We start from the raw sequence: 71791 nt of genomic DNA on the forward strand, positions 1-71791 counted from the left end.
GTATAAAAATGGCATGTTATATTTAAGTCATCTTTCAGAAAATACTGAAATATTTATGAATGAAATATATAGTGTTTGGAATTTACTTTAAAACAACCCATGGATGGGTGGGAGAAGTAGGTAGGGTATAGATGAAGATGAAACAGGATTGTCTGTGATTCAAAAATACAGAAGAAGGTGATGGGTTTTGAGGCTCATTGTACTAATTTTGCTATTTTTATGTATGTTTGAAATTTTCCAAAAAAAAAAGTGGCAGAAAAATTTGTAAAGTCTTCATGTTTTAGATGCTTAGTTTTTAAACATCTTGCTATTTGTAAGGGATGCTTACTATATCATTAGCAAGTATCTCAGTCTAGTTACACTTTATTTTTTTAATTAAAAAAATAGCTCTATTTTCTCTTCCTGTACACCAGCAGAATTTCCTGGAACCCGACATGCTGGATAAAATCCAACACTGAGACAAACTCTTCACATAGGAGGAGGAACCAGTCGTGCATATGTATGTCCCTCAAATGTCAATTATATCTCAGTGGCTTATGAACACTGTGACTAAATTCCACATCTAAGGCATATTTGAGGAACATATGTAATCCAAGCTGTATTGGCATGAGCCATCACCCGCTATATTGCAAGGAATTAGCCTCCTGCTCTGCCTCAGCACCCCCCAGGTACTTTTGCATAGATTCTTAGGCAGAGGTCTCATGTGTTCTGCCCCAGCCGTCTTGCCTGGCCACTGCCACCAGCAACCTCAGGAGAATTGCTCTGCTGGGCACAGCAGCCTTCTGCTGGTGGGAGCTCCTACTAGGGGCATTTGGGCTGGGGGTTGGGGGAGGCCAACTTCATTCTCAGCCCAGCAAAAACCAGATTCAAACTTTTAATGAAGCTTTATTCATTTATCTTCATTTATTCATGAGGATAGTTGATGTATCAGTTTCCTGTGGCTGCTATAACAAAGTGCCACAAACCCAGTAGCTTAAAACAACAGAAACTTATTCTCTCACAGCTATGGAAGCCAAAAGTCTAAAGTTAAGGTGTTGGTAGAGCCATGCCCCCTCTGAAGGCTCTATAAGAGAATCCTTCCTTGCCTTCTCCAGCCTCTGGTAGCCCTGGGAGTTCCTTGGCTTATGGCAGCTTCACCCCAGTCTCTGCGTTGGTCTTCATATTGGCCATCCTTCTTCTTTGTCTGCGTCTCTTCTTATAAGGACACCAGTCATACTCGATTAGGGCCCACCCTACTACAGTGTGATCTCACCTTAACTAACCACATCTGCAATGGCTCTATTTCTAAATAAGGTCACATTCTGAGAGGGGCAGGACTTCAATGTATCCTTTGAGGGGTGGGGAGAAACACAATTCAACCCACACGAGTTGAGAACAATTTAAACTACTGCATGGCCCTAGATCCGTTCTCAGAGTTCCTTGCTGAGCCGACTCATCTCACATGGCCCCCTTCATGGACTTAGGGCTGCTCACTCGCCTTCCTTCTTCTAAGAGTGCTCCAGACCTCAGGGTTCACACCAGACTGATCCCATTTCAGAGATGGTAGGGTTTTCTCTCCCCGCAGTGAAAAGTCAGGGGACTCACCTTCCCTAGGATGGCTCTCACTCTAAAATGCTGAGGGCAGGGCCATCAATTCCCTGCGGAGGAAACCCCTCTCCCACCCACAGGAGGAGGATCTGTGCCTTTGACTTCAACAAGATGAATACATACTGGACTAACCTTAGCATGTTTCCCCAAATCTGCATTGTTTGATTTTGAATAATACCTATGTGAGACGTCTAATTTGGCTTATGCTAAGATTAACATGAGTCTTGTTCTTCTCCAGTCTTCCTTCATCAAATATTTTAAAAACAAAACAATAACACACTCCTTAATGTCTATTTTCCCTGGGGTCACCCTTTCCCATGTAAAATAATTTCACAAATGTCCTTTTGATAAAAAGAAGCACCGCAGTGGTTTTTACTCAGTCAGATTCAGTGGTAGGAAAAAAAAAAGTTTTGTATATTATCTCTGGGAATTTAACAAGCAGAACCTGCTGAGGACAAGTTGACTGGTGGGAGCAGATGTTCTAGCTGCTGAAAAGTAAAAGGTTAGTAAAGGAGTTATCCCAGTCACAAGAGCTACGTTTGATACAAAAGCAAGTCCATTTCCTCCAACCACGTTCCTGTCTGGTTGCAGTCAGATATTTCTATGTGAATTCATACAATCAGTTCCTAATATTTTAGGTAATTTGAGTCATTTCTTAAACCAGAAAAATTCTCCCCACTCAGAAATAAAGGAATCTTTTCAACTCTTGGGTCTGACCTGCAAAGGCTTTAGGAAGCAACTGGAAGATTTCTTGAATGAGGTTATCCTTTACAACTGTGCTTCTCAATCTGGATTACTGACATTCTCAGGCTAAGGCAATGCTTTCAAACTTTTTGAGGCAACTCACAGTAAGAAACATATTTTACAATGGATCCCAGTACACAATACAAATATAGCATATCTGTAAATAAATATATATACACATACACATAATTACTCTTACTGTGTATAACATGCTATTTTCTATTCTGTTCTTATACTAAAAAGACAAATCAAAAAATCCACTAAATTGATTTTATAATCTACCAAGGAGTTTAGTACTATCCGCCCAGAAATACTGTGGTAGGGGGTGTCCAAATCCACGAGATAAACATGATACATTTTTATGAAGAGTGCATTTTAAGACCTTTAGTTTTAAAAATATTTAAACAAATTATAAAGTAGAATGCAAAATTTCCTTAAAATAAAACAGAACTTCAAAGATATTTATCACTTCCAGCTGGCTGCCTGGGGCTTCAATCTGTGGACCCCCGAGGATACAAACGCACATTCTCCCTCTCCTAGGAAAGTGGGAAAACTGGAGGGAGGCTGCCCTTGGCTCAGTGTTCCAATTCAGCAAGGCGTATCTACAGAACAGTCACCTCTAGACCTTCATACCTGGGAAGCCAAGGCCTGCACTCAGCTTCCCAGGGGTCTTTCCTCTCTGACGGTCACTGGGAAGGGCAAAGGGCACTGCCCAGCAAGTGGGGTCCCACTCAGGCCTCTGCAGATGCACACTGCCTAACAGCCCAAGGAGAACAAGGGCAGAGTCATAGGAATAACAGGGTATCTGCTTAGTTAGCAAGCACCAAGTTCAACAATGTCTACCACGATGGACGAGTCTTCCCTGGCTGGTTAGTCTGTCAATGGCATCTGCATTTCCTCGGGCCTGGCTTCCCTTCCTGCACTCCAACGTGAGCCCGCCCCTCTCTGGCTGGCACCCCTGGAGAATCATGCCCACACGAGGCGGGGCGGGGGGCGGGCAGCGGACGGCAGCCTCCCGCCTTTCACGCCTGCCGGGAGCGCCCACCCAGGCCGGCCGCCGTCTCATGCCGCCTCCTCCTGAATCAACCGCACACGTTAAAAGGACATGCGGGCTCACACCCCGGCCTCCGCACAGGCGCCTGTTTCCTGGGGGGTGCGCCGAGCCCGCACGTCACGGGGTTCACACCAGAACCCACGAGGCTCGCGCTGTTTTTAATGAAATTCCTAACATTTCGCATTAACGCAGATTCCATTCTTCCCACAGTCCTTCAGCCACGGATGACGCTTACTCACCACCTACATCCTCAAATCCAAACTGACTAACGCTAACATAGCAAGATGGAAATGAGAAAATCCCACAGCGCCGGGGCAGCCAGCCCGCCACGGCCACGCGCCCCGCGCCTTTCGGGGCTCAGCGGGCGCGAGGCAGCCAACCGCTTAGCGTCCCGCCAATCACTGCACCTCCCACCACTTGCCCCGCCCTGCGTCCCGCCCTGGCCAATCACTGGGGAGCCACCTTCTCTCGCTCCGCCTCTCCCGCCCGCCCCCCACCCGTTGGAAGTTTAAAGTCTTCAAACCTCGCCGGCGCCCAACCGCGAGGTAGCTGCTGTGGTGTATTTTTAGCTCCCGCGCCAGCAGCCCCGCCGCCCCACCCCGCTTTTTCGCCACCCCCAATGGGAGACGGAGTTTCCGTCGCGTCAGCGCATGGATGGGCGGAAGCTCTCCAATCAACGCTCGGAGAGAAGTGGCGTAATTAAAAAGCGGCGGAAGAAGGTGGGAGGGTCATGACGCAGCGAGTTTTAGTCGTGACTTTTCCGGGGGCTTCTCGGCGTCCTCTTTTTTTCCCTTTAAAGTAAAACGTCGCCCCAACGCATCCCCCAACGCACTTCGGGGGGCGGAGGCGGCCGGCCGCGGCAGGGGGAGGGGCGGCGTGACGTGGGCCGGGGGGCCGGTCGCGGCGGGGCGGTCACGTGGGCGTGTTGTGGGGGGAGGGGCGCCGTCGCGCGGTCGGTTCCGGGCGGTTGGGAGCGCGCGAGCCAGCGAGAGGCAGCCGCGCCCGCCGCCGCCCCTCTCTGTATGTCGCTGTGCCCCGGCGCGGCCGCCGCGGATCGCAGCAGCAGGAGCCGCCGCCGCCGCGGTTGATGTGGTTGGGCCGGGGCTGAGGAGGCCGCCAAGATGCCGCAGTCCAAGTCCCGGAAGATCGCGATCCTGGGCTACCGGTCTGTGGGTGAGTGGCCGGCGGCCGCGCGGCCTTCTCGCGCCCACGGGCCAGGGCCTAGGCTGGGCGCCGTGTGGCGGCCGGGCCTGCGAAGTTTGGAACCGGCGCGGCCATGTGGCGGGAGGCTGGGCGGGCGGGGGCCGCGCGTTTCGTAACCACCATTTTGAGCAGAGGTGGCGGCGGTCGGGGCGGCGTTGCCGCCCGGCGAGGAGGTGCGGAAGCCGGGCGCCCTCCCCCGGCCCGGACGGACAGGTGGCGGCTGGGGCCGGCGGGCGTGGGTGGGCGTGGGGGAGACTGCGGGCGCGGAAGACGCTGGACGCGGGGGATGTGAGGGCCCCCGAGTGCCGAGGAGTCCCAGGTGTGTCTGGGGCAAGTAAGGCGGTGGTGGGAATAATTTCCCACTCTGCCGCGACTGTGCTGTAAGGCACTTCCACAAGGAAGGAGTCACACCTGTCCCTCTCAACCTTTTCCCTGCAAGCTCTAGCAGTCTTCCCTCACCCCCGCCCCAAATTGAATAAAGTCCGTGGGATTTTAACAAAGGAAACAGTACCTTGGGTTCTTTCCATCTGTAGTGAAGTTCAACCTTGTAAAGAAAACTAGGGACTTAAAGGACGTTTGGCTACTAAGGGCAAGTTTCTTATCTAAGCAACATAGAAAAGCCCCCAAAAGAGACCTCTTTGGAGACCCTTTAGATACAGCCGGTGGCCAAAATAGGAAGAGAGAGAAAAAGAAATTTCTGATCTCTCAGTGTCCTATTTTCTTCGGGAAAAAATAAGGTCAGGTACTTGGAACCAGGCTGTTGAAGTAATTCAACTGTCTTTTTGTTTTCTTCCCGCACCCCCACCCCCACAAGGTTGACAATACATTTGAAACTGTTCCTGGCCTTATTGCCGAATAGAGGTGGCCTGGGGTGGGGTGGGAGGTGGACAGGGTGTCAGAAAACGAGTAGTGTTCTAGCCTTTGAAAAAACAGAAGGATGAACTTAACCGTACTTCATGGTGAGGCTTTATTGTCTTTGTCAACTGGAAGCCTGGAGAAATTAGTTCATCTTTTCTTGTTGTTTTTAAGTAACTGTTCAAAGAAAATGTGCATTCGACCACAGTGTAGGGGTGGGAGGTGAAAGCGAGGCTTTGAAGTCTCCTGTGATTGCGGAAGGAGGCAGCAATGACTGCCATAGGAAAGCTTGTAACTCCTGCCGCTCATTGGGTGAAGTCCCCAGCTGCGCTTGCTGTTCTGCTTCCTCACCCTCACTTTCCACCGCCGGTGCCAGGGTTTGTGCTCTTTGACCAAGATCAGCTACAGTGTGCTTACTCATCCTTTTACCATCTCTCTCCGTCAAGTGCTGGGGGACATCATGAAGGAAGTGATCAAGGGCTCAAAGAAGCTTCTGTAGAGATACGGGGTGTCAAGAGTCACAGGGGTAGCTCTTGTGTGATGCAGTGCCGAATCAGAGGGGGTAGATAGGTGACAGTCTTAACAGCTGTGGCCATAAAGTAACCATGCATCAAAAATTGAGCCTTTTAAAGTCACTCCACTTGCCAGATGTCAGTATGGAACCCGGGATCCAGCCTTTGTTGGCAGCTTGAATCACCATGCTCTTGCTTCTTCCCTCTGTTCTCTTTATTTCCTTCTCTGGACTTTGGAGGATGGAACCATGACATATCCTGGCTCTTGAGTGAGTTCTAGCTGATCAGGCACCTAGTGCCTACTAATTGAAGATCGTGAGAAGTACCTGGGCTACCTGATTTCATCCCAAGACTGACCCAAAGATCCTGACTTATTAATTTTGAAATGGTGGTTCTGGTCTTTAGTGAGCAGGTCTAGTGTTTTATCAGTGTTTTGCTAAAAAGAAATTCCTTATGTCCAGTTGAAATCCATTCTGTTTTGTCTTCTAACCAGCGTCCTCCTGAAGACTGAGATGTGACAGGCCACCCTTTAGCCTTCTGTTCACAGACATTTATTTTAAATTGCTGTTTGTTAAACACTGTGCTAACTTCGTTTTTGGTGGCATGCGGAATAACTATTTTAAAAGATTTTGGAGTGGTTAAGTTGCTCCCAGTCTTGCATTTAATTTTAAAGTTGTTTACTATTATTATGAGCTAGGATATTTTGTAGTTTGTGGGTTCTTTTTTAGGGGGTAGGGGTTAGTTTTTTGTCAGCATGATTCCATGTAGTAGCCACTCTTCTGCAAATTACTCAGTATTCAGACTGTAGAAGCTTACTGACATGCTGGCTTGCAAATGGGTGCTATACCAGAGAAATTTGAATACATGTGTTTCTAGGTTGTGCCGTTTTGTGATGGTAAGTTGTTTTGTTCTATTGACTGAGTAAAGAGCCATAGCAAAAGGCTTCACATCTTAGAATGTTTTCGTGATTAAATATCTTAGGCCAGTTTGACTAGTAGAATACTTGTCGTGACTTTGTCATATCACAAGTTTTATTTTAAAAGTTTGTCTTCAGATAAAACTACAAAATGCTATGATTGCTTTCAAATTTTGTATTTTTTTTTTTTTAAATACTGAGTGAACTAAAAGTATGGAAAAAATAATTCTCAGATGGTTTATACAACCCTTTTTCCCCCTGAAGTACTTTTCCTGTTATTTGCAGTGTTAAAGCTTTTAAGGACACGTCACCTATAACTCAGTCTGGCTTTCAGGGAGTGCTTTGTATTAATTGTTTTGGTGGTTGCCACATATACCAGCTCCCTTACGTTCTATTCTTTCTAATACAGCAGAGTAGCCCGACGGTAGAAGAAACTAAAGTGAAAGTTGTAGAGTGTCAGGTGAACTATCTTCAGTCTGGTACTTCTTTCACTGGAATCTTACACTGAGAGCTTTGGTGGTCTAGTTTACCTTTAGACCATAATCAAAAGGTGTTTGTCATATTTGAGTCTCTTGTGTATGGTTAACAAGAGGAATGGGATCACAGGCATGTGAAAGCTTGTAACAGAGAAAATAAAACAACTTTGTGGTTTTGTAAAAGGCAGTTCAGCAAAAGTACTCAAATTATCTCGTCAAGATGTTTTAAGTAGTATTTGGATACCTCATAGGGACAGATGTCATTGAATATTTTGTTGTTCCTAGTAGAACACACATTGTATTCTGACTTTAACAATCTATTTTTAAGTTATCCCATCCTTTTTGACAAATTTCATTAAAAATTGAAAGGTAAAAACGTTATTTGCCCCGTGTAAAATCTACCAGAATGTAAAATTGCATATTCAGGTGCTTAATAACATTCTGATGTTGTGTGATTGTGGGTGGGTGTAGTCCTGGAGTGGCTACTTTGTATTGAAGCTTGAAATTACTGTTATTCCGTCTTATTCGTTGTTCTGTATAAGAGTGTAATCAGAACGTGAATTTGTGATTTTAATTTTCTGGTGCCAAATGTTGATGTCCATGTGTGTTGTGTTATAGCTATCTATACTTAATCTTCATCAATCCAAAAAGAAACGCTGTGCTCCTTAGCAATCACTGCTCATCCTCGCTTCCCTGTAGCCCCTGGCAACCACTAATTGACTTTCTGTTTCTATGAATTAACTTATTCTGGACATTTCATATAAATGTGATGATTATATGTGGTCTTTTGTGACTGGCATCTTTCACTTAGTGTAAAGTTTTCAAGTTTCATCCATGTCATAGCATGTATCAGTACTTCATTCCTGTTAATTGCTTAATAGTATTCCATTATATGAGAATACCACTTTTTTCCTATGCATTTGTCAGTTGGGTATGCGGATTGTTTCAACTTTTAAGCTATTATGAATAATACTGTTTTGAACATTCCTGTACAAGCTTTTGTGTATATGTAGGTTTTCATTTCTCTTGGGTGTATTCCTAGGAGTGGAATTACTGGGTCGTGGGGTAACTATGTTTAACGTTTTGAGGAACTGTAAAACTGTTTTGCAAAGCAGCTGTACCATTTTATATTCTCCTCAACAATGAAAGAAGGTTTAAATTTCTCCGCATCCTGACCAGCACTTGTTATTGTCTGTTATTTTTGGTTTTAGCCATCCTAGTGGGTGCAAAGTGGTATCAGATATGATTTGTAAATAATTTCTCCCATCTGTGGTTTGTCTTTCCACTTGAAGCAAAAGTTTTTAATTTTGAAGTCCGATATATCTTTTTTGTCACTTGTGCTTTTAGTGTCGCATCTAAGTAAACCATTGCCTAATCCAAGGTCATATAGATTACTACTATGTTTTCTACTAGATGTCTTATACTTTAAGTTCATGCAGTAGGTCTGTGATCTATTTGTAGTTAATATTTGTATATGGTGTGAGGGAGGGGTACAACTTCATTCCTTTGCATGTGGATATCAAGTTGTCCCAGCCTTTTTTGTTAAAAGACACTCTTCATGGAATTCCCTTGTTGAAAATTAAGCGACCATATTTTAACAGTTTGTTTCAGGACTCTCTCATTCCATTACTCTATATGTCTGTCCTTACGCCAGTACCACACAATCTTGATTACTGTAATTTTGTAGTCAGTTTTGAAATAGTGAGTCCTCTAATTTTATTCTTTTTCAAGATTGTTTTGGTTATTTTGAGTCCCTTGCATTTCTACACGACTTTTAGAACTAGAGTGCCAGTTTCTGCCAAAAAAGCAACTGGGATTTTGGTAAGAGTGTTTTATGGTTTTGCAAGTGTCTTTTAAGGTCTGATTTAAAAAGCAGCTGGATTCTCATATCTGCTTTTGAGTTCATTCCGTTACAGTAAGTTATTTTAATGAAGTATATGATGAAAATCCAGCCTTGGCTTGGAAAAGGGAGGAATATTTTAATAGCATTTTCAGATAATTGTGGATATTCTTTGATACTTATCAAAACTCCGTAAGTGATAGTTTCTTAAAGGTTAGTTGCAGTATGCAGTCTGAAATCATATGGATCAACTAGCCCTACCCTGTTACATTAAACTCCATTGCTCTGTTTTACACTTTGAATGGATCTTCTACCCATGGCCGATTTTGTAACATTATACACTGGTCATTTGGATAATACCGCTTCACTGTTAATGCAGATCTTCCACATGTTGACACATCTTAATATTTAAATATTATTTAAATAAAAATAAAAATATTTTAAAAATCACATTTGTTAAGCTCACCATGAGTGGTGCAAGTTTTCCAAAATTCTCATTTCTCTTGAGTTTGATTTTTTTTTTTTTGACAACACACTGCCAGTTTTTACTTGAATTGACAATTTTTTTAATTTCCAAGAAAATGTCTGCCAGATACCCACATGTGAAATAATAATTTGTTATCATTCTTGCAAGGAAAAAAGGCATTCCAATAAAAGTGGCTAGTTGAGATTGCACAAGTGCTTTTCTTAGAGACAACCATTATACTTCAGTATGTGGCAGAGGTGCTTTTTGTGTACATCCCATTTATCATGCAGAACATTAAAAAAAAATGCGCCCAAGGGTCAAGATTTAACAAAGGAATTTTTATCGCTTTCTCAAGGACATTGTTAAGTAAAAACAGCCCCCACCCCATGGTTGCATAGTAGTGAAGAATACAATGACTTACCATCCAGTATATAACTCCTGTAGTGATTGATGCTAAGGGGTGCTAAGCTAGCAGTTTTACCTGCCATTACTTTTGTGCCTTAAATACGAATGGAAACTTGGTGGAAAAGGCAAATGATATCTTAATATTGTTATGAAAATAGCTTGGCCCTCATGAGCCCCCTGAAAAGGTTTCAGGGGACCCCCAGAGGTCCACAGAACAACCTTTGAGAAACATTGAACTATGGCATGCTAGGGTCTTGCTACTCACTGTTGTGCAAAATTGAATCCAGAGTGGCTGCATCCTAGATGCTGTTCACTGGGATATGGTTCCTGCAGTCTCAGAGGAGCCTCCTAGGAGAGGCTCTTGTAGCACTGTAAGACAAGGATGCTAAGGCAGGAAAGAACTTGGCATGGTAGAGAATGGAAGGACGCATGGGGATGGCAAGAATATGATGAGATGGGAGTTGGAAAGGTAATCAGAAGCTGCATTGTGCAGGGCCTTGCAGTAACTTTAGGAAATCATTCATTTTGAGTAGTAAACAGTGAGCTACAAAAAGATTGGGAGAATTATGATATCTATATGCCTATTGACTTGACCTCTTGACCTTGTGGTGCATTTTTGGGTGAGTTCTTGTGCGATAAGGTTCAGATGGTTGGCCTCACCAAATCTCGTGTTGAAATTTGATCCCCAGTGTTGAATGTGGAGCCTGGTGGGAGGTGTTTGGGTCATGGGGGCAGATACCCTCATGAATGGCTTGGTGCCTTCCTGGAGGTGAGTGAGTTCTCACTTTGTTGATTTGCACAAGACCTGCTTGTTTAAAGGAGCCAGGCATCACCACCTCCCTCTTTTGCTCCTGCTCTTACCATGTGACACAACTGCTCCCCCTTTGCCTTCTGCCTTGATTGAAAGTTCCCTGAAGCACGGCACCAGAAGCAGATGCTGGTGCTGTGATTGTATAGTCTGCAGAACCGTGAGCCAAATAAGCCTCTTTTCTTTATAAATTACCTGGCTTCCGGTATTTTCTTTATAGCAGTGCAAAATGGACTCAATACATTGTTTGGATCTGGTGATAATGAGGCTCCCAAAGAGTAATAAAAATCACAAAGGATGGCAGCTTATGAGGGCCCATGTACCACTAATAATGTAGTTTTTAAATACCAGTATCAGGATTAAAGCGAGCAGGGGCACATAAGTAAAAACATCAACTTTATCACAAAATGAGAAACAGCCACCCCTACCTGTGATTATGGAAGTAATAAATGTACAACACTTTTCTTAGGTTAAGGTCCAGAATAACAAGTTAATAACTTTTTGTTTGTTTGTTTTTGTTTTGTTTTGAGAGAGTCTCACTCTCTTGCCCAGGCTAGAGTGCCATGGCGTCAGCCTAGCTCACAGCAACCTCAAACTTGAGCTCAAGGGATCCTCCTGCCTCAGCCTCCCAGGTAGCTGAGACTACAGGCACGCGCCACCATGCCCAGCTAATTTTTTCTGTTTTTAGTTGTTTGGCCAATCTCTTTCTATTTTTAGTAGAGACAGGGTCTCCCTCTTGCTCAGGCTGGTCTCGAACTCCTGAGCTCAAACGATCTGCCCGCCTCGGCCTCCCAGAGTGCTGGGATTACAGGCGTGAGCCACTGCGCCTGGCCACAAGTTATTAACTTTAGTAGTATCCATGACTGGATTGTTCTTAGTTATTTGAATAAATCAGAACTGAACTTGGACATGATTGTGCAAGTGAAGGTGTTATGAAATCTTCAGTGATCACACTTGAAAGAACCTTTATTCTTAGTTCTAGTCTATTATGAAGTACCAAATTAAATCTTAACATTGATAGTTAAAGTGTTCACGGTCTATCTTAAAGTCAGATTGCTGTCAGAATGCAAACTGCTGAATACTTTTAACATGAATTGCTTGATTGGTTTAGAAATATGATTTAATGTCTCAAACACGAAGGTCCTGGACTATTTTAGTATTTTAATTTTCTAAAATGTATATTGGGCTTCTGAAAAAAAGTTCCCTGTAGGATTGGAATTTTAAATAGATTTGGTATTAGTTTAGAACAGGAAGTGCTAGAAGCCTTTGTATTGTGCTCTTATGGGAAAGTTTAGAGCAGGGCAATTTGAGGACACTGATAAAATTAACTCTGTCCTGCTTGCTTGGTTTCTGTCTTATCTATAATATAATTGAGTCATGTCCCACTCCCCACATTTCTCTTTTTGTTGTGCTTACTTTTTGCAGAAAGACGACTCAGGGACTTTTGAAACAGAAATTGATATTTTAGCAAGATACATGATGGTATAGTACATAATTTGTGAATGAGGGATGGAAATAATGGCTTTTACAGTTACAGTATTGTGAGATGAAAATGCTTTTCTGAGACTTGTGTGTCTTCAGTATAAATGCATTTAGCTGGTATTTTAAAACCTAAATCATGTTTGGAATGTGTTTTAAAGAGAACATTTTAAAATATGGGTTCTCTTTGTTGTTCATGATTTGTATGAATAGCTGAATAGAAGCATAAATGGCAAAAAGTCAACCGTGGTGGCCAACCTCCATAGTGTGAATGGAAATGGGAAAACACTGGAATTTCCAATTCCTCTGCTGGGAAATTCCTCGAGTGTGATACAGGGAATTTCTGACCTGGCTCCTACGGCCCTGTTTATACCAGGGGGCAGGAATGCTTGATACTGTGAGAGCTGTGCAAAGATTTTGGACCAGAGCATCACTAAGGTTCTTTCTGGAAGAAAGAGAGGAGGACAACAAAAATTCAAGCCTTAAATGTAAAATTTTGTGTTTATGTTTCAGGAAAAAAATCACCTGTGTGCGTACAGATTGAGAGACTGGGATTAAATTTCTCGGGATTTTAGCTGACTATTTTCATTGTGAATCAGCTCAGCTGAACTTTGAACCAAAAGGGTGGAGCATTCTCTTCAGTTCTGGGTGTCAAACGTTGAGAAACATTACCAACCTAGAGTAGAGTTTCTTAACTTGGAGTTCTTGAGCTCTTCCTAAAATTGTGTGCATATTTTCCGGGGGAGGAGTCTAGGGTGTTTGTCAGTTATCCATAAGGATTTCAGGCACTGAAACTACTGGTTGAAGAGGACAGTGTGTGAGTTTTAAAGTGTTACATGTTATTCAAATAGGAGTTCATTAAATGTTTGAATAAATTGTGTACTTTGTACCAGTCACAAAGGCTAGGGCAGTCATGGTCCTTGCCCTCAAGGAGCTTCACTTCAATCTAGTGAAGGAGCCACAGAACAGTTACTACTACTGATAATTGTTGGTGTTGTTGAAGCATTTACTGATATGGGGTGCCATCTTAAATAATGTACTTGTATTTACTCTCTTAATAACCCTTATGCTCTATGGGTAGGTACAGTGATTATCTGTATTTTGCAGATAAGGCAACTGAGGTACAGAAAGATTAAGTGACTTGCCTGTCACCAGTTATTAAGTGACAAAGCCAGGATTTCAACTTAGGCAGTGGCTCCAGAGCCGGCAGTACAGCTGCTACACAGATTGTTATTTAAATACAATTGGGGTAAGTGCTTGAGAGAAATAATCAAAGGAAAAGCTTAACTTGACCATGGGTGGAGGTGGGGGTTGGAGAATTGTCTCTTAAAAAAAAAAAAGGGCAGCGGGGCTCTACTAGTCAATGAGGAGAAGGTAAGATGTGAGTGGGGAGGATGTGGGGACTTATTTGTGTGCCAACTGTTTATCAAGAACAGTTTGTTAGCCCTTTTAGAAGTTTTAGACTTTTTTCAAGAAACAATGGGAAGTCACTGAAGAGGTTTAAGCAACAAATAAGATGCTGATCTATAGTATAGTAGGGACTGGCCAACTTTTTCAGTAAAAGGCCAGATAATAAATATCTCAAGCTTTGCAGGCCATGTGGCCTCTATTGCAGCTACTCGACTTTGCCTTTGTAACAAGAAAGCAGCCATGGACAATACATCAACCAATAAGTGTGGCTGTGTGCCAATAAAACTTTATTTGTGGAAATTACACTTGAATTTCATCTGATTTTCATGTGTCATGAAATACTATTGATTCCTCCCCACAACCACTTAAAGATGAAAAGAACCAGTTTGTGTTTGCTTGCTTGTTTGTTTTAGCTCATAGACTGTACAAAAACAAAACAGGCTGTGGGCCAAATTTGGCCCCTGTCTGTAGTTTGCTGGTCTTGTCTTACGTCCTCAAGAAGATCCCTTCTACTCTGTGAAGTGGATAGGGGTGGTAAGGGAGAGCTAACTTGACCATGGGTGGAGGGTAGGGGTTGGAGAATTGTCTCTAAAAAAAAAAAAAGGCAGCGTGGCTCTACTAGAGAATGAGGAGAAAGTAAGATGTGAGTGGGGAGGAAGGGGGGACTTAGAAATGAGAAGAACAGCCAAGGTATCATGGGCTAGTTAGTGTAGCATAGGCGAGATAAAGAGGACACACATTTGAGATTTAATTAGAGGGAGAATGGACAAGATGTTCATGTGGGAGCCGTTAAGGATAACCTTCAGATTTCTAGCTTGAGTGCCTGGGTAGGTAATGTCGCTATTGGCTAAAAAGAGAAATGGTAGAACGGGACCAGGTTTAGGGGATGGGCCAGGTTCATTTACGCACCTGCCAGATGCACAACTTGCCCTGCTTTCTGGCCACAGAGGGAGGCCCTAGCAACAACCTGCATGGTTTCCGTGGTCCTGGAGACAGGCTGCTGTGCTTGCTGCTAGGGTTCTGAGGGTTTGCTGCTCCTGGGTCCTTGTGCCACCCAAGGGTATGGCCCAAAAAACCCTCACATTTCAGGGTTGTTGCCCCAGAGACAAATGAGGTTCAGGTCCCAGGTGACCCCACACACCCCATACCACCCACTCAGCTAGGCATGGGTGCTGAGGACTCATGTCTAACTACAAGGATGTTTTTGTCATTCCCGCTTGGTGGGAGGGGGAGGTGGGCCCCATCTCTAGACCTTTTCATTCTGCATAACTGCTACAAAATTCTGTGAATATGTTTTATAATAATAAATTGCTTTCTTGATCTAACCATGTTTGTGGATGAGCAGTATCCGAAAAAACTTGGGCTGACCACAAAATGAGCCTGCCTTCAATTTTTCTAAGACTCTAGGAAAGTCTTTTGGAAGCTAAATTTATATAAATTTAGGGAGCCAAATTTATGCAAATAGGATGTTCCTATTCCCTTAAACTATAGTGAAGAACACCACTGTCCACGTGTAATTTTCGATTGTTGCAGTAGTCACATTAAACATGTAGAAAGAAACAGTTCAAATTAAAACATCATTTCAACGTGGTAATGGGTATTGTTGATATTTTTACTTTTTTTCAAATTAAGTCTTAGAAATCTTGTGTATATTTTACACTATGACACATCCCAGGTAGGACTAACCACATTTCAGGGGTTCACTATCCACGTATGGCTACTGGCTACAATACTGGGCAACCCAGGCCTGGCGAATAGTGAATTGGTGCTGGTAAGTGAGGTCAGTGCAGAGTTTCAAGAGCTTTTGAAGAAACAGTCTTTAAAAATAGGAATATTTTTACCCATTCATGCTGACTGATGAATATGCTTTATCTCATTTTCCTCATACTTTGTTATTACTAGTTTTGGTCAATCTTAAATTTCATGCTATTTAATATGTTAAAGTTCGCGTTATAATTGGAGAGTTTCTCTCTTTTCTCTAGCTCTTTCCCACCCTCACCTCTACCCACAGCCTTTTCCCCAGTTTTGACCACAAATCTAGGAAAACTGATTCTTCATTGTTGCCAAATATTTAATATCTTGCAGGTTGTCAGGTCAGCCCCCTTGTCTTCCAACTTTGCTTAATGTCTAAACTCTAAACCATCCCATGGAGGAGACTATCCTATTAAAAAGTCTTTAGGGAAACAGTTCCGTGGCCTTTCTGAGTAGCACTTTTTTTTTCCTTTTATTTTAATAACCTGAGTGGTAATAAATTCTTCATTTATGTAACTCAGTCCTTCATGTTATATAATTAAACTTACTATTTTTCTCAGTAGAATATATCTGGTAGCATAGTAATCGGCAGTAGTAGGTACTCAGTTAGTATTTGAATGAGTAATACCAGTTTTACTTATTCTGCTTTGTCTTTGTCATAATAATAATTGCACTTTAATTTTTCCCCGTTTTTTTCTCTCCCAGCATCTATTTTTAAAATTGGGGAAGGGGTGTGAGAAAGAACAAGATGATGTCAACTCTGTTTAACTCATAGGAACAAGTGAGAGAATTCATGTGAAAACGTTTTGTAAATTCTGACAGTGTCTCACTTGTAGGTTCTGTTGAATAATTAAGGTTTGTATGATGGGCATTACATGGTCTAATCTGATTACATGTTGGAGATGTGGGGATGGATATTCATATTAGGATCATGTGAGCACCTTCTCAAAACACAGGAACTCCTTATGCATCCGTTGTTAAAATGCTGAAGTGCATTTTTAAAACACTTGGTGACTCATATATATATATATACACACACACACACACACACACACACACAAACATATACACACACACAAACATATATTATCCATCTCCCTCAAAAAAGCAATAATGACCAATCCTACCACTGATGGAACTACACATTTTTTACTAAAGTAAGTGCATATAATTTGTTAAGTATATAATTAGTATTGTGTATCATGTGAGGAACACATTGTCAAAGAAGCCTTTATACAGTTTGTTGTTATTCCAGCCCTTTTAACAATGGTGATATTAATATATTCAGGTTTCAGTCCATTTATAACCTGTAGTCTTTTACTGCTATTTGCAAACCAATCTGATTTGTTTTTGGCGTCTGTTCCATTGTTGGCTCCCAACAAAGTCCTCTCGCAGTGTTCCTGCCTTTGCCCTGTGACTACCTTGGACATACAGAATGCAGCAGAGATGATGATGTGCCAGTTCCAGGCTTTAAGCCTTAAGAAGTAGGTAGCTTCTGCTTTTGTGTTCTTGGGAGCCTCAAGTAACATGCAGGAAACCTTAGGAGAGGACACATGAAAAGGGAGAAGTTCCAGCCAACCCACCAGATAAAGGTAGCCAGAGGAGTGACTGCAAGTGAGACCAGCAGAGGACCTGGCTGAGCCCAGCCTTGACTGCAAAAACATGAGCAAGTGAAATAGTTGGTTTCAGTCACTAAGCTTTGGGCTGGTTTGTAACGCAGCAATGGGGATAACTGAAATAGTAATTTCCTGCTTTAGGGATGTGTGTTTGTTGTCATATTTGTTGATATTTTTATCATGTTATTTTGAGGCTGTAGCTGAAGTAGTTACTGTATATCATCTTTAATATCAGATTAATGTATTAGGTATAATTATGAAAATGCTTTTTTCTCCTAAGCTAATTATTTCTGCCTAAGAGCAGTTACTAATAGTAGCACTAGTAATAATGAGATTTAGTGAACTCTTACTACATACCAGATGTACATGTATTTTCATTTACTCCTCACAACCACCCTATAGGGTAGCTGTTAGGTCATTAAATATGAAATGTCTGATTTCAAATCAAAAGTGTACTTTATATCTCAAACAAGCAGTACAATTAATCAAAGTATGTGCCTAAACTGTGGACAGAGTTTTGCTATCTTAGCAGTAGTTTGTTTATGCCAGCAGCAAAGAAGCCTGGAGAGCAAATGGCTGTGAAATCTTGAAAGGTGTTTTCCACAGCTAGTTGAGAATTGAATATTTTTCCTTGCAAGGAGTGGTTCAAAGCCTGAAAGAAGTGGCAGTCAGTTGGTGCAAGGTCTGGTGAATACGGTGGATGACAGAGAGTTTCCAAGTCCAGCTGCTGTAGTTTGAGCAGCATTGTTTGTGTGACATGTGGTGGAGCGTTGTCTTGCAAGAGGATTGATCTGTCTCTGTTGACCAGTGTCCATTGCTTAATCGCAAGCATCCTTGTCGTTTCTTCTTCTTTTTTTTTTTTTTTTTTTTTTGAGACAGAGTCTCACTCTGTTGCCTTGGCTAGAGTGAGTGCTGTGGCGTCAGCCTAGCTCACAGCAACCTCAAACTCCTGGGCTCAAGCGATCCTCCTGCCTCAGCCTCCCGAGTAGCTGGGACTACAGGCATGCGCCACCATGCCCGGCTAATTTTTTTTTTATATATATTTTTAGTTGTCTGATTAATTTCTTTCTATTTTTAGTAGAGACGGGGTCTCGCTCTTGCTCAGGCTATTCTCGAACTTCTGAGCTCAAACAATCCGCCCGCCTCGGCCTCCCAGAGAGCTAAGATTACAGGTGTGAGCCACCGCGCCCGGCCCTCATCGTCTCCTTGTTGGTTGCAGTAGACATCCTCTATAATTGATTCACCAGGTTTCATGAAGCTGTAGTGGATAATACCAGTGCTAGACCACCAAACAGACACTGTTAGCTTTTTTTGATGAATATTTGGTTTTGGACTGTGTTTCAGGTTATCCAACCATTGTGCCAAACATTTGGGGTTGTCAAAAAGAATCCAGTTTTCATCATGTTACAATACAGTGTAGAAATAAATGGTTCGCCTTTATGTTGTGACATCAAAGAAAGGCAAGCTTGGAGATAATTTCTCTGCTGACACTCGTTTACTTCATGCAATATCCATTGGTCCAGCTTCTTTACCTTGCCGATTTGTTTCAAATGGTCCAATATTGTTGGAATAGTAACATCAAACCTTGCTGCTAATTCACGAGTAGGTTGAAACGGATTTGCTTCCACTACAGCTTTTGGCTCATCATTATTCACCTTGGTCTCAGGTCACCCACGTCGCTCATTTTGAAGATAAAAATCACCAGAACTGAACTTCTCAGACCATCAACATGTACCATGCATTCATTAGCCACATCCTTCCCAAACACTTTGTTCATATTTCAAGCTGTCTGTGCTGCATTGGTTCCACAGTGGAACTCATATTTGAAAATAACATGAATTTTTGACTTATCCATGGTTTCACAAAAACTGTTCTAAAAAAAATTTGAAAGCTAATCACAACCCAAAACGTGCATTTGAAAAACTGAGGATGTACCTTCTTGATAAAAAGAAAACAAGTGTCAAAGTGAAATGTCAGAGATACTAGCTCTCAAAACTTAGTACTCAAGGAAATAATCAGACATTTCATACTTAATAACCTAAGTTATTAATACTAATACTATTATCTCCATTTTACAGATGAGGAAACAGACTCAGGAGAACTGCCTAAGGTCACATAGCTAATAATCACCATCCCATACTGCTTAGTAAAAAATAGTAAATGCTTTGTCTTCCATTTTTTTCATATTTTGTCTTTTTTTCTTAAATCAAGTTTTTTGAGGTATAATTTGAATATTCTCATCTGTGAAGTGTCTGTTCAAGTCTTTTGCCTATATTATTGGATTCTTTTTTATTGAGTTATATATTCTGAATAGATGTCTTTTTTCAGATATACATATAAAGTGAATCGTTTCTCCTAGTCTGTGGCTTCATTTTCAGTTTCCTGTGCTTCAAAGAGCAGAAGTTAGTAATTTTGATGAAGTCCAGTTTATTAATTTTTTTGTTTATGGTTTTTTCCTTTTTTTTTTTTGAGACGAAGTCTCACTCTGTTGCCCAGGCTAGAGTGCCGTGGTGTCAGCCTCGCTCACAACAACCTCAAACTCCTGGGCTTAAGCAATCCTCCTGCCTCAGCCTCCCGGATAGGTGGGACTACAGGCATGCACCACCGTGCCCGGCTAATTTTTCCTAGTTTTAGTTGTTTGGCTAATTTCTTTCTATTTATGGTAGAGACGGGGGTCTCACTCTTGCACAGGCTGGTCTCAAACTCCTGAGCTCAAGCAGTCCTCCTGCCTCAGCCTCCCGGAGTGCTAGGATTACAGGTGTGAGCCACCGCAGCATCCGGCCTGTGAAGTTCTTTAAAGCAGGGAATTGACTGAAGATGCCTATTATTGTGAAATATAAATTTATCAGATAGGAGAGGAACGATTTGAGTGACCCTCATAAGAAAATACTAGATTTTTCAGTTCTTTTGTGATAATACTGTTAATACTGTGATCGATTAGGATGTTTTTGACTGCAGATTAACTCATGCTGGCTTAAACGGTAAGGAAAGCTACTAACAGATGCAAGACTAGAGGCTGGTTGAGTGGTCAGTTCAAGAACACAGGTTCTTTCCATCTCTTTGTTCTGCCGTCCTTGATACTGACTTTAAGGCCATGATGTGCAAACTGTGGCACATTAGAATCACCTGGGAGGCTTTTAAAAGTCCCCATGCCTAGACTGTACCCCTTACCAATTAGATTAGAATCACTGATGCTTGGGTGGGATCCAGGCCATAGTTTTGGGAACTCCTTAGGTGATCCCTAGGTGCACCTGCGTTTGAGAACCAGTGTCCTAAACTTTATTTATGTATGTTTGTTTGTTTATTTATTTATTTAGAGACAAGGTCATAGTCTGTGACCGAGGCTGAAGTACAGTAGCACAATTGTAGCTCACTGTAACCTCGAACTCCTAGACTCAAGCCATCTTCCCACCTCAGCCTACGGAGTAGCTAGAACTACAGGCATGTGCCACCACGCCTGGCTAATTTTTGTTTTAGACAGGGTCTTGCTTGTTGCTCAGGCTGGTCTTAGACTCCTGGGCTCCCGTGATGTTCTCGCTTTGACCTCCGAAGGTGCTGGGATTACAGGCGTGAGCCACCGAGCCCGGCCTAAACTTTAGAACTTTGCGACTCCAAGTATGGTCTGGAGATCAGCATAGCTAGGGAGCCTGGTAAAAATGGAAAATCCCATGCCTCATCCCAGAGCTAATAGATTAAAAATCTACACTTACCAAGGTGCCTGGGTGAACCCTTTGTCCTTTACCATTAGGGAAGCACTACTTCGGAATACTGGTTTTCAAATTTGGCTACATGTTGGAATCACCAGATTTTTTTTTTTTTAAATATTAAAGTATAGGTCCCACCTCTAGAAATTCTGGTTTATGTGGGTCCCAAAGTGTTACCTAGAATCTGGGTTTTGCTACTGCATCTCAATAATATTTAACATGTTCATTTGATTTCTATATTTCCTATAAATTGGTAGTTAGATCTAACAGTTTGATCAGATTTGAGTGGGTCCCTCCCTTCCAGAGTGGGTGGTCTGTGTTTGCATCAGGAGACACTTAAAGTCTGATTACTTCTCTTTTTGTAGCATTACTGGCAGGTGATCATCATTGCTTACATATATTCATTAGTTTAAAAAGTCATGGTAGTTATTTAAATTACGTCCTCTTGGTTACAAGGAATAGATACCCAGATTTTCTCTGATTTATTGCATCTATTATACTTATTTTTAATATGTTTCTCCCTGTTACAATTCACATGCTAAGGAAGGGATTTCTGTGTGTTCACTGATGTATCACAGTGCTTAGAATTGTGCCTGGCACGTAATAGCTCCTGAAGAGATATTTGAGTAAATGAATAAATTAATCCTTAGAGTTCTGAAAACTTGGAATTCAGAATGGTATAAAATGTTACTAAGCTAGGAACTGTAAAAATACAGCTGTTAGGAGGTAGAACTGGGAGGAAGAAAGACAGATTGGGGAGCTAATCTTATTTTACAAAAGCTGTTCCGTCTGTAATTGATGAAACTAGAAGTAGAGTTTTATATGAATGTGTAACCCATTTAGCTCCAAGGGAGCTGGAGGGGACAGCAAACCAAATTGCTGGTCGGTGGGAATGTCCTAGTTCAGTTCCTGTGGTGGTAGACCTCCAGAAGTCACAGCTTGTTTCTGGCCAATCATTTTTCGATGGTATCCTTTCAATTCAGTGGTACTTGTTCAGCTCTGTCCTATAGGTTCCATTGATGTTTGATTTCTGTTGTAAAGTTGTAGGACTGTTGCTCTTCCTTAATTGTCTCCAGAGCATTAGCCTCTATTTACTTGACCTTTTCCTTGAAGGTTACTCAAGCCAGAATCTATACACCTTTTGTCAGGTACTATGATCAGATTTCTGTGGGTCACACAGTTAGACGTGCATCCCCATGGATGCATTTAATTTGGATTAGTGGACTAGAACTTTAAGTGGCTGAGATCATTCTGTAGGGTGCACTTGTCTTCATGGTGAAGCATGTAGCACCTAACAGCTGCAGCACCCAGTCTTTCTATATAGCACTGAGAGCAAAAGAGGAACATAAGTCAGTATACCCCCTTGGATTTTGAAATATATTTAAATATTTTAGAGACACCTTTATAACAAGCCACATGGAATGGAGTAAGCTAAACGAGAAACTAAAAAAGTGTTTACAGCTATTTCAGGAGGATCTAGAGAACAGGGAATAGAACAGCTTTTGTGGAAGGGAGGGTGTGGCAGCCTCTTCCTTGAACAGTGGTGATAAGGTGAGAGCATGAAAGACCGGCAGACACTGCACAGCCAGTGCAGGGGCTCCAGCCACTGTCTGACGCGCACGGAGGCCGTGACGCTGGGCGAGTGGAGAATAGTGGTGGGAGGGAAATTGAGAGTGCCTCTCTGGTGCCTCAGAGGCCACCACATGACTTACTCTTGGCTATGTCCCAATGCCTGGCCCCTGTTAGGTGTACTTTAAGTACTTATGGTCTGAGCTGCTGGGGAGGATTAGGAGGGGATAGGTGATAGTTGGATTTGTTGCCTGAGGGCAGTAGTTCTTAGACTGCAGTGTGCAGTTAGCACTTCCATTCTGGGATTGCCCTTCTGGTAGGTTTAGGTGGGGCTTAATTTGCGTTTGTAACAAGTTACCCTGTGGCACTAAGCCGCTGGGCCCACACTTTAAGAACTACTACTGTAGGAGGGAAGGGATCCTACTCTCTTTAGAGTATGGGGCCAGAAAATCCATAGCTTGTTAAGAGTCTCCCTCCTACACGGTTGTGGAATTTTTTTTTGCACCTGGGCTCAACAAGCTCACAAAAGCAGTTGATTAGACGAAGATCATAGAGGTTTATTGAAGGGCCCCAGAGAAGGGAAATCTGGAGACTTCTGACAAAGAAGTAGCAGAAAGTGATTTATCTTGGGGCTTAAGCTGGATAGGGAAGAAAGTGAAACCTGGTGGAGATTGGAGATTCAGGGCAGAGCAGTGTATTTCTAACCTTTTTGGCTGCTGCCCTTAGTGAGAAGTACTTCTTACGTTGTGACCCAGTTATGAGTGTGTGTAACTGAGACAGAAGGTTCGTAGCACATTGTTATTTGCAATCCATGCTGGTGTTCCTATTTCCTAAAAAACAGCGCAGGTCACGGCTCAGTATATCGACTTCATGACCCCTGAATCGAAAACACTGAGATGGTCTGGATTAGGCGACGAGAGTCAGAAAGCGAGGGCTCTGGGAGAATACCTGGCCCTGTGTATTGATTGGTAGGTGGGAGATGCGGGTGCCTGAGGAGGAGCAGTCTCTGTCTCTGTCTCTGTCTCTCTCTCTCTGTCTCTCTCTCTCTCTCTCTCTTAAAATGAACTTTTATATATTTATTTCTGCGTGAGAAATCTATCTTCACCCTAACAGTTGGTTCGTGAAAAATCTTGTTGATGTTCTTATTGTTACAATTAATAATGACAAATTCTAAAAACGTGGATTAAATAAATAGAAGGCAGTAAATTTTGTTTTTCACTAAATTTTTCATTAAATTAAAAAGGATCGTTTTGTTTTTGAAGTTTTAATTTTATTTTCGTAATAAAACACCATGGCCCTAAGGAAGAAATTTTTTTTCTAGTGTGGCAATGTGTTCATTCGAAATACTCTTTATACCAAGGAGTCACATTTTGGGTTGAAATTTCCTGAGCTCCTTCAAAAGGCTGCTGTGCCTTTTTATCACTGAAAAAAAAAAACCATAACAGTGCTATTTTTCCCTGGGAAACATTCAGGAGAATTGTTTTTAAAATAATTTTTATGGTTTTTAACACATTGAGTGCCACACTAGAAAAAAAATTTTTTCCCCTTGAGACCATAGTGTTTTATTACGAAATACAATAAAAACTTTGCAAACAAAAAATCCTTTCTGATTTAATAAAAAATTTGTTACTTTTTATTGTTTCTGTGTGAGTTATATGCAATGGGGCTCCCAAGGTAAAGAGACCTGTGACATGTTTCGCAAGGCCCCAGGCTCAAAAACTAACATGAGTTAAATACAACTCACATGGCAGTTAATGTGTTAAAGTTAAGGTGGTTTTTGGTTTGGAGAAGAGTATTTGGAAATTAATTGTAGGAATTGGGATATATCCTTTTCAAACTTTTTGTAGTAACTATAAAAGAAAATAAAAATCTCAGGACCAGCCTGGAACTCCTTATGCAAAAGGGAAAGTGTAAAGGCCTCAGGCACCTGGGAAGGGCTGGTGGGACAGATCATTCATTAAGGAAATTTCCCTGCTGGCCTCCCATAAGCAAGGACATGCAAATTGTAACTTCAGGTCTGCGGGCTAGTAAAGCTCCTAAAACTAAAGTCTGTTTGATTCCACACTAATAATGATTACAAGTTTATCCTCCCAGGTGCAGAACAGAGATGAGACAGCATCAGACATTCTTCCACCTACTCAGGGATGTCTGCGTAATTAATTGATGCCTTTCACTCCCTTTTTCTCTTCTAATATTTGCCATATGTAAAATGTAGACTTTCCTAGGTCTCACAAGAATGTAACCATTTTGTCTAACTACCTATCCCCCCCTTGCTCCCCCACCTTTCTGTATGTATATGCCCTATCCCCTTAAGTACTGAAACCTCTAAATTCCCCTTCCAAAAAACAGCTCTGTGGCTTTGTTTTTCCTGAGCATGTCCTGAACTGTGGCTTAAAAAAACCTTCATTGATTGAGACTTTTTCCTCAGTCACTTATTTTGGGTTGCCATAAGGTATGTCATAAAATGAGTAATTTATATTTGTATGTGGATCAACACACATCTGGGCATGTGCTGCCTTTCTGTTTATTTCAGATCACTCCTGTGTTGTTTTTATATAACATTTCTCCAAAGAGTTGATCTGGAGTTTGAGATTCTCCTCAGGTTGTGTATATTTATAAGCTGCTTGAGAGCATGGTCATTGCTGAAACATCTTCAGCAAGTAAGTAGTGTTTCAGAACCTGAATTTGCTAAGGAGAAAAGCCAAAGTAAGTATGAAGTTATTGAGAGAAAAAATAAAATGCGATCATAGTAAATAACATAATTTGCTGTAGATCAGCAGTGCCTTTTTGTAGCAGCAAGAAAACTGCACGCAAAAAACTTGACCAAAAAGCTGAATTGCTGTGTCAGAGGATGCTCTGTAAAGCCAGAAATTATAATAACCAGAACTAAGAACTTGAAAATGAGAGCAATGGGACTCATTTACGGAGATTAATTATCATTTAATGCTGACTTATAAAGGTTTCAACACTAGTTGTCTAGTAAGTTATCTAATAATTCTACTTTTTAATGGAAATGGTAGAAAACAGCTGTGTCATGCCAGCATATGTAGCCTTCCAGTCTCTTGATTTAAATAATTAATGTTCTCGCCTTAGGGGGAGAGTCCCTGGGAGGAGAGACCTAAGGGAAACCAGTTTTTCTTCAGTCCCTTCTCTGCTAATGAATAATACCTTTCTCCCTGGGGCCGTCTGATTGAGCAATACAGTTTATGACTTGAGGACTAAGCTTTTAATTCTGGTATCCTAGTTTACTACTTGCTGAAGCAACAGTGGTTAGATGACATTGTCTGCTTTTGCCAGAATGATTAGTTATATTCTTCAGTTAAATGTTAATTTAGCCAGTCAAATAATTTATGCCCTTTATGATATAAATAGGGAACTCTTTGAATAGGTAATGATAATTGTATCTTTTAAATCTGGTCCACTTGTTATCTGTAACTCCATTTTTGTACTTTATCTCATGCTGTCTTGTTTAGTATGTATAACTTTGTTTTCAGTTTGAATGTGGCTTCCTAAATTTCAGATGGTAACACTTAGGGGCTCCTCTTCTTTCACTCCTGCAAGTCAGGGTGTTGAGACTTGGCCGGTCCCAATAGAGAACTGTCTCATCCAGTGTTTCCTACTAGCTTCCCGGCTCTTGGGGAGCTTATCACATATATCATCGGCCCTAACCCCTTTCTTTTGATATTTTCAGTCCAGTTCTACTTCCAAAAAAAGTTACCAAAGTCTGTTTAATCCCCCTCTTTTTTCTTTAATGAAAAAATATTCTGCTTTCTTTCTTTCCTTTATTTCCATTTGTAAGCAAAAAAAAAAAAAAAACCCACAAACCCGTATCTACCTACATTAGTTAAGGGTATCAAAACCCAAGAAGTCCCTAAAAGTACCCTTTAAAAACCCTTAAGTTTCTTTTTCTCTTCTTTCATTCTAATTAAGCTACTTTTGCTTGAAGCAATAGCATTCACTAAGAATTTTCTTAATGCCTTCTAATTTTTCAGTTTTGTTAATATAAAAGAGGATTTTCCCCTTGCTATTTTCATTACATAAAATAGTTTTGCTATATTTTGAGTTAAATAATTATTTATGGGTTAACATATATAGCATGTTTTCTTTTGAACACAGTCCGATTGAAATATTAGAGTTCCTGAAATACTATTGTATCCCTGTATCGTAGGTAGGCCCATGATTGGCTACCAATAAATACTGGTTAAATTGTTTCTTAATTTCTATTGAACTGTTTACTATTTCGTTTGTATAAAATTTGAGGTCTTTTGCAGTATCTAAATGGATGAGGTTGACCTACAAAGAGTGAGCTTTAATTTCATTAATTTGTTCAGAAATCTGAGTGTCTGCAGCGTGTGAGCACTGTGTCGGTCTGGATGGAGTAATCAATAAATGAAGATTGTTTCAGATAACATCAAATACTAACAAGAAATGAAACAGGGTGGCTGTGAAGAGAGACTGTTAGGGAGTGGGTGCTGCCTTACACAGGGTTGTCTTGAAGGAGATTACTCTGTAGACCTACCATTTAAGCTCAGATCAGAATGAGCTTAAAAAAAGATAGGGGAATGGTGTTGGCTAGAATAAAGGAGCCAAGGCAGACTTGGACTTGGCAGGAGCAGAAGGGATATGATTGGAGCCTGAGGAGTGGATGGGGGCGTTGGCAGATGAGATCAGAGAGGTAGCCAGAGCGGGAAGGGCTTGCTGTTATGTGGGCTGTGGTCAGGAGTTGGGAATTCTAATTGTAGTGAGGATTTTAAGCAGAGGAGTGATATTTTATTTTCAATTGCTCATGTAGGCTGCTTTTTAGAGAATGGTTTCAGGTTTTAGTAATCCTAGAGACATTTTGAACTATATATTCAGCTGCTGGTGAGAAATAAAATAGGTCTGCCAACTTCTGGACTTTCTTCTTGTCTCCCAGCAGCTCCTACTTTTAAGCCAGATTTTTGCTTTTTTTTGTTTTTCTTTAAGAGACAGGGTCTCGTTCTGTTGCCCAGGCTGGAGTACAGTGGCATGATCATAGCTCACTGCAGCCTGGCTCCTGGGCTAAGGCAGTCCTTCCGCCTCAGCCTCCTGAGTAGCTGGGACTACTGGCACACGTCACTATGCCTAGCTAATAAGTCAGCTTTTTAATAAATGCATTTTTTTTTTTTTTTTTTTGAGACAGAGTCTCGCTTTGTTGCGCTGGCTAGAGTGAGCGCCGTGGCGTCAGCCTAGCTCACAGCAACCTCAAACTCCTGGGCTCAAGCAATCCTACTGCCTCAGCCTCCCGAGTAGCTGGGACTACAGGCATGCACCACCATGCCTGGCTAATTTTTTCTATATATATATATATTTTTTTTTAGTTGTCCAGATAATTTCTTTCTATTTTTTGGTAGAGACGGGGTCTCACTCTTGCTCAGGCTGGTCTAGAACTCCTGACCTTGAGCGATCCACCCACCTCAGCCTCCCAGAGTGCTAGGATTACAGGCGTGAGCCACCGCGCCCGGCCATAAATGCATTTTTAAGTATGTGGGAAATGGCTTTGGTGTGAAAACATTGTGCCGCCTGTGAAGTGCATTGCTCCATGGTTTGGAGGAGGGGAAAGCACAAGTTAAACCCCAGGAGTAGAGGATGGTGTTACCATGACATTCTCTTTTGCTCTAACTGCACATCCTGCTCTAACTGCAAAGCCTCCTTTTGTGATGGAAGTTAAGTGAAATACAGCCAGCTTATAGAGCATGTATTTAATGTTCTGAGGATGTAAGAGAGAAGGAACGGTTTGGGGGTGAAATTAGGGAGGAACCACTTCTTTTTTCCCAGTGATAAAATCACCTGCACCGTGTTCTATTAACAGAAAAGCCAAACAGTAAAATAAAGAGGTTTGTTTTGAGCCAATGTGAGTGACTGAGGCCTGGGGATACACAAACCCCAGAAGTCCAGATTACGGTTTGGTTTTATACATTTCAGGGATACAGGAATTTCGTGTAAAATCATAAATCAGTGCATGGAAGGTATACATTGGTGCACCCTGGAAAGGCGGAATATCCTGAAGTGGGGGCTTACAGGTTATAGGTGGATTCATAGATTCTTAATTTGTAATTGCTTAAAGGAATAAAGCTTTATCTAAAACCTTGGAGTTAGTAGAACAAATGTTAGAGCCAGCTACCATATACCTGCTCAAAGTAACCTGTTAAACAAAATTGATGGCCAGCAGGCATGACTTAACCTTTGCTTTGCATGGCCTTAGGTCTTGTTTGTGATTTAGTATCTTATTGCCACAAAGAATCAGTTTTGTCAGTCTTATTATCTCTATTTTAACATTAATGCTAGTAAATTGTATCTAAACTCCAAAAGGGAGAGAGTATAACCAGGCATGTCCAACCTCCCTGGCTTGACTGGAAACTCAGTTTTAAGGTTTTCCTGGGGTCCATTAGTTCACTTGGTGCAGGGGATTTAGGATTTTCTAATATTTTTAGTTTATAGTTCTTTCATGGTTTCTTCATAAGACATGTACCCTGTTCTAGACTCTCCTAGTGGAAATTTTAGGTAACAAGTAGAGGGATGAGAAGTTAGGGCTCTAATTCTTGCTTTGTTAACATACAAGCTCAATTATTACTAGTGATTTTTGTGAAATCCAAAACATTTCTTAGTTGTCTAGGTATTGCTAGGCCTTTGATACTGAATGATTGAGGTAAGATTTCTATCTTCAAGCAGTTTTTTAAAAGAAAAACTTTTGTTGGCCGGGCGCGGTGGCTCACGCCTGTAATCCTAGCTCTCTGGGAGGCCGAGGTGGGCGGATTGTTTGAGCTCAGGAGTTCGAGACCAGCCTGAGCAAGAGCGAGACCCCGTCTCTACTAAAAATAGAAAGAAATCAGCTGGACAACTAAAAATATATAGAAAAAATTAGCCGGGCATGGTGGCGCATGCCTGTAGTCCCAGCTACTCGGGAGGCTGAGGCAGGAGGATCACTTGAACCCAGGAGTTTGAGGTTGCTGTGAGCTAGGATGACGCCACGGCACTCTAGCCCGGGCAACACAGTGAGACTCTGTCTCAAAAAAAAAAAAACAAAAAACTTTTGTTATGTATTTTCAGATTATTCTTTTTAAAAGCTGTACCTGGTAACACTTCTAACAGTCATGTATGAAAGAGCATGAAGAAACTTATCATTTTTGTTAATTTCCATATTAAAATTAAATAGCTAGATTTCAAGGACAGGTAGACATTAGCTTACTTTGGACCTTATTTAAAAGTTCACCTTTAACAATATCACATGTGCTTGTTGGTCAGTAGTATTTGTTTATGTCACAGAAGTGTTTAATTTGTAATAGATTGATTGCTTAAAGTCTGCTCTTATACATCAAATTAATGAAATTTGTTTTTTGACCCCAGTACCTTCACTTTCTTCATCTATTAGAGTGTTTTTTTTAATAAAGCAGTAGAATTAAAAATTTTTACCTTAATATGCCAGTACATACTGAGTTGTTATTCTCTTTTTTAGGGAAATCCTCATTGACGATTCAGTTTGTTGAAGGCCAATTTGTTGACTCCTACGATCCAACCATAGAAAACAGTAAGTATTGTTTTCAAGTCCTTAAAAACTGAGAAGCCTCCTTTTGTGTACAAATAGCCATTGTGTGTTCATGGAGGCTTTGATTGCGAACGATAAAATCTATATAATTCCCAATTGGGGTCAAAGAAAACTTCCAAAAGCTTTACCCACTTTACACTGAAAGATTTTTCATTCAGTGTCCACATCCCCTGCCGTCTAGAAAGTGTTATTCAAGTCCGTAGGAATCCAGTCCAGTATTGAAACGTCCATATTCCATAATCAGCTTTAAAACAGGAATAGAGAATAGATTTTTTTTTTGCCCCTTCTTAGTGGTAGTAGCCCTTTTTAAGGATGCCAAGCCTGCAAGAATGAAAACACTCCAGGTCCCTTGTTTCTTGCTCTTATAGAAGCAGTAATACACCACTACCCCCACCTACGATTTCTCCACAGCCGCCTTTTCAGTCCTAAAGACTTGAAAGAGAAATGGCCTGTTCTGGCATTGGAGAGAGCAGTTGCGGCATTGGAAAGAATTCGGCTCCAAAAGCCTGCCAGCATTTCAGGCCATATGCAGACAAAAGCAGGGGGGACCAGAACCAGCCACAACCTTTACTTTGTTCATTTTCAATCCATGGTTTCAGAATCTTCCTGAAGGATTCTAGGACCATGAGACAAACCTTTTTTTTTCTTTTTTTTTTTTAAGAAACAGGGTCTCCATATGTTAACAGACTTTGAACAGACTTTGAACTCCTGAGCTGAAGCTGTCCTCCTGCTTCAGCCTCCCAAGTAGCTGGGACTACAGGTGCATGACATGGTGCCCAGCTTTGATTCTAGGAATCACTAAGGACAATGTGAAACTGTTTCATCCATTGACGCTGGTCTTGTTTTAGGTTATCTTAGAGCTCCAGTTGGTCCTGGAACCAGTCTTCTCAGATACTTGAGACCAAGACTTACCTAGGATTTGTCACTGGGCACATTCAGGTTTAAACATGGGATTCATCAAAATCTGATTAGCATATTAGACATTTAGACATGAAGCAGACTTAACAGCGAGGTTCATAAACTTGGTAACAACTAGATTCATAGACTTTACCTGCCTGAAGCTTCCAAGAGAAACATTTTAAATGCTTTGGCTTACAACAGGGGGGTTGGCATACTCTAGCCTGCAGTCCAGAAAGGTCCACTGCCTGGTTTTGTACAGCCTAAGAAAGGTTTTTACATTTTTAAATATTTTTTAAAAGTCCAAAGAAAAATAATATCTGTGACATGAAAATTATATGAAATTCAGATTTTAATATCCACAACATTTTGTTGGGACACAGCCATGCTTATTCCTTTACACCTTGTCTATGGCTGCTTTTGCTCTACAGTGACAGAATTGTTGAATAGTTATAGCAGAGACCATATGGCCTACAAAGCCTAAAATATTTATCATCTGGCTCCTTACAGGAAAAATTTGTCCACCCTGGCTTAAAATATTTGTCTGTCCTTTGCATCCCAGTGTGCTAGTGGCAGAGAAGGAAACCTGTTGTTTGATTAACTCTAGGAAGACCCATGCTTGAAAGTAAACTCTGTGGGTATCTGCACAGAGAAGTCCTAACTACATCCTGTTTAGCTAGTGAGTTCTAGAATAGTAAGCAAGGGTGAGGAGGAGATTAATATGAATGCTAGGTGAACAAGTTTGACTATCTGTCCACTGGAATAAGAAGAAAACCATGATCTTGGCCTTTGATACTTACTACTCATAGCAATTTAGGATTTTATGTCCTTAAGATGGTAAGGTTCATTTGACAATTTTATCTGTAAGAACAATTAGAAGATAGTTTTCTTGGTAAATTCTCCCTATTAAGGTGTTTTTTTGTTTTTTTAAAATAATTCATATCCTTATGCTATTTAAAAATGAATTGGGCCAGGCTCAGTGTCTCACGCCTGTAATCCCACGCATGGGATTTGATAGGCTGAGGCTGGAGGATGGCTTGAGGCCAGGAGTTCGAGACCAGCCTGGGCAACACAGTGAGACTCTGTCTCTACAAAAAATTTTTTAAAAAATTAGCCAGCCACGGTGGCATGCCTGTGTAGTCCTAGCTACTCAGGAGACTAAGGAGGGAGGATCACTTGAGCCCAGGAATTCAAGGCTGCAGTGAGCTATGATTTTGCCACTGCTCCCCAAGCTTGGGTGACAGAGCAAGACCCTGTCTCTTAAAAAAAAAAAAATTTTGGTTGGAAGGAAAGTCATGGTGTTGTGTAACAATACTTTTTTTTTGTACATAAGTAATGGATCAGAAAAAAGTCCAATTTACGTAACTTGATATTATCTCAGAATATGACATGACCCCTACTCAAAGCTGTCAGCATTATTTTTAATCATGTTTTGAAGTTTTTCCTATCTTAATGTTCAGTAATAAAGACTTTTTAATCTCAAAAATGAATTTAGACTATTTGTTTATTAAAGTCAGTAGGCAAGAGCAGAAATGAATATCTCATTATATGTATCCATTAAAAGTTCATGGCGCGGCCGGGCGCGGTGGCTCACGCCTGTAATCCTAGCACTCTGGGAGGCTGAGGCGGGCGGATTGTTTGAGCTCAGGAGTTCGAGACGAGCCTGAGCAAGAGCGAGACCCCATCTCTACCAAAAATAGAAAGAAATTAATTGGACAGCTAAAAATATATAGAAAAAAAAATTAGCCAGGCATGGTGGCGCATGCCTGTAGTCCCAGCTACTTGAGAGGCTTAGGAGGCAGTAGGATTGCTTGAGCCCAGGAGTTTGAGGTTGCTGTGAGCTAGGCTGACGCCATGGCACTCACTCTAGCCAGGGCAACAAAGTGAGACTCTGTCTCAAAAAAAAAAAAAAAAAAATGACGCATGGTTAGACATTATATTCTACGTACTTCCGATAGTCTGACACAGGGCAAAAGCCTTTATTCCCACCCTTTCCCCCACTATTTGGTATTAACAGAAAAACATTGTTCAGTGATTTTAGTGAATTAGAAAGAAAGGAAATGGTTATCATGAACTTGTTGCTAACAACATAAGTGGATGGTTTTTGATTTTTTTTTTTTTTTTTTTTTTTAAAAAGGTTCCCCTTTTTTGCCCGGGCAGAGAGTCACGGCTTTTAAGACTAGTCCAGTGCAATAGTGAGGAGGGGGGTTAAGTAGTAGAACAAGGAGTTCAATCTGTAACTGACTATGAACAATCAAGTGAGATAACTCACTACCTTCGGACCAGCCGACAGTTTTTGATTTTAAAAAATATAGTGCTCTCTAGATCTGGAAATCTGTAATTATTTTATACTTACCTTTATAAGATAGAACAGGCTGTTTGTTTATAGCAAACATCCAGTGGTGGCACATTTCTATGAAGCATCACTGTAAAAGCAAAAGTTCTGGGACTGTGTTATCTTTTACAGTAGGAGTATAGGAGAATAACATCAATAAAACCACATATTTTCCAGCTTGGGCACATTGTTAGACCAGAAATATTGTTTAAGCAAATGTGCTTTATTATTTATTGTAGTGTTAATCTGACAACTCAATACAAAGTAAATTGATATTAGACACCACTAGTGTTTTTTGATGAATATTCGGTTTTGGACTGTTTCTGCACTTCATCTTTAGCCAACCATTGTGTGGAATACTTGGCGATTGTCAGAAAGAATCCATTTTTCATCACAGGTAAGAATACGGTGTAGAAATGGTTCTCCTTTATAACATGACAGCAAAAAAAGGCAAGCTTCAAGACGATGTCTCTGGGTCAACTCTTTTAGTTTATATGGAACCAATCTGTCTAGTTTCTATACCTTGCTGATTTGTTTCAAATAGTCCAATATTGTTGGAATAGTAACGTCAAACCTTACAGCTGATTCATGTGTAGGTTGAGATGGATCCGCTTCCACTATAACTTTCAGCTAATCATTATTCACCTTGATCTCAGGTCGCCCACGCGGCTTATTTTCAAGATTAAAATCACCAGAATGGAACTTCTCAAACCATCAGTGTGCTATGCATTCATGAGCCACATCCTTCCTAAACACTTTGTTGATATTTTGAGCTGTCTGTGCTCATTGGTTCCGTGATGGAACTCATATTCGAAAATAACACGAATTTTTGACTTATCCATGGTTTCACAGAAATTGCTCTAAAAAAAATTTGAAACATAATCATAAGCCAAAACATGCATTTGAAAGACTGAAGGATGTACCTTCACAATAAAAATAAAGTAAGTATAAAGTGAAATGTCAGAGATAGCAACTGTCAATCTTCGTACTTAAGGAAATCGGACATTTCATATTTAATAACCCAATACGACAAAACTAAACTTGTAGTTTATAATTTAAAAGCAAGAATAGCGGCAATTCACAACTTCTGCTATCTCAAGGTGGCACTGTTGATGAATGATGAAGCTCCTTTCAGAAAATTGGGAAGTTCCAATATTGCAGCATTATGAAGGATTGCCTCACCACACCACACTTTAGTAACATAAATCTTACTTTGTGAATACCAAATTTTAGAAACCTTTATTTCCTTGCTTATCAGTAGCTTTTACTAGTACACAGCTATTAGTCTACTTAGGAGAATTTCAGGATTTTCGATTGGAAATGCATTCATTTCTGCAGTGATTGAAAACGGTGGGGAGAGAGGGCTCAAGGAAGGCAGTGTAAGGAGAAAACCAGCTTTCCGCTTGTGCATGGTTTTTTTTTGTAGTAACACAGAGTCTGTTTTCCCATGACAAGATGGAAGGTCTTTCATTTTATTGCTATATGTAGGAGGGTTTATTTCCTTTTTATGTGTAAAGATGTACTCAAACTTTTATTAATACTTTGGTTCTTGTGCATAGTCTGTACACTTATGTCTCCTGTCCTTTTACCTCACTGGCCAGCACTTCCCAGTCTCTGGCTGAATACTTGGCATTTTTGACTTGGCATTGTAGGGTGTCCAAGGCTCGGGCCCTTTCTCTGCCTTTGCTCTCTAATGATCTTCCCCTCTCCTCAGTTTGCTGTGGACTCACTGTGTGTATTCCCAGCCTCTCCCCTGAGCCTTGGGCTTTTTTATTTAAGTGCCCTCATTTCCCCTTGGGTATTTAACAGGCATCACAAACTTAACATACCAAAAACCCAACTCTGATTCCCTTCTTCTCCCACTCCAAGTGTTCTTCCCCTGGTCTTTCCCGTATTTGTACATGGCAACTCTATTCATCTTGTTGCTTAAGCCAGAAACTTTTGGCTCCTGACACTTCATTCTCTCATACCCCACTTACAATCAGGAAATCCTTTTGGTTCTGCCAAAAAGCACATCCAGAGTATCTGCCCCTCTAATCCAGCTGGCATCGTCTGCTAAAATCATGATAGTCACCACATTGGTCACTCTGTTGTGGCTCTGGCCTAATATCCCTGTGTCCATTTTTGTCTGTTACTCACAGTGTAGCCAGAGTGATCTTTTCTTGGTTTCCCATCGCTTTCAGAATAAAAATCCAAAGTTTTATAAGGCCTTCTGCCTCCTCTCCAACCTGCCTACTGTTCTTTCTCATCTTCAGCTACTTTGACACTCTTGCTTATTCACTTGCTGTTTAACCTCTGCCTGGATGCCCTTCACCCAGAGAAGCGTCTGACTTGGTGGATGGGTGCATGTGTGTGTGTGTCTACCTGCCTTCCCTCCCTGGGATCCAGGCTCACTGAGAGTCAGGGACTACACCATCCCCAGCAGCTACAACAGTGCTACTGGTGATGACAGGCACTCAGCAAATAGTTCTTGAATGAATGATGTTTTGTTTCAGTAATCTTGTCATAATAATTACGTGGAACTTCATAACCATAGTTACTTCGTTCTAATTGAAGGTCACTGGTTTTATCGCTCACCAGTGTTTCTTTTTTCATCACATCTAAAATGCACTTTTTGATTTTACCTGAATGAAAGTTTTCACACAGCTACATCGTGACTGCCCCCTAGCTGACAGCGATTGAAAGCTCCCTCAATGCAAGATTCATCCCAAGCTCAGAAAGGTTACTACAGTGTGAAAAAATACCTTAGACTTTTTTCTTAGAATTAATGACATAGGTTATATTGGGTATTCCCCACCTTGAAATATTCTGATTCCGTTTTCATCTGGTTTAACTATTTCCTTAATGTGGATAATTTCTAGAAAGGGTACAAGAGTACTATAAAGTGTGGCCGTTGGCTTATACAGACTGTTCTGTAATCTTTCCTCACTTGACTTCTGGCATCCCTGCTTGCATTAGAAAAATATGCTAGTGTGATTCTCTTTGATTACTGCTTCTCTTTCAGCCATCTTTTCTTTCCCCACGGAACTCATGTAATTCAGATAAGATCTGTCTACCCTCCCTGTCACTTAGAGTTTTCTCACATAATTTCCATTTGTCTGTTTTTGCTTTGCCTTTCGGCTGTGGACATAGTGGGTCTTTGCTCAGCTGTGCAAGGCTTAGATTCTGCTGCTTGGTTCTAAACACAGGGTGGCCAGCCAGGAGATTGGAGGATTCCTCATGAGTCAAGGTGGCTGCGGCTCGGAATGCAGAAGACATTTGTTCCACTTCCTTGTCAGGGTTCCAGATGGTTCTTTTATATTCTGTTACTGTTAGTAATTCTTTCCTCTTTTGTCTGTATTTGCTTGAAATCTGTTTCTCTAGAATTCTGAATTAACTTTTCTAGAAGTTATTTGTGTCTGATTTTTTTTTTTCTTCCTCCTCTGGTAGGAGAAAGAAGTTGTGACAAATTGCTTGGATCTTTAAGCTAAGTGGGAATGATGGCTTCAACACAACATCTGTTTCCTTGCTGTTTTATCCATCAATCAAATTGTTAATTTTTTTATGGACTAAAAGTTCTTAGCCCTTCTTAATATTAGCTCTTTGGGCTCTGACAAAAGACTTCCTGTAAATTAATGGAAAAGTTTTGTGTTTTTGGTTCATTCTAGATCTCATTTTTTATGTAGTGTATTTGACTTTTTCATAAGAGGAAGAACTTGCCACAGAGCATTCAGATTATTTTTATAGGCTGTGAATTGTTGCCTACTTTCAGTTTCTTTGGAAAAGATTTAAGGCTTACATGTGCTTGATTTTATATAGTCAGTCAGCTAGTGTTTCTTAGCTAAATAATGGAATTAGGGGAGAATCCATACAACTCAGAGGTTTGTTCCTTTTTGTTTCATGGGACCTTTTTTGAGACTTCTAGGGATTCTGTGCTTGATTGGTTGTTAACTGTTCAAACTTTAGGTGGTCTAGAGTTAATTTTTTTAACTAATATTTAATTCCCTTTTTCTTTGTAGCTTTCACAAAGTTGATCACAGTAAATGGACAAGAATATCATCTTCAGCTTGTAGACACAGCTGGACAAGTAAGTGACCTCTGGTATCTCAGAATCTTGTACAGCATTTCTAACAGTCCTGGCTCAAGCACTGATTTTTAAACACAACAGCTATGCCAAGAAAACCTTTCATGCTGTATACAAATGGATCCTGACTTACACTGGTTTGACTTATGATTTCTTTACAGTGGGTTTATTGGGCTATTAAGTGCATTTTCAACTCATGATATTTTCAGTTTGCAGTGAGTTTATTGGGACGTAACCCCATCATAAGTCAGGAACATCTGTATGTAAGTGAATATTAATATGCTGTCTTTTCTAGAACATTTATGGCAGTTTTTCAAATAAGTTGTTTTTCTACTTTAATATTGTTTTAAGTATATTCTTAACATTGTGAGAGTTAGCATTTATTACAGGATAGGGGTTTTCTATTTTCTAAATTTTAATTCTATATTGAATCATTAGTGCTTTTTCTCCCTTTGTAATATGTGTTCTACATTAAGACCAAAAGTAAATCTTTTCTAGGGGAAGGAATGAGAAGGTCATAGGGCAGAAACAAGCTGATTCAGTCTTGTGAGGACTTGGGCCATGAAACACCAGTTTGGTTAGAGTCCAAGATCCAGTTTGAGTGTTGTCTTTAGTTTTTTGTTTTTTTTTTTTTTTTTGAGACAAGAGTCTCACTCTGTTGCCCTGGCTAGAGTGAGTGCCGTGGCGTCAGCCTAGCTCACTGCAACCTCAAACTCCTGGGCTCAAGTGATCCTACTGCCTCAGCCTCCTTAGTAGCTGGGACTACAGGCATGAGCCACCATGCCCGGCTAATTTTTTCTATATATTTTTAGTTGTCCAATTAATTTCTTTCTATTTTTAGTAGAGACGGGGTCTCGCTCTTGCTCAGGCTGGTCTCGAACTCCTGAGCTCAAACAATCCGCCCGCCTCGGCCTTCCAGAGTGCTAGGATTATAGGCGTGAGCCACCGCGCCCAACTGTCTTTAGTTTTTATATAGTTAGATTATCTGGCAGATGGATGTGAGAGTGATGACTAGATTAGGGGGTGTTGATTTAATTTGCTAGACAGCAGGTGATTGCTGAAGTTTAAGTTCCCCGCCAAAAAAGGATCACGGATTAATTAACGTGGCAGCAATGTGGAATCGATTGCCAGGGGAATTGACTGGAAACAAGGTAGAAAGAAATGAGTACTTGAAAGGAACAAAAACATCCCTTTTGACAGCTTAGCTGCCCCATTACCATGGTACCCAGTCCTGCTTTTACTAGAAACCATTCTGTCAGACTGACTTTATCCCTGAAGGGTGGGAAGCATACAGAAGCTGGGGTTTCTGCTTACTCTTCCTGCCTTTGCATCTTATAACGGACAAGAATCAGACCATCGTGAAGGTGGGTGTGGCATGATCTGGTCTGCGTTGTTAAATGGAGGCCTTTTTTCTGGAACTTGGGAGAGTTGGAGTAGACCTAGATAACGTGACCTATCCTCTGGGTTTGGAATGAATTCCCTATGCTTTATGTTTTGAAGTTAATGTAGAAAGAAAGTGTGACCCTCTAGTGAAGGAAAAAAATAGCTGTATTGAGTGGTGTTAGCACTGGAAAAAACCCTAGAGTTTATATTTTGAAAGCTTCGTAGAGAATAAAACAAATGTGTTTGTTTCTTTGAGCTTGTACATGGAGCTAGAACATATGCCTCCTTCATTTACCCTACATACTCCACCTGATGGTCGGTGTGATGCACTTTAGCAATCAGACATCTTGATGGTTTTATTAGAGCGCAGCCATCCTGGGCTCTTGTTGGGACCAGGGGGACAATAGAAGTCTGTCAGGGAGCCATGGCACAGATGGCAAGGCTCATCTTAGGTTAGTGAAGAAGAATTGCAGGTCGGAAGCTGTTGGATTCTTAGGGCTTATATCTCCCTTTCATAGTTAAGGTGGCTATATGATTTATTGTCTAAATGAAGGCATTTTGGCGAGGGGGGGGTGCTAGTGATAATTATGCTGGGACAACAGGTGTAAACTTAAAGAGTGTTCTCAGCAAAGAAACATAACCATTCCATTTATAGTGGGACCCTGACACTATCAAGATTGCATTTTGCTTTTATTTGGAATCCTCAAACTCCTAAAAAATGGGGTGAGAGTGTAAGTTGAACAATCACTTCCATGTAATGTTACTATAGAAACACATCCTGTATCAGGCCAGCAGGGGAACTGGTAGTTCGTAGTTGTCTGGAGTCAGGCTTGCCTGGGTTTGAGGCCTGGCTTTTCTTCCTAATAACCAAGTGACCTTGAGAAAGTGAGTGACCTTTCTGAGCCTCAGTGCCTCTACAGAATGGTGGTAACTGTGGTATCCACCTTCATAGGATCATTAACTTTGAGGTTGAAGAGGATGTGCTCGCTCTTTGTAGAGCTTTGATGCTGCTGAGACTAGAGCAATGCTTAGCATATTAAATTAACCCTGTTGACGTTAACAGTCTTGAGTGGTTAACAGTCTTGAATGGTGGAAGTACAGGTGTTCTTAATACTTGGAGAGCAGTCTTTAAACATTTCTCTAGAGAGAAAATTTCTTTATATTGACTCTCCTTATCAAATTAGAAGATGTGTTCCTCAGAGGTACTGTTTTGCTCTGAAGCATAAATGTGCACTTGGACATCAAACATTTTTAAATGTTTTAATGATACAGTAACACAAATAGTGAAACCAAAAGGAGTAAGTAATATGATGAGCATTGTCATATGACTGGCTTTGTTGTCTTGCTCCTTTGGGTTCTGTAACTACTAGATAAGAGTATTTGGAGAATTTTTGCACAAAATATGTCCAGATTTAGCTAGTTTGAATAATTTGTTCTCATTGCAGCTAATAGTTCTCGAAGGTTATATTCACAGTTGAGAGACAATAAAATAAGAGTTTATGCTAGTATTTATAATTCATGATGGTGAAACACAGGCATCTCCTCCTTCTGTTTCAGATTATTATGGGACAAATTCTTCTAAAAGTAATCTGTAGTAAATTTGTTCCCTAGCTTTTACACATTTTAGGAGTAAAATTACACATAATAAATTGCTGCATAGCAATATATGATGGCAAGTACTATTTACTACTTAGTATTAATCGTTTATATCAGCGCATGTGTACCACGATGGTATAATTGCCCAGCCAGGGATGATGATGAACATATTTAAATACAAATTGATTCTTTTTAGATTGCATGAAATATTTTGTTTTGGCCTAATTTTGAGGTGAGTGCTTATACCTAAATGAATCTGGGGGTAAGAATGTGAGGCATCAGGGTGCAGTGGCTCATACCTATACTCCCGGCTGCTTGGAAGGCTGAGGTGGGAGGATCTCTTGAGGCCAGGAGTTTGAAACCAACCTGGGCCACATAGCGAGACCCCATCCCTAAACAACAAAAAAACAGAATGTGAGGTAGCAAAACAATGTAGCCTGTTCTATATTAGTAATTAAACTCAGTGACAAGTGAGTCAGTGACAATTTTATAATGTAACCAAATTCACCTTCTAAAAAAGCTAAATTAAAAAAAATAGAAATGCACTGGTACAAAAAAAAGTAGCACAAAAAGGTAAGTAGTAAAACTTAACATCTTTCCCACCTAGCTGTCTTAGCAGCCCCACTTACCAGTTTCTAGGATATACTTCTAAGATATTTTATACTTGTATATGCAAATATAGTTTGAAGTTACTTCTTCCTTTTTACACAAAAAATAGTACGTCTTCATCTTGGAGATTATTCCATGTCCATACCTAATGGAATATGTTGGGGCATCTGTTCCTCCATGGCTACATAATATCCAGTTGTTCGGATATGTTATAAGCTAACTCCTGATCAACAGTTAGGTTGTTGCCAGTCCTGCCACCACCAGCAGTGCTGCAGTGAACATCCCAGGTATTGTTTTAGACACACAGTGATGTGTATATAAGGAAACTTCCTGGGCATGGGCTGGCATAGGGTTGCATTGCGTGTTCTTGCCAGCAGTGAATGAGAGTGCCTGTGTCCGTGCACCCTTACCACACAGTATGTTACCAAGTCCTTTGACATTTGCCAGTCTGATAGGTATAAAATAGCACCCCAGTATAATTTTAATATGCATTTTTCTTCTTACGAGGGGCTTTGATTTTTCATAAGTTGAAGGATATTTGTATTTTCTTCCTGTGAATTATGCTGTCTGCCATGTACTGTGCTGTTTTTTTCCCTTTGGGTGGTTAGTCTTTGTTGATTTGAGAGACCCCTTGGTATATGAGGAAAATTAGCATTTTATATATGATTTGAAATGCAAGCTTTTGTTTTCAGTTTGTCTTTTGTTTATGGTTTTTCTTTGAGAAGGTTTCAACCATGAAGAGCTTTTTCATTTTCATGTAGTGGAATTTATTAATCTTTTAATGGATTTTTTTTTTTTAAATTCTCCCATCTACTGTATGCATAGTTTTCATCTTTAAATCTTTGCTTCTTCTGGAATACATGTTTGCCAAGATGTGAATTAGAGGTCCAGTTTAGCCATCCACCCCCAGGTGTCTCCGTGCTTGTCCCTATGCATTTGGTTGAGGGTTACTTTTTATCCTTAGTGGTTGAAATGCCAGTATTATCATGTACTCCATTCTCTTATCTATTTGAGTCTTTCTGGATTTTCTAGTTTGTTCCATTCATGAGCCGGTACAGCATTATTTTAATTACTGTAGCTTTATGGTTTCCAGTCACCTGCCCTGACAATTACTATTCCTTCTCAGAAAGTATAGTTTCTTTTTTTATCACAATCATATTGTGTTTATATGTTAATTTAGTATTAATCAATGGATATCCTGATGATTTTGCATATTTAAGTCTTTTGTCTGTTGGGAGTATTTTAAGATTTTCTTCATATGATCATATACTTTTATTTGTTACATTTATTTTTAGGAATTTTATCCCCTTTTTTGGTTGCTGTTGCAGCTGTGGGTCTTCCCCCTCCATTATACCTTCTAACTGATTGTTTTTTAATGCTTCTTAAACACGATTACTCTGATTGCCACATTTTTCCTTTAACCAAAAGATAATTTGATCTTTGGACTTAGTGTAGCTGAGCTAGTGACTAAAATCACTTAGGACTTTGTTTTTAATCGTATTTACTGTATCAGAGAAGCAATAGTAAAACTTAATTTTTCTTTGTTTTTGTTGTTTTTATTAAAGAACCATAGGGCAGTAATTGTGGGCTATCACAAACAGTTGTTATAAATCATACTCTGGTTTGCAAGGTTAACAGACTGCTGCTTAATCTAATGGTGGCATGACATGATTTTTTTTCTTTAATAGTGCTTGGGACATGTGGTATGTTGACAGTTACATTTCAGCTAAGAATAAAATGTTTGTAGATTAGGTGCAGTGGCTCACGTCTACAACCCTAGCGCTTTGAGAGGCTAAGGTGGGAAGATCTCTTGAGGCCAGGAGTTAAAGACCAGTATGGCGGCATGGCCCATAGTCCCAGCTACTTGGGAGGCTGAGGTGGGAGGATCGCTTGAGCCCAGGAGTTTAAGGTTGCAATGAGTTTTGATGATGCCACTGCACTCTAGCCCAGGCAATAGAGTGAAACCCTGTCTCCAAAAAAAAAAGTTTATACCAGTGACACATGCTGATGAAAACTGCATTGACATAAGAACTTTTTGTATGCTTTAATAATTTGTATATCTAAAGCAAAGTTTCATATATCTGCTTTATAAAGCTAGGGACTGATACACTGTTGTATAATGTGTACCTTTGTTTTTAATTACTCTAAAATTGCTCAGTACATAACTTTTTTAGTCCCCCAAAGTCTGAGTATACCGATTGAGTCTAGTGCTTTGATTCTCTTCTCTCCTCTCCTCTCTCAGATGCTTGTGGCAGCCCTCTAACAACCTGTAGATTGATGCTCACACCAATGGGACTGACATGCAAAGAACAGATTACATAATAATGTGACAATTTCAAATATGAAATCAGAGATTTATGGAATAAGCTAGTAGGATTTGTAAATTTCCTGTGAGGTCTAAGAGATTCTAGATTTCAGCTGTAGAAGAAATGTGGTAGTGCTTGTCCCTTGATTAGAGATCACAGAACCAATCATCTGCATTCCTTCTAACCTCTTCTTCCGAGAATTATAGAAGTTATCAGCCTTCCCCCTAAAGCCCTAGAACAGCCAGGGTCATTTTTGAATATTACTTGAAGCACATTATCACCTGCAGACCATTCTTAAATCTTCTGTGTATAGACCATGTTTATGGAATAATATTGTAATCCACTTTGTTTTCTTTGATTTACTTTGATTTTCTTCAGGTAGTACATGAAAAACTTGGGTAAAGATTGTTGCTATGTTATATGAAGACTTAAATGTAATTTTTTCCCCCACAGGATGAATATTCCATCTTTCCTCAGACATACTCCATAGATATTAACGGTTACATACTTGTGTATTCTGTTACATCAATCAAAAGGTAAGACTCCTGTTGCTTGCTCTAGTTTATTTGCCACATGTAAATAGCATTAATCCTTTTAAAGGACTATGCTGGGATTCATAATAGTAGTACCAGTAACAATTAGATTTAATGATTAGGCTAAACATTTTTTAGTGATTTTTGTTGTGGAGCAATCAGGTTGTTAAGGGAAAAAACATGTGTGCCAGTAGATGTTCTGTTACACTGATAGAACAAAAGCTTTATTTCTTACCTCAAGCTGCCTAGATACATAGGGGTTAAACATGATTTGAGTTTTTCTGCTAATTGAAATGGGAAATGCATAAATTGATTTTACTTTGTGTGTGTTCACCATATTAATGTGAAGTAGACTTTCTAATACAATTTGGAGATTTCAGTTTGTTGAATATTTTATCCTGAGAATTTATGAAATAAGACCTTTCAGTAATAGGGTCTTACTTTGCTACATAAAAATGGGGCCACTATTTTTATTAGTAAGAATGGATTTTGCTTCCTTTAGCCACACATTTCATATGTCATCTCTTATCAGGCGTTATCAGGGATATTGTCACAAGGAGGAGTGGGCTGTGTCCGTGAACAGAACAGAACAGCTGGCTGCATGTAGCAGAGAGCTCTGGATACTAGTAACAGCTTGTCTTTGAAGACTGTGAAAATCTCAGTGCCAGTGGAGGAGGGGTGGTGGGTGGCTGGCGTCTATTGATTGTGTGGGACATGTCAGGGAGTTTGCTGTACTCTTGCCTGCATACAATACATCACTTCATTTTATCATAACCGTAAACAGTCCTTCACCAGAGATGTTTTATTTCCCAGTTTACATAGAAACCGAGTAACAAAGATGTAAAGTAACTTGCCCGAGGTTCATAAACAGTATATGACAGTGCTGGGGTTCAGATCCACCTCTGTAGTTCCACAGTCAAGGTCAGCACTATCCAACAGAACTTACTGCAGTGGTGGAAATGTTCTATATCTCTGCTGCAGGTGGCTATTTAAATTAATTTAGATTAAACAAAATATAAACATTCAGTTCCACTAGCCACATTTCAGGTGCTCAAGAGCCACTTGTAGCAGGTGGCCACCATATTGGACAGTGTCTAGGCTCCTTACCACCATGTATTCTATTGCTAATGAAAATTCAGTAAGCTTCTCTATGAGTGTGTTATTTAACATTTTTCTCCACGGTAGGGAAGCATACTTTACATAAAGTGTTTTAAGACTGTGGCCATTCTTATAAACAGACTCCATACTGCCAGTCCCTGAGAAAGCTCACACCTGAATCAAAACTGAGTACCAGGCCAGGCGCGGTGGCTCACGCCTGTAATCCTAGCACTCTGGAAGGCCGAGGTGGGTGGATCGCTCAAGGTCAGGAGTTGGAGACCAGCCTGAGCAAGAGTGAGACCCCATCTCTATTAAAAATAGAAAGAAATTATTTGGACAACTAAAAATCTATATAGAAAAAATTAGCCGGGCATGGTGGCGCATGCCTGTAGTCCCACCTACTTGGGGAGGCTGAGGCAGGAGGATCGCTTGAGCCCAGGAGTTTGAGGTTGCTGTGAGCTAGGCTGACGCCACGGCACTCTACTCTGGGCAACAGAGTGAGACTCTGTCTCAAAAAACAAACAAACAAAAAAAAAAACTGAGTACCAGAACCATGTGTTCCTGAAAGAAAATTGGGGAAATGCTAAAAGTAGAAAGTAGGTGTGGAGGGGGTATGAATCACTCTCAGTATAATTACCCAAGCATAGATATTGTTAATGTTTTGGTATATTTCTTTGTTTTGGTGATTGCTTTAATGTACTTATCTTTCCCCTCTGAGTACAGTTTTATATATTTTTTTACGTTTTTATATTTTTACTTACCAGGTAATATACATTTTTCCATATTACCTACTGTTTGAAAATGGTAGATGGCTATATAATATCCCGTGTTCAATGATAGAAGGGTACCTCTCTACCTGTTTCTCATGTTTATATTTTTGTCACTAAAAAGAATGCTTGGATTAGATTTTATGCATAAAACCATTGTCTGCATTATTATTTTGGGACTTAGTTTTTTTATTGACTTACAAGCACACTTTATATATTTACTTTTTTTATTTCAAAGTTTTTACAGGGATACAAATGTTTTTGGTTACATGGATCACTTTTATAATGCTTGAGTCATGGTTATAAGTGTGCTCATCACCCAGATAGTGTTCACTGTACCTGTTAGGTAGGTTTTCACCTGTCTCTACTCACCCCCCCCCTTGATTTCCATTGAGTTTTACTTCCCTCTATGCACATGTGTGCACATTGATTAGTTCCAATTTAATAGTGAGAGCATGTGGTGTTTGTTTTCCATTGTTTAGATACTTTCCTTAGGATAATGGTCTCCAGTTCCATCCAAATTGTTTCAAAAGGCCTTAAGTTATCCTTCGTGGCTGAGTAGTATTCCATGGTATACATTTGCCACATTTTGTTAATCCACCCATGAATTAATGGGCACTTGGATTGATCCCACATCTTTGCAATTGTGAATTGTGCTGCAATAAACATTCGAAGGGCATTCCTCTAACCCTCAGTTGGGTGTGAGGCAAAGACATAAAGTGTAACCATAATATTTATACCCCCATAATACACTGAAATTAAAAAAAAAAAAAAACATTCGAGTGCAGGTGTCTTTTTGATGAAATGACTTCTTTTCCTTTGGGTAAATACCCAGTGGTGGGATTGCTGGATCAAATGGTAGGTCTGCTTTTAGTTCTTTGAGGTATCTCCATACTGTTTTCCATAGAAGTTATACTACTTTGCATTCCCACCAACAGTGCATAAACATTCCTTTCTCTCTGTATCCATGCCAGCATATATTATTTTTGGAATTTTTAATAAAAACCATTCTAACTGGGGTAAGGTGATACCTCATTGTGGTTTTAATTTGCATTTCCCTGATGATTAGTGATGTTGAGCATTTTTTCATATGTTGATTGGCCATTTTGTCTATCTTCTTTTGAAAGCTTCCGTTTATGTCTTTTGCCTTCTTTTTGTGGGGTTGTTTGATTTTTTTCTCACTGAGTTGCTTGAGTTCTTTGTAGATTCTGGTTATTAGCCATTTATCAGATGTATAGCTTGCAAGTATTTTCTCTCATTCTGTAGGTTGTTGCTTATTTCTTTGGCTGTGCAGAAGCTTTTTCATTTAATCAAGTCCCATTTATTTATTTTTGTTATTGCTGTGATTGCCATTAGGGGGTCTTTGTCATAAATTTTTTGCCTAGGCCAATATCTCAAAGAGTTTTTCCAACATTTTCTTCTGGTATTACGGTTTCATGCCTTACATTTAAGTCATTTATCAATCTTGAATTAATTTTTGTGAGTGGTGAGAGATATGGATCCTCTTTCATTCTCCTATATGTGGCTATCCAATTTTTCCACCACCATTTATTGAATAGGGGTTCTTTTCCCCAGTATATATTGTTGTCTGCTTTGTCAAAGATCAGTTGTTTGTATGTGGTTGGTTATATATCTGGATTTTCTGTTCTGTTCCATTGGTCTATGTCTCTATTTATCAATTCCAGCAGTCTCTTAGAGACTTTGGGGTTTTCTAGATGTAAGATCTTATCATCAGCAAAAGGCAATAGTTCTACCTCCTCTTTCCCAATTTGGATACCCTTAATTTCTTTCTCTTGCCTGATTGCTCTGGCTAGGACTTCTAGCACTTCATTGAATAGAAGTGGTAGCAATGGGCATCCTTGTCTTGTTCCAGTTGTTAGTGGGAATGTTTTCAGCTTTTCCCCATTCAGTATGATGTTGGCTGTGGGTTTGTCAAACATGGCTTTTATAATTTTTAGTTATGTTCCTTCTATGCCTAGTTTATTGTTAAGGGTTTTTATCATAAAAGAATGCTAAATTCTCTTGAATTCTTTTTCTGCATCTATTGAGATGATCATATCTTTGTTTTTGCTTCTGTTTATGTGGTGAATCACATTTACAAACACTTTAAAAACTATTAGTCCTTTTTGTACAAAGATTATATATTTTTAAAATTTACTTATTTTATATACATAACTTGTATTTAGCTCTCATTTGCTCAGTAAATTCCAAGATTTTCAGTTTGAGTACCTGCCATGTAATGCCTTGACCAGAATAAATTTAATATACCAGTAATCCGATGAATGTTGCAAGGTCAGATTTATGAACTTCCATTATTTCACTAATTTACTTAAAAACACTACTCAAAGATTATTCTGTTATTTGTAAGTGTAATTTTATTCTACATGATTTTTTAGAAAATAATATTGGTTACTTTATAAATTATTACTCTGGGGAATTAAAATTATGGGTAGGAAATTTTCTTAATGAATTCATTCTTTTTATTAATCTCCCTTTTTTGGTGGGCACAGATTAGATGACATTCAAGAATCAAGTTGAAAACAGCATTTGTCACTGGGGAAATTAAAAAAATACAAAAAGCTAGAGTTGAAAATATAAAAACTTGCTCACTAAGGATCTTATATATTTGAGAAAACGATGGCTTGATGCAGTGCAGAGGACAAAAAGCTTGCTGTGTCATCTTAGCAGTTCCTTTGCAAGTTTTGACCATGTTACTCCTTACTAAAATGGGTGTGCTTTGTTTTAAATAATGCTTTTTTATCTTAGTATCTCATAGTTGAATTGACCATTCTCATAAATCTCAAACATGATCAGGAGGAGTAGTGTTTTCTTTTTCTTTTTCTTTTTCTTTTTTTTAGAGGTGAGATCTCGCTCTTGCCCAGGCTGGAGTACAGTAGCATCATCATAGCTCACTGCAACCTCAAACTACTGGGTTCAAGCGATCTTCCTGCCTCCCAAGTAGCTGAGACTACAGGCGCATGCCACCACGCCTGGATTGTTTTGTTTTTTAAAAACCTATATGCTGAATACGCAAGTATTTATGAATATCTAAAGAAATATGCTAGTAAACCTTTCTAAATAAACCAATTTGTCGATCAGAACTGTCTAATCTTTCTATTGAATTTATTATAGCTTCTACCTAAGTTATAGCCAATGTTCATCATTTTGTGAAATAAAACAGAAGGCCCAGGATTTTCCTTTGTTTCATAAAGCCCCTGTAGAATTATTCCTTCTGACTAAACATAAAGGAAAAACACATCCTATTTCATAGTTTCTAAGGATGGAAAAAGAACCCAGATTTTGGTTTTCATGTGTCTCCACTAACAATTTTGGCCAAGTCACGTCACTTTGCAAAGTCTTGGTTTGTTGGCTATAAATCGAATTTTTTGTAGAGGAGAAGACCTCGCTTATCTGAGGCAGTCAGGATAGTTACTTAAAAACATTGGTTAATGGAAAGAATTAAGAAGGTGATATGAATCTCCAGGGTTTTATTTTAAAGCATAAATATACATTCAGTCACTAATCTTCTGAAATCTTCAAATTACCGTCTTTGGATATGAGTTTACCCATCTAGTATTGCCTATATCCATAGTGCATCAGCTGTGATTTTCAGTTCAGTTTCTTCAGACTGAGATACTTGTGAAACAGTCTACACCTCAGCTATTTACAGATTCGTGTGATTTTTCCCACCAGTCTTTTTCAGTTGTTTCAGTACAGCATATTAAGGAACACTGTTTTTAGTAGATCAAGCCACAGTATTCAACTTTTAGTTTTCAGAGAAATAAAAACTCTGCATATACTCGTATTTTGAAAGTTTATAAGATAAATTATGACTTTCTGTTGAATTTAACTGGCATAAACAGGTTTGGGAACAAATGGATCCGACACTCTCTGTACATGCACGTTTTAGCTAGCGGGAGCTGTCGTGCTCTGCTATGCTCACACTATGTAAGACAGTGTTTCTTGGACTTTTTTTTTTTTTTTTTTTTTTTGAGACAGAGTGTCACTCTTTTGCCCGGGCTAGCGTGAGTATATAGTAAACGTGTATAACTGATGTGTAATGCACTATCTATTTCTTTTTTAAAATGCTACTTTTTAAAAACCCACTAAATTAATAACATTTTCTAATACCAATAATCCGAGGACTGCTGGCTTCAACCATTCGATCTCTTGTTAGTCTGGCAAGTCATTTAAGTAGAGTCAACTGAGAGATTCTAATGTTCCTGTTACACTTTCATCATAGTTCTGTTGTGAGGATAAAACGAATACATAGAACTTCAGTAGAATGAACCCTTTGAGTTCTTCCAGGCTTGCTTTGCATACTTTATTTAGTCCATTCTAAGATAGCTCTTTGCTGTTTCAGAGAAACTGTTCTTTGTTAAATAAAATCTAAATTTTCCCTCCTATAATATTCACCCATTGGTCCTAATGTTGGTCTATTGAACCAATGCTTTTTTGTTTTCACATCCCTAAAATGAAAATATTTGAACACAGCAATAGAGATTATTTGCTTTTAAGTGAAAATCTGTATTAGCTATCTATTGTTGCATAACAAATTGTCCCAAAATTTAGCAGCTTAAAACAGTACGCATTTACGATCCCATGGTTTCTGTGGGCCAAGACTCGGGCGTGGCTCAGCTGGTTTTCTGCTTCAAAGTCTTCCAGAGGCTGTAGTCAAGGTGTCGGCTAGAGCTGTGGTGTCATCTAAAGGCTTGGCTGGGGGAGGATGTTTCCAGACTAGTTCATGGGGCTGTTGCCAGGATTAATTCCCTAAGAATTGTTGGGCTGGGATTCTCAGTTCCCCGCTGGTAATCGGCCAGAGGCCACCTCAATTCTTTACCAGGTGGTCTCCATCAGGGCAAGCACACAAGAAAAGTCAGAATTTCCAGCAAAATGTATGTCACGGTCTTTTATAACCTAACCCCAGAAGTGACATCTTTTCATTTTTGCCATATTCTGTTCATTAGAAGCAAGTCATTAGGTCTGGCTCTTGCTCAGGGAGATTAACAAGGTATGGCTACCAGGAGGGTGGGGAGCCCTGGAGCTGGGTCCAAGCTGCCTACAACACAGTCCCAGTTCTTTAGCTATTTCTCACGTGACTGGTTACCATATCCCTTCCCAAGAGGCCACGTGATTTTAAATGTAGAATGTAGTTAGGCACAGCACATGGTAAGGGAACTGGTTCTGTAATGCAGCCTAAGGTACTCAGGACATCCACATCCTGTGGTTGACACACTGTGAGTTGGGGGGGGGAGTGTTAATTTTCGTTTTTATCAAAGTAACTATATATATAGTTTAAAATAGCACAATGTGTAATTCATTCAGCAAGCTTACTTGTTCTAAAGCTTGAGCTACAACAGTGAACAGAGCAGACAAATCCCTGTCTTTGTGGAGCTTATTTCTGGTGTGAGAGACAAACAATGAGAAGACAAATGTGTGAAATAGTGACAGTGCTAACAAGAAAAATAAGGCAAGGAAGGAGATAAGAAATAGGAGTTGTGTCAATTTGATGAGGTGAACAAAAGAGGTCTGTGAAGTGACATATACGTAGAGACTTGAAAAGAAGGAAGGGATCATGTTTCAAGATCTTTAGGGAAAGAACATTCCACGCACAAGGAAGGCAGCTGCTGCAGTGTTAGAGCAACAGCAGAGGCCAGTGCAGCCGTGGGCAGAAGGACGAAGGGAGTAGCAGGAAGTGCAGTAGGCTGGGGAGTCCTGGGGTGCAGTAGAGATGGGTGCCCAGCAGAAAGTGCTGAAAAGGCTCCATCCGGCTGCTGGGACAGATTTCTGTGGTTGCCTTGCTGGGCAGGGACTAGAGGGGAAGGGGGACTATTGTGGAGATGCAGGCAGATGGGGGGAGGCTCAGGCCTGGGTGGCAGCAATGGAGTGGGGTGAGAGGTGGTCAGATTCTGGATAGGCTTTGAAGGTAGAGGCAGTGGTACGCTGGCAAATGTTTACAAAGGGCTTTGGGGGTGAAGGTGGGAATGGTTCGTGGTAAGTGGTATAAATTCTACTGTGGCAGATTTCATGACATCATCGTGGCATCGTTGTAGTGCAGACTTGGGTCTAAGATGCCCTTGCTGGTGAAAGCCAACTCCAACCTAGAGACATCGGCATATTGATCGGAGTGAAAGCCTAGAGAGACTGGCTTCCCCCAGAGAATGCATATGCCTAGCCAAGAAAAGCGGAACAAGGCTGAGTACTGGGGTGCTCCAGCTAAGAAGAGTTCTACAGATTTCAATTTAAATAGTTTGTTCTTTGCTGGATGAGTTGAGAGATTAAAATTTGTGTTTATGTTTGTCGGCCCAGTATTAGACTTTCCCATTTGAATGTCTCACCTATTTCACTTTGAATAGTCTCAGTAAGAATTACTGAGCGTCAAATATATGTACATGTAAGAGATTGATAAAAAAAAAAAATACAAGAGTTCTTTGTGTTCAGTTTATGTTAAAATGGTGAGTCATGACATTTTATATTTTTCCTGCTATAATCATAAAAACTTCAATATTAAGGCCAGGCACAGTGGCTCATGCCTGTAATGCCAGCATTTTGGGAGGCCAAGTGGAAGGATTGCTTGAGGCTAGGAGTTCAAGACCAGCCTGGGTAACATAGCAAAACCCCATCTCTACAAAAATATTAACAATAAATAAAACTGTAACATTAAAATGGATATCTAATTTCATACTTCTTGTTTTATAGTTTTGAAGTAATTAAAGTTATCCACGGCAAATTGTTGGATATGGTGGGGAAAGTACAGTAAGTAGTAGTATTTTTATCTCTTATTAAACTCATTATAATAGTATCTTCTGAACAATAAAACTGGCACTAACTAGTTTATTTTGAATTTTTTTCCTTATAAATAGAATACCTATTATGTTGGTCGGGAATAAGAAAGACCTGCATATGGAAAGGTATGTAGCTTTTAAATGATTACTGATTTGTAAAATCAAGTCTAAGGTGATTTAGTCATTGAAGTGCCATTTTAAATTACTACTCTGATGCCAGGAATATTTTGATGATAGCATTTCTGTCCAGAAATGTTAACAGTTGTGCACAGCAGAAGCAAAACTGCAGTATAAATCTCCCATTCCTCCAGAGAGAGCAGACTTATAGGAAGTTATCTTTAGGCTGTCTACCGTTTTGCATAAAGGAAACTCTAAAAAGATAAAGGTAGCGCTCATTTATTCAGCAAATACTCTTTTGAGTCCTGGGGCTGGGATGACAGTGATGAACAAGAGGCAAGAACCCTGTGCCTGTGGAGTTCAGTGTCAGTGAAAGAGACTCTCGCAGCCTGCACACAACAGAATCGAACTGTGAGCCCTTTCAGTTTCCCCTGGCCTTGGGTGCTTGAAACCTAGCTGTAGAATAGTCAGCTGTTACAGATATTGGAGTAGTGGAAAGTACAGTCATGTTCTCTGAGCTGGAAGAGTTTGCTGGAGCATGGATAACCCCACAAGGCAATGTCTATTCTGTTCCCCAACTCGGGTGTAATTAAAATGTTCCCGTGTTACATTCTTGATGATAATGTTCAGCCAGAGCATGGTTCTGCTTCACAAGGAAAAATTGATCAAAGTGGAGCCTGTTTCATAAGTCAGTTATAGATGTTTTATATAATAAAGAGCAAATATTTTAATTAGAGTTTTCTTTGTCCTTTAGGGTGATCAGTTATGAAGAAGGGAAAGCTTTGGCAGAATCTTGGAATGCAGCTTTTTTGGAATCTTCTGCTAAAGAAAATCAGGTACGTGTTTTCTAAAACCCATTTCACGTTGTCTTCCCATCAGTCACAGGTGTTACGTTCCTCTTAGGCAGCACTGACCTCTCTCTTTATCACTCCTGTTTAATTTTTAGCCTTCCACCATTTCTTTTTTTTTTTTTTTTTTTTTTTTTTTGAGACAGAGTCTCACTTTGTTACCCGGGCTAGAGTGCCGTGGCGTCAGCCTAGCTCACAGCAACCTCAAACTCCTGGGCTCAAGCGATCCTTCTGCCTCAGCCTCCCAGTAACTGGGACTACAGACATGCGCCACCATGCCCGGCTAATTTTTTCTATATATTTTTAGTTGGCAGATTAATTTCTTTCTAATTTTAGTAGAGGCGGGGTCTCGCTCTTGCTCAGGCTGGTCTCGAACTCCTGAGCTCAAACAATCCGCCCACCTGGGCCTCCCAGAGTGCTAGGGTTACAGGCGTGAGCCACCGCGCCCGGCCGCCTTCCACCATTTCTGATACCAAGTGCTGGGTTGCTTTAGGAAGATACTATTTATGTTTTTATAAATTCTGTCAGTATTCTATTTACAACAGGACCTAGGATATTTGTAGGTTAAAGAGAAGTTAATAGTAAAGGGACTACTGCCTTTTGTGGACGTACTATTTTTGTTTTGTATTAACAGCTGGTACAGAAATAAGTCCAGACATAGAAAAGAAGCAAGAATTATCTTAAATCACTTTGGCACTAATTTTGTAGCTGTACCCCACCCCCTTTCTGTAGGATGAAAGTGAGTCAGATGTATATGTTAGTTTTAACAGAAATGATTAAGAACCATTTTACCAGCATTTATTGCCAGTTTCAGCCCTACAGATGTTTCTTAAAGGCATGTCCTAGGAAGGATATTAATTCTGTTCCAGAAGGTTTCACATGACTGATTTTTCCTCTTTCTTTCATTGTTTTAGTTTAGACCTGTGTTCTTTTACCCAGACTTGGGGCATCTCCCACCTCCTACCTCCACTATTTCTTGCCAGTTTATTTCTCTTTGTTCCTCTTAACTTTCTAAACCTACACATCAGATGGTGTCATCCTCTACTCAGAAACTGTCAGTGGACTGTCCATTATTATAGAACAGGGCTCAGAGCCCTTTGTGTAATACTAGGGCAGTGCATGATGCGTTCTTTTCTAGTTTCTTCTCTCACCACATCCCTGTACTTGTCAATCACACCAAACTACTCCCACTCCCATACAGTGGGCAGTTGAAAATGCCTCACCTTTGCTCATTTCTTTACTTATCTACTTACATTCATATGGGGGTTTATAGCTTTGAAAGAGTGTTCAACATGTGAGCTTGTTTGAGCCTCATGTAAGATTAATAGGTTTTCATTTCTCTGAGGAAACTCCAGCGTGGTGAGGGGTGTGGCTCCTCAGTAAGGCTGGGAGCCGCCCGTTGCTGGCATCTCCCGTGACCTGCTCAGCCCTTTGCCCATTGTGGGAAGGCCCTGGTCCTTAAGGCCATGCTTAGGTTTCCCCTTCTCACTGACCCCTTCTTGATTCATCCAGCAGGAAGGAATAGTAGTTTCTTCTCTCTTGTTCTCCTTAATTCTGAGATCTGAGACAGTATCATTTACTTTTATATTCTCCATAAGGTTCAGCACAGTTTCTGTATATCTAGCAGGTATCTCTCAACCCAGGTATCCTTGATAATCAGATCTGTTTCTTCCTGCGTTCTGATATGGAGTGGTGTTAAATCTGTGATTGGTTCCCAAATTCCAGACAGCAGAGGATTTATCTGAATCAGTTCAGTTCCCAAGTATACATAGTGAGAATTCAGGTAAGAGTTGAGATAGTAAGAGACAACTGGGTTTTTTGTTTTGTTTTGTTTTTTTAATTAAATCATTCATTGGATGTTCATTCTGTCTTTGGGATCATCTAATCAAACCATCTCATTTTTGAAGTAAGGAAATTAAGATCCAAAGAGGTTAAATGACTTTTCTAAGATCACTCTAAACTTATGTGGTATAAGAACTGGGACTAAATTTTAAATCTAATACAAATCTGGCCCTTTTTCCTCTATACAACGTTCTCTGATCAGGTGACTGGGATCAGACAAGAGGGCTGGGCCTGGGTGGCATTAGGTTAGCCAGGAGTGCAGACACCTCATTCACACCAGTGGACAGAAGGTAGCAGAGCATGGCAGCCAGGGTTCGAGTGGGTGGGTCAGTTTGGTGCACAGAGTATGTGGTGGTCTCTTACGAATGTGGCTTCGGTTTGCCAGTGATGTGTAAGGTGGGGTTTTTTCAGCTCAGTGTGAATATAGGGGGAAATTGGAGGAGGAAGGAAAAGGCGTGAAGCCGTTCTCTGGAAAGTGATGAGATGAGGGGATACAGTTGGCTTGCTGAGCAGCACCAAGGGTCCACGCTAGGTTCCTGGTCATGGTTGTAAAGGGGGTGGTTGGCGGCGTTGGCTGTGGCTGCATGCACTGTGCAGGTGACAGTTGGTAGAGAAGGGAGTCGAAGTGCAGGGACACGGTGGAGCATGGGGTCTAAGCTGGCTGAGGAGGAGAGTGAGAACAAGGAGTGGTCAAGGGACAGGGAAGATGGTCAACAAGTCAGGTCCCCTGATGCATGCAGGATATCTAGAGGTAGTGAGCTGGGAGGTGGTGTTTTGGGATGCTTGAAATTGTGGGGTGATGGAGGGAGGGGCACCTGTTGGTAATAAAGTCTAGGCACTGCCCGAGAGATTTTCTCCCTGATTACAATGACTGCATTAAAAGCATAGGGACTGACAGTTCTCATCCTCTTGCAGCGTAAGAAAGGATTTCCTGCCCAAAGTGACAGTGACTCCTCCTCGTTGTGGAGGACTAGTAGGGTTCGGCCCTGGGACTGTGAGTGGGTAAGGTGAGACAGACAGACGGTCATCAGAGAGGAGAGGCCGGGGTGTTGGGAGGGTGGTTTGTGGATGGTGTAGGGACAGCTAGCTCAGGGTGACTCCCCTACTCCAGGCCCTGTGGTGCCAAGGATGCAGGAGAGGGAAGGGCCTACTGGGGAAGCTGCTTCTCAAGGAAAATTGGAACTGGACATGAAGAGGGACCCTTGAAAACCGCAGGGCACCAGGGAGGGCCTTGGTGGGCTGGGACAGGAGGTGGTGGGGAGAGTCCAGGAATGAGGACTCCTTGGGCTTTTCATGGTGACCAGTGAAAACAGGGTCAGAGGTAGAATATGAGGTTAGTTGTGGTCTCAAGTCAGGTGGGGGAGGGTGGCCTCACTGGGGTCCAGGGCCCTGAAGTTCTGGGCGAATCAGAACTCTTCAGCCTCCACTGTGGGCGGGTCAGAGCAGTGAAGTATTTATCAGAGTTCCGCTTTAAAACTAACCTGTCTCTTTCTTTTTCAGACGGCTGTTGATGTTTTTAGAAGGATAATTTTGGAGGCAGAAAAAATTGATGGGGCAGCTTCACAAGGAAAGTCTTCGTGCTCAGTGATGTGATCATGCTGCAGGACCTGAGGACGCCGGGAATATATTCTACCTGAGGAAGCAAACTGCCCGTTATCCTTTAAGAAACTATGCTTCATTTCTCTTCTGTTAACCTGAAAGACATCATTTGGGTCAGAGCTTCCCCTGCCCCTTTCAGATTATGTTAAACTCTGACTCTGTCCAAATGAGTTCACTTCCATTTTCAAATTTTAAGCAATCATATTTTCAATTTATATATTGTATTTCTTAATATTATGACCAAGAATTTTATCGACATTAATTTTTCAGCGTAGTTTGTTGTTTAAAATAATGTAATCATCAAAATGATACATATTGTTACACTACTATTAACTAGGCTTCAATATATCAGTGTTTATTTCATTGTGTTAAATGTATACTTGTAAATAAAATAGCTGCAAACCTTAGCCCTCGTTTGTGCTACTTGAGGAAGAAAAACCTTGTCTTCCTGAGAGTTTCTTTCTTGGCCTTCAGGAAGATTCCAAGCTGGATCCCAGAAACCAGTGGAGGACGTGGCTGCAGGAAGAGGCGTGGGAACCCTCGCAGGCCGACTTCTCCGAGCTGCTGGGTGACAGGGTTGGTGACAGTTGATGGAAGCTGAGTGGCTTTGGGGGTCTGTGAGGGAAGTTATTCACCATTAACGAATATTTTCTCTCCTTCTACCCTTAGAACCCTAAACCTTAACTGAAATACTTAATGGCAGTGCGGGCCATGGTGGTCACTGGCAGAGCATTCTTACTACCCTTTTCTGTGTTACGCTAGTTGAAGAAAAGGAGCTCTAAAGAGACTTTTTTGTGCCTCCTTGTTCTTAGCTAGCGTGATGTCCATGTCAGACAGGGCATGATTTAGAAAATAGATTTGCCTGTCATCGTCCCAAAACACTGAGTAGTTCAAAGGTCGGGGAGTATTACCCCGGCCACGTTCTGTGCTGAGGCGCATGAGCCCCACGCTTTGAACTGCTCGGTGGCTGTCACCTAATCTCTTGAGCAGTGTTTTTTAAATGATGCCCCTCCCCAGTTAAAATGTCACAGGGCCATTTCTAATACATAAACAAATGTTACTTTGACTTTATTAATAAAATATAATTTTGCTTTGCAACTGGTTTTTAATGAAAAATTATATTTTTAGAACATACCATTAATTGGGATCTTTTAAATATTTTTTCTCATTGGTCATTCTAGGACGAAATTCAAGCCTTTGAAGACCTCCACCAAATAATACACTTTTTAAACAAAAATAAATTTTGACAACGGTATTATCACTTATTAACGGGGTTTTTTTAGAACTGAAAATGTATCAGTACTAAAATACATAGGACCACATAAAATATGGATCTAGTTCATCCAGTCAAAGCTTTTCATCTCACAAGTAATTTCTATTTAAATGGAACTTCCAGCAGCAGCATATTGTACTTGAAACCTAGGTTCAGCTCTCCTGGAGTGGTCCTTTAAGGACTGGATCTCCTGATGGGAGGCAGCACAGTGTCGTTTTGGTACGGAGTCTAGTTCACGCGTTCCTTCAGGTGTCTCCTGAGCACCTGCCGTGTGCCAGACACAACTCTAAGTGCTGTGAGTACAGCAGAGAAAACTGCCCCCCTGCAGAGCTTGTGTCCTGCATTGACCCTTGCCCAGGGCGGCGATCTCACCACCAGAGCGTCTGTTACATGTTCTCAACCTTGGATTAGGCTCGGGACTGAGGGGCTTGTTAGCCCAGAAGATGATGGTTGGTAGCATCTTTGATGTGCTTGTTCTGGTCTGCTTCACAGTGTCCTTGTGAAATGGGTGACACCCTATTTACACATGAAGAAACCATCTTAGATGTGCGAGATGCTTAATTAAGGTTTCAGGGCTGAAAGGAGCAATAACCAAATTCATTCTGTGTCCCGTAAGCCTATGGTCCCAACCCCCGGGGTTGGGGACTGTTAGGGACCAGGCTGCAGAGCTCTGTGCCGTGCACCTCCCCCCCCAACATCCGTGGAGAAATTGTCTTCCATGAAACTTGGGTGGGGGGCACACAGCAGGAAGTGAGCAGCGGGAGAGTGTGCGCAGTTTCATCTGTATTTACAGCTGCTCCCCATCGCTTACATCATCACCTGAGCTCCGCCTCCCACCCCCATCACCCCCACCCACACCCCAACCCATCCGTGGAAAAATTGTCTTCCATGAAATCGGTCCCTGGTGCCAAAAAGGTTGGGGCCGCTGCTATAAGGTATTGTGGTATATATGAGCTACTAAAGAAATTCTTGAAACTGCCAGATTTGACTTAAACTATTTTTATTTAAATAGTTTCATCACCAAGACTTTTTTTTTACATTTAACATTTCTGAAATAGAAATCCGTCTTACAATCAATTATAAAACATTGTATCACCAGGTGCAGTGGCAAATGTCTGTAGTCCCAGCTACTTGAGAGGCTGAGGCCGGAGGATCTCTGGAACCCAGGAGTTCTGGACTGTAGTGTGCTGTGCCAAGGTTGGGTGGCCGCACTAAGTTCACCATCAGTATGGTGACTTTCCAGGAGCAGAAAACCACCAGGCTGTCTACGGAGTAGTGAACTGGCCCGGCTCAGAAACAGCAGGTCAAAACTCCCATGCTGGCCAGGCGGGGTGGCTCACAACTGTAAACTCAGCACTTTGAGAGATGACCCAGAAGAAACTGCTGCCTTTTAGAGGATTATCTAACACCAATCCTTGTAGAAATTTGGACTCCTAAGGAAATGTCTGCGCCCCAAGTCTGAGAAGTGTTGTCTGCTGCTGCCCTACCCCACACCCTGCAGCGCCCTTGGGTGAAGCTGGGAGGGGTATGAGCTCCCTGGAGGCCTGAGCATGCCGCCGCCGTGGCTACCCCGGTTGACAGCTCCATTGTGCAGCAGCACAGTGAGGCTACCTGGTGGACCGTACCAGCCTGGAAACCAGGAAGCCTTTGGTAGCATTCTTCAGAAGACCCCAGGACCATTCTGCCTCCTTCCCCTCCCCTAAGCAGGAAAGTGTTACATGAAGCAAAAAAAAAAAAAAGTTGCATTAAGCAAATAAACATAAAATTTTTGTGTTTCCCATCCTTATTACCGTACCGTACCCTACCTCCAATAATTTCCTAGAGGGAAACCTTATGGCCAGGTGAAGTCTGCTGTGGAATTGGACCTGGGAAGAGTCTGATACCCAATTTCACATCCTTGTTTTCAGAGGAAGGACCTGAGGCCCAGAGAGTTCACGGGGCGCCAAGTATACAGATCGACCCATGCTTTGTCCTGGTTTCTACCACACTACACTACACGTGAACACAGCCCGTGACCTGGTACCCGGATAGCCACGAGAAACCCCAGTTAAACACGTCATTGGACTAAGACTTGGGACATTCCAGTTCTGGTCCCAACTCTGGGTACCTTTGGGCAACTCCCTTATACTCGTGGTCTCATTCACTGTTACCCATAAAATTTACCTTTGCCAGGGATTGTTGTGTTGTAATGGCCCAAAGTGAGAAAACGTGGGATGTTTCCAAAACCCTGTGAAAACACCAAGTCATAGTCCTGAGTGTGACTGCGTTGACCTCAGGCCACCGTCCTGAGATCTTTCACCTGGTGTCAGGGTCCCCACGAATTTCTGAAGCTTCATGAGCTTCCACAACTGTGTCTCTGCAGCAGCAGTCGGTGTTGTGGCGACTCGGGCAGTCCTGCTGGGCTGCCCTCTTACTCCTGGGCTGCACGTGCAAAACGGCAACGTGGGACATCACAAAGTCCCTCTACAGGCAAGTCTACCAAATCTGAGGAGAAATGTGTCATTCCAGTCTGGCCCAAGGTGTCAGGCTACCAAGAACCACGATCACCAAGAACGACCGCCCTGGCAACAAGGACTGGGGGGTGGGTCTGTCGTGGCAGCATGGCGCTCGCGCTGCTGCGGGTGGTGGTCCGCACCACCGCCGGCGTCCTCGGAGCTCACCCCACGCCGGCCGCAACCTAGGGAACGGCCTCAGGTCATATACTTTTTAAGGTATGCAGTCTCACAAGGAATCGCACAGGATTCTGGAAATACTGTGGCCTCAGCAATCAAGACCTTTCACCCAGTTCTTCCTGCTGCCCAAGAAAGGCCTGGCGACGGCGCCTCGGATCTATTCCTCACAAGAACAAAGCCGCCGGCGGCCCGCCGCGGCAGGGAGAGCGCCGCCTCCCGGTGCTGTCCCGGGTCGTTATTCCCTCCCGCCCCCACCGCTGTCGGATCAGCGAAGAATTCGAGTGCGCCCCCACGGCGATCCGTGGCTGCTTTACACGGCGTCGCCGTGAGGTTAATGTCCCGAATGAACTTTACCCTAAAAGGCTTCCGCTGAAGGACGGCGAGGTTACAGCTGGAGCGGCGCGAAAGGTCACATTCCTGGGCGCTGACGTTTGGATTTCTGTTCGCTCTGAGGCGCGACCTTCCCTGTGTCCGTGCGGGCCTCTGCCTCGGTGGTTCCAAACGTTGGCTTCTATCGGAGTCACCCGGAGGCTCGTTAACACGGGGGGGCCTCGCCGCAAGGCGTCCGACTCCCCGGGCCCGGGGTGCGGCGCGAGACACCGCCTCTCTCCCAGGCCCCGCCGTGGCGGCGGCTGCTCGGGGCCCTTGCTGCGGACCGCGGACTCGCGCAGCTGCGCGGGGGCCTACGCCGAGGCCGAGCAGGCAGCGCGGGCAGGGCGACGCCCCGCAGGACGTCAGAGCGCGGCAGGGCGACCCTGCGCCCGCGTTTGGCGCCACCGGGACGCTGCAGTTAGGGAGGTGGGCGTTTTCGAGGTGGTCAGGTGATGAGGGCGGAGCCTCAGGGACGGGATTCGGGCCCTTATAAAAGGGCTCTGGGGAGCGGTTCACTCTCTTCGGTCACAGGACACGCAGGCCGTGCTGCCTGCGGGAAACGGACCCGAACCAGACCCGGACCCTGCCGGCACCACGACCTCAGGCTTCGCAGCCTCCAGAACTGTGAGGAAATAAATTTGTTTTCCTTATAATTACCTGGTCTCAGGTATTTTGTTACAGCAGCACAGACTAAGATGAGGAGGAAGATCCCCTGCTCGCGGTTGTCTCCTGCATTCTGCGTGCCGGGCGCCTGCTGCGGGCTGGTTTTGATTCGAAAACAAAAACCCTTTTACCGATGTGAATTTCACAAACGTCCCATCCTATCTTGGGGCTGCCTTGGAAGCCGGGTCCCTGCGGACAGTAGCTTCTCTCTCCTCCTCCCGCCTCTGCTCTGCCGAGGATCACTCGGCCCCGGCAGGACTGAAGGTGGAGGCGCATCTGCCCGCGGCCAGGAGGCTGGGCTCCCACCGTGGCCCTTGCCAGCCCCTGGCTCTTTGTCCCCCTCCCCTGGCTGGCATTGCCCCGCTGCAAGCTGTCAGACCAGGGCCTGCCCCGCTGCAAGCTGTCAGACCAGGAGTGAGCTAGACTGGGACCGCACTTGGCCCCACGAGAACTGGAACGGGTTCCCCGTCTCAGGAAGGAATGAGACCCCGCTTGGGAGGCTGTGACGGAGGGAGGCCGTGACGGAGGGAGGCCAGCCAGGCGAGCGAGCAGCAGGCTGAGGACACGGGAGGGACGGGCACAAGGAATCGGAATCGTGCTGCTGCGGCCTAGTCTGCATTCCGTGCTTCTAAGTACCCAGGCTTGCACCTCGGGCCCCACACAGGCGCGCACACAGGCACGTGCACACGCACGTGCACACGCGCACACGGGCCTCCCCAGGGAGGCAGAGCTGAGTCCGGCACCCTCACCAGAGCTCCCTTGGGAGCCACCCAGGACCTGGAACGCGGAGCCCCTGGAGCAGTTTGGGGTGTGTCAGTCCTCAGGCAGTCCAGGGCTGTCTCTGCCTTCAGGGCCAGGTGCCATTCCTTCTGTCCCACCTGTCTGCGGGTGCGCACTGTGGCAAGTCACCTGGGCCGCTGAAAGTTCTCAGCGGGGAAGCCAGGGGACAGCAGTTTGGGAAAGGTTTGCTTTCTTTTCTGGGAAGAGGCAAGAGAGGCCCTGCAGACAGGAGAGCATTTGCACATCTGATCTGGGGGAAGGGGGGGATGGCAACAACTCCTCCAGCCTTGGGGACGTGTTTCAGTTTTGGGGCAGCTCTGTCTGGCCACCCCTCCCGCACCACACCGCTGGCCTCTCCTCAGAGTCTCCCACTCAGGGAGGGCCCAGGAGCCAGCCACAGAAGGAGGTTTGAGAGAGGCGCCACCCGAGGACCAGCGCAGATCCGCAAGTCCCGCGGGACGGAGGTGGCACTACACAGTCCATGAAGGTGGATTCGAATGTCGGCAATGACGGGAGGCTGTAACTGCAGGCAAAACACACAAGCATCTCAAGTTACTCTGCAGACATCTTTATGCCAATAAATGTGACGTTTTAGATGGAATGATTGGTAGAATAGGAGAGTATGAATGACCATACTGACCCAAGGAAAGATAGACACCGGAACAGAACTGTAGCCGTTACGGAAACTGAACCTACAAGTCAAAAATCTAACCACATGGAAAGCACCAGGCCTGGGCCGTTTTCAATTCCAGTTTTACCAAAACCTTCAAGGAACAAACGCTTCCAGAGACAAATGGGCATTGCCCACATGGAAATTAAACAACATGCTCCTGAATGACCAGTGGATTGATGAAGAAATTAGGAAAGAAATTAAAAAATTTCTTGAAACAAATGGAAATGGAAATACTACATACCAAAATCTATGGGATACAGCAAAAGCAGTAGTAAGAGAGAAGTTTATATCAATACAAGCCTATATCAAAAAATTATAATAGGAAGCTTTCAGGAGCATGTTGTTTAATTTCCATGTGTTTGTGAAATTTCTGAGGTTGCTCTTATTGTTGATTCTAGTTTTATTCCATTTTGGTCAAGAAAGATATTTGATATGATTCCTACTTTTTTTTTTTTTTTTTTTTTTGAGACAAGGTCTTGCTCTGTCATCCAGGCTAGAGTGCAATGGCATCGTCATAGTTCACTGCAACTTCAAACTCCTGGCTGGGCTCAAGTGATCCTCCTGCCTCAGCCTCCCAAATAGCTGGGACTACAGGCATGCACCACCACATCTGGCTAATTTTTCTATTTTTTGTAGAGATGGGGTCTCACTCTTATTCAGGCTGGTCTCAAACTCCTGGCTGCAAGCAATCCTCCCAACTTGGCCTCCCAGAGTGCTAGGATTAAAGCCGTGAGCCACCACTCCCAGCCCGATTCCTACGTTTTTCTGAATTTCTTTGGGTTTGTTTTGTGGTCTAAGGTATGGTTTACTCTGGAGAATGTTCCATGTGCTGATGAAAAAAATGTGTATTCTGCTGCAGTTGGGTGAAATGTTCTGTAAATAGCGGTTAGACCAATTAGGTCTAGTGTGTAGTTTAACATTAATGTTTTCTTTGCTGAGTTTCTGTCTGGATGGACTGTAGGTTCCTGAGCGTGGGTTTTGAAGTCTCCTACTATTATTGTATTGCAGTCTATGTCTCCCCTCAGGTCTGTTAACGTTTGCGTTATATACTCGGAAGCTCCAGTGTTGGGGGCATAGATACTTATAATTATTTTATCGTCTTGTTGAATTGACTCCTTTATCATTATTTAGTGACCTTCTTTGTCTCTTTTTACAGTCTTTGATTTTCAGTCTATTTTATCTGATATAAGTATAGCTACTATTGCTCTTTATTGGTTTCTGGTTACATGGAATATCTTTTAAAGTGAACCTCCTACAGTGTGGTACAGCTGAACAGCCACTCTGATTTGGCGTCTCCTTTGGCGGAGATACGGAGCAGAATTTCCAGGGCTGGGGATGTCCCACCTCCCTCCTTTGCCACTGCCTGTCCTCAGGGATATTTCTCCATTCAGACTCTCAGTGCTTCCTGTGGGTTAAGGTGGGGACAAGTCTCCTGCCAGGGAACCCAAGAAGCTGGCTGTCTACCTCCATCTGACTTTGGTCAGTATAGAAATAATAAATTAGTTGGGGGAAATTTTTCCATGTGCTTGATGCTGGACAGAATGGGGGAAGAGGCATCACAGATGTGGAAATCTGATTCTCTTACCATCTGCTCGGGGTTTTTTCACTTCTCTGTGGTCCCAGGCACTGTCTCATCTTCATGTTTGCATTCTGGGATATTTCTGGTGATGATCTCTGTGCTGTATGTTTGCTTTTTGGTTTTCTGGGGGTAGGGGGAGTGAAGCCAGCTTGCTTCTGTGCTGCCATTTTGGAAGTGGAAGTCTTGAGTTCTGACGAATATATGCACCCGTGTATCCGCCACTACAGTCAAAATATAGAATATTTCTATCACCCCAAAATGTTCTCTTGTGCTCTTTCTTAAAATCCCCATCTTTGCCACCACCACCTTTGGATCAGGCAGCTGCTGATCTGCTTCTGTCACCAAAGAGTCCTGTGTCCTGACTAGAGTCTCACACACATGGAGCCACCCAGTGTGCAGCCTTCTGCAGCCGACTCCTTTGGCTGAGATTTATCTGTGCGACTGTGTGTCTCAGTAGTTTGCCCCTTCTCACTGCTGAGCGGGTCCTGTTGCTCGGATGAACTACAATCTGGTTACCATTCGACTGTTAATGGACACCTGGCTGCTTTCAGCCCAGGGTTACTCTGAATAAAGCTGCTATCCTAACGTGTGCAAGTCTTCCGGTATATGTTCTTATTTCTCTTGGGTAAACACCTGGGAGTAGAATTGCCAGGTCGTACGGTAAGTGTATCTCAACTCTATAAAAAACTAAAGTAACTCGGCATTCCCCATTTCCACCAGCAGTGTGTGCGTGTTCCATTTCCTCTACTCCATCCCCAACATTTGGGACGGTCTGCTTTTCTCATCTCTGCCATTCTAACAGATGCATGCAGATGTCCCACTGTGCTTTCAATATGTGTTTAAGGGGCAGTTTTTAAAGGATGAGCACGTTTTAAGCCTTTGAGTCATTAGATCAGGAAGTATTGAAGACTTATGTGAAGGAGAGGGAAGTGAAGCAGGACCTAAAACAAGAACGTGAATAGATAAACTCTTAAAACTGCAAAAAGCTGAAGAAATGTTAAGAGCTATAATTATCTGTAGAGGCTAAGGACGCGAATTCTGGATTCAAGTCCCAGCTCCACTGCTTACTTGCTGCCTGACCTTTGGCAAGTTAATCATTCGCTCTATGCCTCACTTTCCACATCTGTAAAATGGGGATACCCCCTCAACGCTCTCATACGATCCTTGAGAGAATTAAATGACTTAATGTATGTTAAGCCTTAATTGGTGCCAGCCTATAGTAAGCGCTATGAGAGTCATTATTATTACTGTCCCTATTATTGAATTTATTATAATTCTAAATCCTCCTGCCTCCCGCCCCCAGCACTTTGGAGGGGGTGTTTATTGTGACTACCACTAGGGGTCAGGCTTCAGCACCTTTCATCACCCAAAGCGCGCTGTGTTTGAGGGCGCGAGACGCCGACCGAAAGAATACCTTCTAGGACCCAGACGTCCAGCCTTTCCTTCCCAGACCTGATCCGATAACCCCTGGCGACTTCTAGCCTCTCTTCTGGGAGGAAGACAGTTTCTCCTCTCCCACAGCTAGGCTCGAAACGGGGCGGAGCCAGGGAGCCCGGGTGGGCGGGGCTGACTTGGAGCAAAGTCCAGGTCTGGGCTGGTCCACAGACAGGGTCCGTCGGAAGAGCATAGATTCGGCCTAAAGGGGCTCTTTTCTACTCCCTTCCTGGCAGCCCACCAGCGGCCCGGGCTCAGTCCCCAAGCAGCTGGTGAGCTTCCCGGGAACAGCATCGCGCGCGCTTGCAAACGCCCGCAGGGCGCAGGGCCGGCTCTGCCGCCTGGGTGTGCTTGCCTGGTTCCTGCGTTCACTCGTCCGCTCATGCATGCGCTCACCGGCATCCCCGGATCCCCCGCGAGGCGGCCGGAGGCAGAGACCAGGAAGGTGCGGTCCTGCCGGGGAGAGCCCGCAGCCGGGTGTCCGCGCAAAACTCAAGAGCGCTGCGTGAGGGGCTCCCCGGGGCTCCCCAGCGACCGTGAACTTGCGGAGCACCCAGCAGAGGGTGCCTCCCTCCTCGTGTCCTGTTTCTTCGTGGCCTTAGCTAACTCCAGGATCAAGCGAGCCTAAGTTGCACGTGCGTCCAGCCAGCGCCCTCCCATCCCCGAGCTCTTGTAGGGAAAGTATTTCCAACTCTGTTCATCTGGAAATATCTGCAGCGCACCTGCAAGCTGGAGCTGAGAGGACAGGCGTGGGGAGGGATGCCTCCCCGCCCCAGGCCTGCGGGGCGAGCGCAGCACTGGTAAGAGAGGTAAGTGGGAACCGGGTCCCCAAGCTCTGGGGAGCCCAGTTCGGGCGTTTGGGCTTCACCCCAGTTGGCGCGAGCGAGGTGCCGGGGTGCCGCCTTTCATGGGCGCTTCCTCTCAGGGTCCTGCGCGTCCGAGCTCTGCTTTATCCCAAGGGCGACCGAAGCTATTGAGAGGTTGTAGGCAGGAAAGGGGCGAGATCAGATTTTAGATTTTAAAAGATTATTCAGATTAGGGAGGGGCACCCAGGAACCCCAACTGTTTGTAATGTTTTCTTTCTTAAGCTGGAAGGTAATTTCACTGATGTTGACCTTTTTGCCTGCCTGGATAGTTCATAATTGAGAGAGAGAGACAGGGACAGGGACAGGCCACTCTGGCAGTGAGTGGCCCCTGCAGCAGTTCTGGGGAGGCTGATGGCACCGGAGCTGGGGAAAGGGGCAGGACCTCAGGGTTGGACGCTGGAGCCGGAGGCCACCATGGTTTCGGGAACGCACTGAGCCCTGCCTCCCCGACACCCCCAGGATGGCTTCAGCCCAGCCCTGGACTGCTCTGCTCCCTTGAGAGCCGGGCACGCCGCTCCAGATGTGGGCCCACAGGAAAGGCTCCCCTCTGCCCTGCCCCGCAACCCCCAACCTGTCAACACACCTGGAGTTCCAGGTAAAGGGCTGGAAGGGCTTCACCACCCGCTCACTTGACTTTTTATTGAACTAGTGCAGGTTTGGGAGTTTGAATTTGCACTGTTCATGTACTCTGCAAACTCCCCATCAGAGAAACTAACAAAAATGGGTCCCAGCCAGTGGGGCAAGACACAGACTAGGAAAAGGTCTTTACGCTGAACACACACGACAAGGAATAGACAATAGGTTAACACACACACAACAAAGGAACAGATAGCAGGTTAACACACACAACAAAGGAATAGATGACCGTTAACACACAACAAAGAATAGAGAAGAGGTTAACTCACACACAACAAAGGAACAGGCAATAGATTAACAGACACTCAACAGAGGAATCGACAACAGATTAACACACGTGACAAAAAATATGTACTAGATTAAAACCTAGTAGTCATATGTGACTCACCTATTTCAAGGTACATTTTAACAGTGCTCTACTGAAGATGACTCAAAAAAATGATTCTAAGAAATGACCCGAATGGTGAGGTTTGGTGCCCCTGGCATTTGCTTATTATGTAGCTGTTTTGGGCAGGGGTTTTACTTGGGCACAAATAGCTAATGTGAATCTTAGCAGATCCCTCCTCTGGTGACTGAATTGTAATGAAAATCCCAGGTGAGAATTGAGACACTGCATTGGGAATGGGGAATGCAGGTGAACGTGGCAGAAATCCTATCCACCTGTTCATTTTTACCAGTTCTTCCAGTGAGGCTTGTGGCTGGGCAGTTTTTTCATGTATGCTTTAGGGAAAACGTGCCAAATCACTGCTCATGTTTTGAATTCTGCTCACATCACCTTTGTGGATTGTGGGCTCTGGCCCTGGTGCAATAAGGCAAATACAAATAAAAAAATAAGAAGCTCTTAAAACAACAACGAGGTATCACCACCCTCCCATTAGAATGGCTGAAATCCAGAACACTGACAGCGCCAAAAGCTGGGAGAGTGTGGAGCAACAGGAACTCACGCATTTCTGGTGGGAATGCAAAATGGTCCAGCCATGTTGGAAGACAATTTGACAGTATCTTACAAAACTAACATACCCGTAACATATGATCCCACAATTGCACACCTTAGTGTATACTCAAAGGAGTTGAAAACTTATGTCCACACAAAAACTTATGTTTATAGCAGCTTTCTTCATAATTGCCAAAACTCGAAAGCAACCAAGATGCCCTTCAGTAGGTGAATGGATGACTGAACTGTGGTGCATCCACATGGTGGAAAATATTCAGCACTAAGAAGAAATGAGCTCCCAGGCCACAAAAAGACATGTGCATCTGAAATGCAATATTACGAAGTGAAAGTAGCCAATCTGAAAATGTTCCTTACTTAGTTCATTCGGTGCTGCTGTCACAGAATACCACAGACTCGGTAATTTGCAATGAACAGAAACTTACTGGCTTACGGCTCTGGAGTCTGGGAAGTCCAATACCGTGCGCTGGCATCCTGGCAAGGGCCTCCTCGCTTCCTCATCCCACGTGGGAGGGCAAAGAGAGGGTGGGAGTGAGAGAGAGCAAGGATCCATCCGACTCACAGCCTCAAGCCCTTTACGATGGGCATTGATTCGGTCATGAAGGTGGAGCCGTCATGATGTACACGCCTCCCGCTACGCCCCCTCCAACGCTGTTGCACTGGGGATTAACTTTCCAACACTCGCTTTTTGGAGGATACATTCCATAAGATTCCAACCATGTGACATCCTGTAAAAGGCAAAACTATGAGCAGGACAAAGATCAGTGGTTGCCGGGGCGGGGACGGAGGGATGAATAGAGGAGCACAAGGGACTTTTAGGGCCGTGCAGATACCCCGCTTGGCACTATAACGATGGATTCGTGACAATATACCGAAGGGGTGGAGGAACTCCAGCTCCTCATGTCAGTAAATTGGCATAAGACGGATTAACAAGAGAAAAGCACATAGATTTATTTAATGCAAGTTTGATGTGGCACAGGAACCCCCTACAGGGAAAGGAAGACCCAAAGAGAAGTTAGGGTCAAACCTTACATGCCGAATTGGACAAAGAATAGTGGAAAAAGCAGCTTAATTATGCAAGAAGGCTTAAAAGATTAGAGTTATTTTAACAAGGTCTGTGCAGAATTCTCTGTCTCCACTTCTGCCCGTCCCGCTGTGTGATGTAGGTCCTCAGTCGTAACCGAGGTTCCACTGTTGTGCGGGATGTTGACAGCGGGGCAGGCGTGTGTCGGGGCTGGCAGTGTATGGGAAATCTCTGCTTTCTGCTCAATTTTGCTGTGAACCTAAAACTGCTCTAAAAAAAGTCAATGTATTTTTAAAAGGATTAATTTTCCCTGTTGAAAATAAGGGAAGAGGCTTTCTTTTCCTCCCTTTTCTTGCAGATTTCTTTCTCTGTCCTTTCCAAATGTGTCTAAATCTTTTTAACGGTTAAACAAGCCTCTTGCCAGTCTAAGAGCTCAGGAATGTTTCCTGCGGGAGCTGGGGCCGTCTCTTTGACACATGGACACCAAGGAAGACAGCAGCCGTCCCCACCCCGAGTTGCAAAACCCTTCTCCAGTCATAAAGATAGGAGGAAATTAGAGATTTTATCCTGAAAACACGAACGTAATGGATTGCGTCTGCCTGGCTACGTAACAAGGCGAGCTCGCTCTCCGTCTTTGAAACCCCCGAGCGGACCGCCGTGGTGCACCCCACACTCTGGCTTAACGCTTCCTCGGTGATAAACTGTTTTCTTTCTCTTCTACTTTGTGGAGGGACTTTCTGGGCTGGCAGGAGATTTTGTTTTTAATTTTATGTCCCCACAAGGGCCCATGTCCAGAGACAGAGTTGGAACATGTGGCTCGGCGAGTGTGGGTGCCGGTGGAGGCAGCGCTGGGGGCTGTGGGGGGAAGGCTGACCTTAGGTTCAAGGGTGACATGGGGTTCCAGTCCATGCCCTGTCTGCCTTTGACAACCGCCCAGAGCAGGGGCAAGTTCATCTCTCCGCCCCAGGAATCACATGACCACCTCTTCCTGAGCCTGCAGAGTGTCGTCTGTGAAATGGTGAGAAAAATATACTTTGCAGAGAGTAGAGGAGCAGCCCAAACTGCCCCCCAAAGCTCCTCCTCCTCCCCCTCCGTGAGGACCCCCTGTGGAGACCCCTGGGCTTCTCCTTTGATCTCAGAGCCTGGCGCCCACCTGTGCTGGCTGCCTGTGTTCAATCTGAGCTCCCCCGCCACGGGGCTGCACCCGCTGTGGGCTTCATGTTTACTCTGCTCATTCCACACACGATCTCTGAGCCTCCACCTTTGCCAAGAACTTCTGTGTCCTGGGAAATTCTCCCACCGCGGCGGGGCTGCAGGACTCTGTAAACTGATCCCTGTCATCCAGGGCAGTCTGGCAGTAGAAGCAGGCTGCGGAGCACTGCAGCCTCCCAGCTCGGGGCAGTGAGGGTCAGGGCCAGCGTCACCTGCAGGATCTTCAAGGGGAGAGAGAGAGGGATGGCATCCCAGGGAGAGAGGACCGCAGGAGCAAAGCAGGAGGTCGGGGAGACCTGGCCTGGAGTAGCTGGGCCTGGAGTAGCTCAGGGGTTGGGCGATGTTGGAGCAGAAAGTTCAGGGTGGGGGCATGGAGCTAGGACCAGAGCTGCTGGCAGAGCCCCATCCTGGGCTGTCTTCTTTGCCCCCGGGAAGCCTGGGCTCCATCCCTATCGAGAGAAACAAGTTGGCGCCAAAGTGAGACTACATGTGGCGGAGGCGGGTCGGGGTGGGGAGGTCAGAGAAGGCCTGAAGGGCAGGGCAGCGCTGGGAAGAGAGGCCGCAGGACTGCACAGACACCCCTGCCCCACTCCGGGGCAGTACCATGGCCCTGACACAGCAGGGCACAGCGGGTGGGCTGGGGAGGAGGGGTCAGGAAGAGAGGCCTTTAGGCTGCCTGGGGCTGGCACAGTGACCTCCAAGAGCACTCAGGAGACCTGGGCAGGGGTGGGGACGCACGTGCAGGTAGTACAGGGTGGCCGCCAGGAGGTCCCAGCAGCCGGGCGGCCCCTCGTGGGCTTAGCACGCTTGACAGCACTAACGTGCTCCGGGCCGGCCAAGCAAATCTTTTGTCCGGGGCGGCGCTGAGCCAGCAGGGCACCGCCCGGTATAAACGGGACCGCGGGGACAGGCGGGTC

The 71791-nt window shown here is 42.8% G+C and overlaps 2 protein-coding genes across 3 annotated transcripts in view; both read left to right on the plus strand.

Moving 5' to 3' along the window:
* The first annotated feature begins 4077 nt into the window (after window positions 1-4077).
* On the plus strand, window positions 4078-57143 carry RHEB (Ras homolog enriched in brain). Its single transcript, XM_012662135.1, has 8 exons — window positions 4078-4558; window positions 29871-29942; window positions 37191-37258; window positions 43603-43685; window positions 52247-52303; window positions 52411-52458; window positions 53204-53285; window positions 56640-57143. Exons 1-8 carry the CDS (start codon window positions 4507-4509, stop codon window positions 56730-56732), a joined length of 555 nt encoding a protein of 184 aa, XP_012517589.1. The 5' UTR covers window positions 4078-4506; the 3' UTR covers window positions 56733-57143.
* A 14559-nt stretch (window positions 57144-71702) lies between these two features.
* CRYGN (crystallin, gamma N) overlaps window positions 71703-71791 on the plus strand; it is a 9540-nt gene continuing 9451 nt past the window's right edge. For both annotated transcript variants that reach the window (XM_012662097.1, XM_012662095.1), the window contains exon 1: window positions 71703-71791. This exon is cut by the window's right edge and continues 26 nt beyond it. The gene's annotated coding sequence lies outside the window, so the exon portion shown is untranslated.

Source organism: Propithecus coquereli, unplaced genomic scaffold (assembly GCF_000956105.1).
Source record: "Propithecus coquereli isolate 6110/MARCELLA unplaced genomic scaffold, Pcoq_1.0 Scaffold75, whole genome shotgun sequence".
Classification (NCBI taxonomy): domain Eukaryota; kingdom Metazoa; phylum Chordata; class Mammalia; order Primates; family Indriidae; genus Propithecus; species Propithecus coquereli.

What these genes read in the sequence shown, in the direction of transcription:
- RHEB (XM_012662135.1), top strand. Translation starts at nt 4,507, where the DNA reads ATGCCGCAGTCCAAGTCCCGGAAGATCGCGATCCTGGGCTACCGGTCT. An exon ending in TTGTAGACACAGCTGGACAA is followed by an intron (nt 37,259 to 43,602) that starts GTAAGTGACCTC and finishes TTTCCCCCACAG; the next exon opens with GATGAATATTCCATCTTTCC. An exon ending in TCTGTTACATCAATCAAAAG is followed by an intron (nt 43,686 to 52,246) that starts GTAAGACTCCTG and finishes CTTGTTTTATAG; the next exon opens with TTTTGAAGTAATTAAAGTTA.